At 41.6% G+C, this 63,972-nt stretch overlaps 1 protein-coding gene and 1 long non-coding RNA gene across 3 annotated transcripts; both read right to left on the reverse strand.

The window, feature by feature from the left end:
- Nucleotides 1–15,897: 15,897 nt before the first annotated feature.
- Nucleotides 15,898–16,262, reverse strand: LOC128484448 (uncharacterized). Its single transcript, XR_008351152.1, has 2 exons — nucleotides 16,195–16,262; nucleotides 15,898–16,100 (listed from the first exon to the last, which is right to left on the reverse strand). It is a non-coding gene; the product is annotated as an uncharacterized LOC128484448 (long non-coding RNA).
- Nucleotides 16,263–30,488: 14,226 nt separating this feature from the next.
- LOC128484444 (NXPE family member 4-like) lies at nucleotides 30,489–59,198 on the reverse strand. Of its 2 annotated transcripts, XM_053460822.1 has the most exons (6): nucleotides 59,099–59,198; nucleotides 36,851–36,955; nucleotides 35,211–35,917; nucleotides 32,735–32,796; nucleotides 32,175–32,393; nucleotides 30,489–31,075 (listed from the first exon to the last, which is right to left on the reverse strand). In XM_053460822.1, exons 2-6 carry the CDS (start codon nucleotides 36,935–36,937, stop codon nucleotides 30,531–30,533), a joined length of 1,620 nt encoding a protein of 539 aa, XP_053316797.1. In that variant the 5' UTR covers nucleotides 36,938–36,955; nucleotides 59,099–59,198; the 3' UTR covers nucleotides 30,489–30,530. The 2 variants fall into 2 exon arrangements, with proteins under 2 accessions (XP_053316797.1, XP_053316798.1); XM_053460823.1 differs by lacking the exon at nucleotides 59,099–59,198 and having other exon boundaries at nucleotides 36,851–36,956.
- Between the last annotated feature and the right edge of the window lie 4,774 nt (nucleotides 59,199–63,972).

Below are 63,972 nucleotides of genomic sequence, written 5' to 3' on the forward strand. Positions count from 1 at the left end.
GGCTCAGCACTGTTTTACTTGTTCACCCAGCAATGGAGAGACATGCAGAAAAACAAACTGATTGAGACAGGGCCAGTGGGAGGCAAGGATACAATCCAATGAATCCCTGAGCAGGAACTCAACTTCCCCCCTCCAGTCTACCTCCATCCTTTTGAACAAAAAGCTTATTTCATGACATATGCCATATTTCAACCCAAAAATAGGCATAATAAGACATATATATCACTGCATAACCCATTAGTTCATACTGTGTAGCCAATCGCCAACACAGGATCAGGATGGTTACATTCGCTAGTCACCTCTGAAGAAGCCATAAGGGTGAAACATATTAGATGCACAGGATCCATTATGTTCAATATTAATCGCTGTATGAACTAATCACAATATTCAACGCTTTTTATTACCAATAGTATTATATGATTTTGTTCATATATGTATATCTAAATGTATTACATTTTAAATATTTTTATCTCTATTACCCTGTCCTCTTCTATACTCTATTACCCACACCACAATATTACCATGGATAATATTACTGCCAAGATTCAAAGTGCCTGGTCACTAACAGAGCTTAGCCTATAAGAAGCAACCTTCTAGAGACCCGGGTAAGTTCTCTCTCTGCTCCCCATACAGGTTCCCGACTCAGGCATGCCCCCCCTGACAACTTCTAAACTTTCCTAGACTCTAGCACAGTACCATAAGAGGGCAGAAACTAAAGAAGTAGGATCACAGGAGATGTGAAGCAGAATTGTCTCCAGTACCCTGCTAGAGGAGAGGGAGGGCAGGCAGTCCTAACACTGACCTGTTTTCCCTTAATGATGAGATTCATAAATGTGAATGCCCCGGGGTCGACTTTCCCAGTGAGGTGCTGTCTGACCTAGTTCACATCAGAGCACCTATAACTGGTCTGGTAGTTCTGTTAAATAAACCTAGTTACCTCAACCCCCATCACCCTCAGACAAACAGACTCTGTGACACATTCAACATGACCCTTACAATACATGTGCAGACTGGGAAGAGTATCTTCTTCACGTATTATTCACCTACCAGGAGTCCTTAGGCTACTTCCTGTCTCAAACTTGCCCGTGGCCCCCAGTACATCCTCTTGAAGTATTTGGAGAAGAGTGTGAGCCTAAGAAAATTCTGTTGGTTACATATCTTAAGGAGACGAGAAAAGAAGGTGCAAGAAGACCCCATCGGGAGTTCCAAGCACTATGAGTGACCTGTCATAATAAGCTGCAGACCTCCTGTGAAGGTCCCTACAAAATAATGGCAAAGTTCTGAAACCAAACCATATATTTAGTTTCTGGAGGTGCACAAGGACAGGTTAGAAAAATGTGCCAGATAGAGTAAATGTATATGGGGATATAGTATAGTATAGTAGGTTGAAAAGTCCATCAAGTTCAACCTTTCACACATACCTAGTTCAAAAGTTGATCCAAAAGAAGGCAAAAAACAAACCCTACTTGGGCAATTACCAGTTATGCCACAACAGGGGGAAAAATCCTTCTTGATTCCATAGCGGCAATCAAATTACTCCCTGGATCAACTTTCTAATACGACTGTCCTTTTAGCAGTTGTGGCCCTTTATGTCATGCTCAACCAGAAAAGCATCCAGACCTTTCTTAAAAATATCCACAGAGTTAGATAACACAACATCCTTAGGCAGAGAGTTCCATATTCTTATTGCTCTTACTGTTAAGGACTCTTTCCTATGCTGATGCTGAAATCTCCTTTCCTCAAGTCTCATGTCTTTTGTAGAGACCTCTTGGTGAATAGATCACTAGAGAGCTGTTTATACTGACCTTGTATGTATTTGTACAATGTGATCAGATCCCCTCTTAGATGTCTCTTTTCAAGTAAAAAAAAGTTCAGTTTTTCTAGTCTTTCTTCATAACTAAAATTCTCCATTTCTCTAATTAACTTTGTAGCCTGTCTCTCCAGTTCCTTCTTAAAAACTGGTGCCCAAAATTGCACTGCATATTCAAGGTAAGGCCTCACCAGTTCTTTATAAAGAGGTAGAATTATATTTTCATCTTGTGATTTAATACTCCTCTTTATGCATGCCAATACCTTACTGGCAACTTTTTTGCAACCGCTGACTGGCACTGCACTTTGTTGAAAAGTCTATGGTCTACAATTATACCTAAAATTGCCTTAAATGGAAAGCCCAAATCATCTGTAGCTGTGAGTAATCAGGTTATCCCCAACCTCCTGGGGACCACCAAGGTAATGAGGTAACAAACATAATCCATAGACAAGCCACATTCTTTAGCCCCCTCTATGAAATCACAAATCTAATCTGGCATCAAGTCAATACTGACCCATTAACCCTATGGATCTGCCAAAGGCAGTAAAGAAATGTTGGAGGTGCATGAGGTTCTTGAACCTCGATAGTCCTTGGCCACCTCCAGTAGTTCTTATTCCTAAAAAAGACAGACCTAACCAGTTTGGTTTTTAACTACTGAAGGGTCTTACCCTATATCCCAGGTAGATGAGCTTCTAGACCAGCTGGCAGTGGCGAAACTACCGGGGTCGCAGGGGTCGCGACTGCGACCGGGCCCTGGAGTTCTGCCAGTCAGGGGGCCCAAGGGGTGCCGAACGGTTGCTGAAAACGACCACTCGGCAACTCTTGGGCCCCCCTGACTGACAGAAATCCAGGATGCCTCTGCTCCGCTGCCGCTGCAGCCGCCGCCGCTGCTGCTGCTGCCGCCGTCACCGCCGTCGCCTGCCTCAGTGCTCCCGGAGTGCAGTGTTGGGAGCGTGAGGTGTTTGTCTCGGGTGCCGGCGCTTCACACTGAGCGCCGGCATATGACGTCATATGCCGGCGCTCAGCAGTGAAGTGCCGGCACCCGAGACAAATGCCTCACGCTCTCAACACAGGAGTTGGCGGTAAGTGACCTACAAAGGGGTGGTAGGGAGGGAGTGGGTAGATCGTGAGAAAGGGGGGGTAGGGAGGGAGAGGGTAGATCGTGAGAAAGGGGGGTAGGGAGGGAGAGGGTAGATCGTGAGAAGGGGGTAGATTGTGAGAAGGGGGTTAGGGAGGGAGAGGGGAGATTGTGAGAAGGGGGGGTAGGGAGGGAGAGGGGAGATTGTGAGAAGGGGGGGTAGGGAGGGAGAGGGGAGATTGTGAGAAGGGGGGGTGGGGGGGAGAGGGGAGACTGTGAGAAGGGGGGTAGGGAGGGAGAGGGGGAGAGGGTAGATTGTGAGAAGGGGGGTTAGGGAGGGAGAGGGGAGATTGTGAGAAAGGGGTAGGGAGGGATAGGGTAGATCCTGATAAGGGGGGTTAGGGAGGGAAAGGGGAGATCGTGAGAAGGGGGGTAGGGAGGGAGAGGTTAGATAGTGAGAATGGGATTGATGGGTTGGGGGTGGGAGGGTGGGGGGGGCCTTAACAGATTCTCGCACCGGGGCCCTGAGGTTTCTAGTTACGCCCCTGCCAGCTGGCCAAAGCAACATATATATATATATAACTGTGGACCTCAGCTTTTTGTGAGATTCAAGCGAAGGATATCCTCAAGTCACGTCAAGTTATACCATTCAGGATGAAGAATGCCCAAGCCACTTTTCAGCAGCTGGTAGATTGGCTACTCAAGGGAGCAAAAAAATGTGCTTGTGCCTACCTCTATGATATAGTAGTATACCGCTCCACATGGGAGGGACATCTTCTCTATGTTGAAGGGATAATCCAGCAAGCCAGTATGACTATCTAACCTAAGTGTGAGATCGGTATGGAAAAGGTGCTATACGTGGGACACAGAGTAAGATGGGTTGCTGCCATCCTGGAGTAGCTGTTGCCTAAAAGAAGCAAGTGGTTGTTTTCTTGGGGACCACTGACTACTATAGCACATTTGTCCTCAATTATAGCAGCATTCTTAAATATCTGACAGACCTAACTAAAAAGCCCTACCCTACAACACTGCCCAGTATCCAGAGTGTGATAAACCTTTTAGCTGACTCAAAGACACAATAGGGATCTCCTTGCAACTGGCCAGAAACCTCCTGGTTGACCTAGTTCCTATTACACAATATATTATATTAATATATTATGCAGTGATCAAAACCACATGAGGGTGGCATTTACTGAACAAAAAAAAAAATCGGAAGTTTCTGAATAGTCATGTAGCAATAACTACCCTAATTTGTTCAAGTAATGTTTCCACCAAACCACATGTACAGTATCGTGAAAATATACTGACCTTGAAAACTTCTATGTGGGATAGCAGGGATAGCAGCAGTCACAACTACAATGTGGCTCTTCTCTCCAGGGAGCCAGGGGCGACCCCTGCAACCACTTGTTCCTGTCTCCTTGTGCCGCTTCAAAGCTGTTCAGATGGGGCCCTTGCAACCTGAACCACGCCAGTATAGGTCTGAAGGGCTTTTTGTAAACTATTTTAAACCAGCACAAAGAGAGACAGGGGCGCAGCGGGATCACATTTGGAGGCATTGATAAGCTGCTTGGGGGCAAAGGTGGTGTTGTGGGACATGTTGCTTGGTGAAGTTGAGGGGGGCTGGGGCAATTTTCACACTGGGGCCCTGAAGTTTCTAGTTCCCCCCTGTACATGCAAAACACTTTTACTCACTTTTACTCAGACACTCTGGCACAAGCACAACTGACCAACAATTGCATGGGAGATTAAGTGCAAATTGGTAGAATCCAGAATAAGATAAATTCCAATTTAGTGGTCACGTCTTATCCACATTTAGGGGCAGACTAAGACTATCCAGGGCTGCGGGAAACAAAAAGTAATGCCCCCCCAGCGATGCCCCTTCCTTAGCCATGCCTGTATCTAGAGTATTTGGCACCAGGGTGGACACTAAATGTGGCAACTCCCACACACTTTAAAATTAAAAATGTATTTTATAAGCTAAATAAGTTTAAATAAATAACATTTACTAAACAGATCATACTCCTTTCTATACTAACAACCCCCACAAACAACAAAAAACTGTGGTGATTAAGTTGTAGCCAACAGATATTTATATTATTATATAAAACAAAATAATAAAATATATAATAATAAAATATAATATATATAATAGACTGTTAAATATACCTTGCTGCTAGAGTTAAAAGGTAAAGCATACCCCACTTTCAAAAATACCAGTAATATATAACCCTGTACAAAGGTGACACTTAAATAAGTGAAAATACCAATCCAGTGTGAAGAAATGATAAAAATCCAAAATATAGCTTCACACAATGGCGCTTTTCTTGTGAGTGCAATCCAATCTATATTTTAGGTTTATCTAATCTATATTCGATAAACCCATTTCCATTCCATATTCTTTGTTGGAACACTTTTGTCACTCCTATGCCACATTGGAAGTTTTGTTGAGCACTATTAGTGCTTTTCTTCACTGGATTGGTAGTTTTATATACTATATATATATATATATATATAAACAGGTTTATATATTATTATGCAAAGGTAAATTGATTTACATTACCTGTATTTGAGCCTCTACTTCTCCAAATTGACTTAATCAAAGCTATATTCATGTTCACTATATACTGAGCCAAACATTGACCGTGGTACAGCATAACTCCTTCATTATATACTGAGCCAGACATTGACGGTGTTACAGCATAACCCCATCACTATATACTGAGTCAAACATTGACATGCACACTTTTCATTAATTTGTTTTTGTTACCATACATAACACATATTCCTTTGATTTTGCAATAGGTGGTGGTTATTTTTAAGTGTGTGGGAGCATTGTGTTGGCTTGAGAATTATGAAGTACAATTCATTTGGAGTTGCAAGGGTTAATTGTGCAGTATTGACACTTTTATTTTTATATGGGAGAGTAGGGTAAATTGTGCTTCAGAGGATAAGAAAACTATAATATGCTTGTTGCGATATGAAGTCAAACTGTGATCCATTTTCAATATTATAAAACAACTACAAACTTAAAGTTAAAACGGAAGTTAAAAAGCCAAGGCATTATTAGATTTTATACAGTTTAATGTCCATACATCATTTAAAATGCATATTATTATTGTTTCTTACAATTATCCTTTTCCATCTTACATGCATGGGAAAGATATGCACCTGTTATTATGTTAACTAAATTCAATGTGATTTCAGACTACTCTCTCAAACTGAGTTTATTACTACCACACTAAAAATATTCCAGATGTTTATAGGAAAAAATCTTCCTTTAACTATTAATGCTAACAAAGTCGCTAATTTGCAAATATCGTCAAATAATCTATCAGCACACTTGACATGCGGATTAATGCCTAGAAGCATATTTTTAAATGAGTACATCATTTATTTTTAAATCTAAAATAAAAAGTGTAGTTTTATGTCATTGAATTTAGATAAAAAGATAACTAGTAAAATGAAAGCATGATTAGACACAAGGTGTCTTGTGAAAACACGTTCATAGAAACGGTTGTTTCTAGGTAAACTAAACTGCTTCAAAAATGTTCATCAATGAAGTGTCCCCTAACAGAAGGATGAGACAGCAGACTTGGTGACAGAAGGGAAAATAAGAGAGGCATATGGCCCCCAGTTCTGTCCCCTGCTGACAGCCTGCTTACTTCCAAGACCCCTTTTCACAGTAACCCTTACATGCAGCAGATTGCAATGGCTCTGTGTTCCCATCTGCATCCAAGACTCGTGTCCCAACAATGTGGCTGCCATGTAGTTTTCATCCGACTACTAGAAGCAGGGGGGTTTGGGGAGATGGAAGCATGGGAGGGAGATGATTAACCACCAATAATCACAAAGCTATCCATAATGTATTGTCTTCATAAGATTACATGGTGTATTTCCACTGGGAACCAACGCATCCATCAATCCCTTTATTGGGTCCCTTTTTTGTGACGGTCGTTGTTTTAAAGACCAGAACGTAGTCGTAAAATTCTAAACGACATTATTGGTGTGCTGTAAAAATTTGCATATCAGAGATGTGTAAACTCCTAGTTTAATAGCACTAGGTATTTGTAACAAGTCCCTAACAATCATGCTAGTGCACCTCCAACAGGAGGTCACTTATTACCATTATGCTAAATTCCCAGCTGAATTAATCAGTGGTGATTATGATACTAAATGATGGGAAACACTCTTCCTTGTACCCTAAATAAATGAAACAACCAAGGTCTCTTGGGTGAGACAGGAGATGTTATATTTGTAGTGCACAAGCAAATGTCAGTTGGGCAAAGATGCTAACTAGCCCATGGGATGAATGTGTTTCTACATATGACATGCCTTTCTTATTAGAAAAACAAGTGGAAACATGATATGTACTTTGATTATAAAATATAATGTCTAATAAGTGCAGCAGAAAGTAAAATAAATAGAGGAAGTACGGTTGACATGGATCCATTTAAAGTTTAAAAACCTTAATGTGTTGTGTTCACGTTTGACTGTAACAAATCCACCTGCAGATGCAAAGCCAAAAATATTCTAAATTTTGCACATTTAAATACTACTAAATGAAGCTGAACAATGTCAAAGTCTATGCATGTATAGACAAACGGATTAGAAAACAAATGTTATTAGATTTGTATGAAAAGTAAAATAATGGTTCTCCTATGTTTGATCTAGAATACTCTCCAAGTACAAATAAGGAAAAACATAATGGACTGCATTTGTGCAGCCTATACATCCATTTTACGGAAACATATTTACAATGCTTGTTTAACATTTAAACAGCCTTACTACAAAAGGTATTTCCTGTAGAGGAATTTAGGCAGCAAAAGTGTGGTGTTGCATGTGTTGATTTACACGTCAATGCTCTGAGAACTGTTAGCAAAAGGCATTAATAGCACTGTCATGGGAATCTACAGGAGTCCTCAGAACAAAAGCAATGTAACTCATTTTATTAAGCTTGGAGCAGGGAAAAAAGTATTTCGCTAGTAGATATACAAATACAATAGCCAGACCTAGTGCAAGAGCAGTTTTCTAAGGTATAATGGACCAGTCTGTTAATGCCCATTTCATTATTTGCATATCATAACCCATATATATTCATCGGATTACAAGCGAGTAAAACATAAATTGAAGTTATATGATGGCCAACCACTAAAGCAGGAGGTCTACTAGATCCCACCCATGACCTATCCTAGTTCCCATTAGCATAAACGTTACAATGAATTGGATAGATGCAGTTAATATTAATCAAGTTTTATAGTTACAGCTTTATAGTGCAGTCTTAGGACTTTCAACTTGATAAAAGTCATCAGACTGAAATTAAAGAGTCTGTTGGGGTGGCAGATAATATTGCAATTTGTATGCTGATCAATACTTGCTCTTACTTTTTGCTCTTGCTCTTACTTACTTGCTCTTACTTACTTTTTGCCAATACGTGCTCTTACTTGCAGATGGTGGTGATTTTTTTGTCTGAGGTTATCATGTAGTTAGCTTTTTTTATTTTTTTATTTTTTTTTTTAAGCCTTGCACACAATGTGCTATTCTGTCCACACGTGAAGATGTGTAGTTTGGTATATTATTATATTTTATATGGATTACAATTACATTTATTTTTATTGCTATTAGCACCAAGCAAGAAAATCCTCCCGGTAGCCATTAACCGTTGCTGGAAGTGTTAAAGTTATTTACTAAATTAAGCTGAGCAATCTATGCATTTATAGACAAATGAGAAAAAAAATATTATTATCCATTTGTTAAACAGCATACAGTCTTTGTAACCATAATTTTTAAAAATAACGTTCAGACAAATATACAGACAATGATATGAAATAAAATAATATGCTATATCACGTGTATGTGAGTAAAATAAAAATAGTGAAAAAAGTGAAAAATAATAATTAAAATATACTTCCCAAATGACCGCAGCAACCCAAAAAAGCACTCTTCCTTAGGGTGCAAATACGAAGATATACGGATGATTGGGGCGCAGGTACATATAGGGAAGAAAAAACAAATATATATAGTGTAAATCGTATAGACACTGAAAAGTGTATGGAAATATGAATGCACTCACAAACGAACAGAATGCTTCAGGCCTCTCAAGTGTTGTAAACAATGAAATCTTTAATTGATGTTCATATAAGATCTAGAAAATAAAACTGAACATAGTGCAGTATCTCAATAAAAGCAACAATCTAAAGAAGTATTTTTGCTTTTATTGAGATACTGCACTATGTTCAGTTTTATTTTCTAGATCTTATATGAAGATCAATTAAAGATTTCATTGTTTACAACACTTGAGAGGCCTGAAGCATTCTGTTCGTTTGTGAGTGCATTCATATTTCCATACACTTTTCAGTGTCTATACGATTTACACTATATATATTTGTTTTTTCTTCCCTATATGTACCTGCGCCCCAATCATCCGTATATCTAAATATACAGACAAAAATTATGAAAAACTAAAAACTTAGGCTTCTCATCACGTTTTGGAAAAAAATGCTGAAATTCCCACCTACAAATATATCTCTGTAGAAGAATGTTTTTTATAAGGCAAGTCTGGGGTTCAAGCAATATATACCATGAAAGTGCTCCAGATTTGGCATCAAATTATATAAACCCTTCAAAAGTAACACTGGGTACACCTGTTTTTTTTGGATATATGAGGGAAAGAATAGCGGATACAGCAAATCTGGCATGTGTTTATAAGGGACATTAATACATTTACATGGAATCTGATTTACCCCTTACTTAAATAAATATGTCACTTGTATGCAGATAGATTTCCATTCCTTTTTAAAATACAGCACTGCATGGACTCACTGCCAGAACACGAGAAGTTTCTAAAGCAACTGGTAAAGGCCTGTTCTGCCAAACAAATTGGGGGACAAAATAATGTCTGCCTGCTCACCACCATGCATAATGATTTAATATTGTCACCCCATGTCCATGTCAAACCCAGAGTCCTACAGAACCCCTCATTCTCATCAACTACTCTTTCTTCAATACTTCAAACATTAAATAAAAAACAAAATGTTATTCTATTAGCTGGATTTAGTATTGGAAATTTTGTTTCCACACAGGTAGACACAAGTTTGGAAGTTTGGAATAAATATTACTCCAAAAAAGGCAACCTTGGTGGGACCAAGTCTATGTCATGAGGAGATAGGAACCCTGAATATGGAGCTGGAGGAAAGCCTATCTAAGAAATGAGTGGGATTTGAGAAATAATGCAGATTATTTCACACTGAAAAATAATGTTTGTTCGTATTAGATGTTATGTGTTTTTTTCTTCTTCATCTTTTTGTTTTTGCAGGTTACCCTATGGTGCAAATAATGCATGAGTTATTTGGTGGTCTCTTCACACAAAGAAAATCTGTCAATTTTAGGGTGGGGATTTTTTTTAGATGATGTCACATTCTTTAGTTTATTGTAGTTGTAGCTTATTACCATTACTTTCATGTTATTAGTATTCTTCAGTTCCAAGTGCCCATAATTCTGTAATAAACTGTATAGAGTTTCAAAAGCTTGGCATAAGGAGCTACTTAGGTCCCCATTCGTTGGGCCCACAAAACAGGATTTCTTAGAGACCTATGCAAGTGTAATCTTTCCCTAGTAAGATTAAGTCAATAATTTACGTTACAAAAGGGTGACTATAAATCTTATTCTTTTTCACTTGGAGCCCCAAAATACCTGAAGCCACACATGAGTCTAAATACTTTGAGTGGCAGTTGTGTCTAATATTTTTTGGCTTCCAATACTTATGACAGCAAACAGTTGAATTATGACATTATCAGTCCCCTCTAGTTAAAAAAAAGATCCCTATGGTTTACAAAAAATCTCAAGGGCATCACAGGTTGTATACTCCTAACACCAGCCCTGGCACCCAGATTGCACACATAGGCTTTGCTTCAGCAATAAGAGTGCACCCATAGACTTGCCCAACACTTAGATTGGACACATTGGACCTGACACAGCACCAAGATTGCACACATAGGTCTTGCCCCAGCACCCAGATTGCACACAGACACTGGCCTTGCCCTGATTGTACCCACAAGATTTATGCAACACCCAGGTTGCACAGTAGTCTCCTCTCAGAGTCTTAGGTCTCCTCTGTCCATGCTCCTATGAATCTGGAACACCCTTTATTAATTCTAAATCCTTAGGCCCAAAACACTAACATTAATGGATAGTATACACACATAAATACTTTACCCTTACAAATGCCTGCCCATAAACACACATGCCTGCCCATCTACACATACATACACACACTTTCATGCTTGTCCCTACACAAAAATATCCCGACTTACGATTGCCCTTGCATGCACATACTAGTTCGCTCTAACATACAAACACTTTTCAAACACAACCTTTATCCCCTTTCTTATAATTTATCCCCTATCACATTATCTCTACCATTTTTCCTTATTTCTCCCCTTTCTCCTCACCCCTTTTATCCCCCCCTCTCTTTTTATCTTTCTCTTTCTCTTTGATCCCCCTTTCTTATTATATCTCCCATTATTTATCCTGCTGCTTTCTATTTATTTCTCTATTTTCTCCCCATCTCTCTTTTTTTATCTCACTTATTTCTCTTTATCTGTCCTTTTTCACTGTTATTTTTCATTAACTCTGCCTTCTCACTGTATCTTCCTTTTCTCACTATCTTCCCCTTCTCTCTATCTCTCCTCTTACCTTCCTGAAGTCCTCCTTGCAGGCCTCCAATCTTGGCTCCATCATGGGGTGCCCTGACTTTCACTGCTGAAAATGCTAAAATGGGAAAAAACATGGACTTAGTGGCCAGAAAAAACACTCTTTTCCATAGATCCTATAATCACATGTTTAGTTGTGAGTCCTGTTGCTTCACTAGGATTGTCTTTATATTAAGAGGTGTGTTCAGAGTTGTAGACAGACCAGTTGGGTCATATCCTGGCGTTCAGCATCAATTGCCGGCAGCATCACGAGGGAGCAATGAAACACAAGGTCTGAAAAGCTTTGCATGTCACTGCTCTCTTTCAATGCTGAACAGCAGTGAGGTCAGGCGTGCTGCCAGTTAGAGGAAGATCTATAATCTCCCCAACTGGCCCTGCTCCTCCAGTGGTGGGGAGTCCAGTCCGCCACAGAGGAGGTACCCCAACTGATCTGCGCCTTAGGCAGGCACATACCTTGCCTTTAAGTAGCGCTAGCCCTGTATACAACTCTGAAAACATCTCTTAAAATAAAATACTAAAATAACCCTAGGCATGCAACATTAATTGACACACATATTGCATCATAGACTCCAAAATAAATATGTGATTATAGAATCTATGGAAAAGTTAATTCTTTTCTTTCCACTAAGTCCATGTTATTTCCAATTCCAGTACCTACCTCATATCAAAGATATAATAAAGTAGTTATAAGTACATATCACAGGCACTAATGATATGTGCACTGTAGTGATATGAGGCTACAATACTCGCTGTCTAAGCTTTTGACTTCACAAACTTGAGTAGCATGTTTTGTGTTTGGTACAGTATATTTTTATTTTCTGTTTTGAACCCTGGGATACAATATTTAACAGTTTACAGTACCCAGAAGAGCAAGATAATCATAAGACTTTTTATGAAAAAAATGTTTTTCTTTCTTTTAATTTTTTTAATAATTCCAACCTCCTCCATATCTTGTGCAGGTGTTTTGTTACTGCTGATATATCTTTTCATATGAAAGCATACAGCAAGGTGTAAGAAAGTTCTGAAAACTGTCTTATTACCATATGAGATATGATTTGTTTCCATTATATTTCACAGAACAGTTTAAAGGCACCTAGCATAAAGCATGATCATAATGGTGATCATCTTTCTGGCAATTTAATGCTCACACCATAATGTACCATTAGTTATACAAATAACTAATAATTTGCTAATGACAACATTATGTTAAGTCAGTTTAGTGGTAATTAAAGTGAGTAATATTTACATATGCCTAATGAATCACAAGTCAATGGCAGATTAAGAGATTGTAATGAATATTCATCTCAACACTTGCAAACAGCTTCTCACTTTATAAACTGAATTATAGTTGATTTGCCCTTTTAAAATGGATACGCTGGTCTCATCTTCATCAGGGGGAATGAACAATTGCGCTGAATTTTTTTAAGCAATGTCGTGGTCAGGACACAAAACATTTTTATGTACTTCTATGTCCGCTTCTGTACTGCTTCATATATTTCTTTTTATTACTGATCAACAGTGATGAGCTACTGCCTCCACCATAACATGCAACATAAAATACAGAAAAAGAGATTTGTTTTTGGATAAAACATAATAGAGCTTAAAGCAGTTTGGAAGAGTGAGCTATATGTCATTTTCTGTGTCAATACAACAAAGTCATTTAAATATAAATCTTTAGGATAGTAAGATATTTACAACACAAGTTAAGTAAAATAAAGCATAAACAGTGAGACTAAATTTATTGGAAATCAGAAAATTACATTATTCCTACTGCACAGTAAAAATGATTCGGATGAGTTATTGTGTACAAATGATGTTGCTGTAAATTACGAATACATGAAATATTTACTCAATTCCAGAACTGAAAATCTGCAATGTGGTTGTGGGCACAATTTGACCTTGATTTAAGGTCTGGCTATGAGCAGTTGCATTTGAAACTTACAATTCCATATTTCCATTGGATTGTTCCCATACTGTGGATCTGCACACACTTAGTTCTCCTTTAAACTACATATAGTATATCAGAATGTGCATTATCCTTTTTCCAAAATATTACATTTTGCAGTTTAGAACACTAGATTTTGTGATCCTGTATATATTTATAAAGCAATATATATCAATATCAGAAACCAACCATATGTGTAAACTATGGCCCTGGTCATACCGGCTTCCTGTTCATACCGGCTTCCTGTTCACAGGTGATTTATGATCAGTCCTCCCTATTAAATTATTTATCCATTTTATCTTGTCCCATATTGTTAACAGCTCATTTCTTAATACTTTGTAAAATGTGAAATGGAAAAGGTCGACTTTATCAGGACACCTCATGGAAAATAGAAGGAAATAAAACCAAAATATTTTTCTCAATCATAGCTTTTATTAAAAATAGTTTAAATGAATTAACATTTACTGGTAAAACTTTTTTCCAATAGGGTCGTCTTATATTCAGGCTTTTTCTTTTTTTTCCTAAATTAATATTCAGATTTTGAGGTCGTCTTATAATCAGGGTCGTCTTATAATCGAGCAAATACGGTATATTTACTTTTTCCATTTGTTTATATTTTTTTGTATTTGCCTTTTATCTTTTTTTCTTTTCTTATTTACCTATTGGAACTGTTTATTTTGTGTACTTTCTTATTTGCCGTACTTACTTGCCTCTCTGTGCGATGCAGATCTCCTCTACTCACGTGTTGTTACCCGCTTACCTCCGCATGGCGTGGTTTCTTTTCTTGAGGAAGAAGAAAAAAGGCTGTGGCAGTTTCTACTTCAGAGACCTACTGCGCAGTGCTCTCCTTTACTTCCCATGGCGTGGTGCTAGCTCTGACCACGTCGTGGCCTTCTGTTCGGATCCGCTAAACACTGCATGTTTTTTCGGTTCTTTTACGTTATTGTCATTAATTTTGTTTGCTTTTATTTTCTTTATTTGTCTTCTGCTCTACTCCGGTGGAGCGTTTTTATCGCTCAGGCCACAGGTTCGCTCCTGGTGGCCTGTCTGAACACTATTTCTTCATTATGCCCCCTTTATTTTCCAGATGTGTTTTATTTTTTTCTTTATTTCTTTTAAGCGTTTGTCCAGGATTCTTGTACAGTTATATTTTGGGATGACCCCCCCTTCTATGTAGGCCTCTCCATTTGGGCTTTATTATCAGAGGTAACCCCTCTGTCCAGGCCCGGACTGGGACAAAAAATAGGCCCGGGCATTTAAGCCTGAGCAGCCCTTATTTATTTATTTATTTATTGTTAAAGCCCACCCTTCATGTACCATCTTTGCATTTAATCATTCACACAAATCATTAACACATTCATTAATGCAGTCTCACAAATCATTCAAGCAATTCATCCTCACATGAATTCATTGTCATACGCATTCACACAATTCATCCACACATTCATTCATTCTCATACGCATTCACACTATCCCCTCTCTTCATCTTATCTGCCCCTTCTCACTATGTTCCCCCTTTTCACTATGTAACCCCCTTCCCCACTTCTCAATATGTACCGCCTCTATCTATCCCCTCTCCCCTTTTCTCACTATCTAACCCCCCTCTGCCCCTTCTCACTGCACCCCCTCCCTCACCCTACTTACCTTGTTGCCGGAGCAAGCAGCAACTGCGACCGCGCCTGTGGCAGGGCATGATTGACTTAGGGGCTGATGGAGCTGCAGCTCCAGGCCCCCACCTTAAAATAGGCCCAGTCAGGACCGGACTGACTGGTCCTATATGGCCGCATTAACGCAGAGCCCCTTAAGCCCGCCGCAACTACCCCCTCCTAACTATCTACCCTCTCCCTCTTTGAAGCTCACTTACCTTTCAGGAGTCCTGCGGTGGGGGTGCAAGGCCTCTGCCTCCCAGCTCTGCCACTGTATGGAACAGTATAGAGTGATGGGAGTTATGATGTACTTTTAGAGCATAATTAGATCATGAAAAAGACATTGGAAATGGTACAGCATAACACCCATCACTCTCACACACTTACCAATCCACACATATACCAATCCACACACACATACCAATCCACACGTATACCAATCCACACATATATACCAATCCACACGCATACCAATCCACACGCATACCAATCCACACATATATACCAATCCACACGCATACCAATCCACACGCATACCAATCCACACATATATACCAATCCACACATATATACCAATCCACACATATATACTAATCCACACACATATATACCAATCCACACACATAGATACCAATCCACACACACCAATCCACACATATAGCAATCCACTCTCACTTAATGGTTTCCTACCTTTCCTTTCTTCTTTCAGCTTCTTTTCCTCTTCTTCAGTTCTTCTGTCTTCTCTGTCTTCTTCCGGGTCAGAGGGCACGGACAGCGGTGGGCGCGGCTTCAGTGCTGTGCGCCGGGATCTTACAACAATCCCCGGCGCACAGCAGCTGTTGCCGGGCGGATCACAAGGGAGCGGTATCGGAGGTCTTTAACAGACCTCCGGCTCCCTTGAGTGATTTTAAGCCTGCTCCTCCAGCGGCGGACATTACTGTCCGTCTCTGGAGGGGTGCCGGGTGCCGCAAGTTGGCACCCTCTGATGAGCGGCACCCGGTGCGGACCGCCCCCCGCCGCCGCCCCCTGGAGTGTGGCGCCCTGTGCGGTCGCACACCCCAAAGGTCGGCCCTGCTCTAAGGGGCCGGGAAGCCCCACCAGGGCCGGCCTTAGGGGTCTGCGGCCGCACAGGGTTGAGATTAAAACATCGGGGGTTTTTTTTCAACTTTATTTAACATCCTCCATGTTAAATAAAGTTAAAAAAAACTTTATTTAACAAGGAGGATGTGAAATAAAGTTTTAAAAAACCCCGATGTTTTAATCTCAACTAGGGCTGCAACTAACGATTATTTTAATAATCGATTAGTTGGCCGATTATTTTTTCGATTAATCGATTAATCGGATAAAAAAAATGAATGTAAATTTTTCATTTATTTAAAATAATTTACTAAACAAATGATGTTAAATACAAACAGCAGAATAAAAAAACTTTGATAATAAATTTCTTGTCTTTATTTCCTACGCTGCTTTATTTTGCTACGCTGCCTCCCAGACATGCCATGCTGCCCCCCCACATATGCCACGCTGCCTACCACAGCACTCCACGCTGCCTCCCACATATACCACACCACGCTGCCTCCCACATCTGCCACTCCACGCTGCCTCCCACATATCCCACTCCACGCTGCCTCCCACATATACCACGCCACCTCCCACATATACCACTCCACGCTGCCTCCCACATATTCCACTCCACGCTGCCTCCCACATCTGCCACGCCACGCTGCCTCCCACATCTGCCACTCCACTCTACCCCCCACATGCCACTGTGCCTGATACGCCTTATACCCCCTGAAACACCACTCCATCCTCCCCAGACATGCCACCCTGCCCTCCCCACATATGCCACGCCATGCTGCCTCCCACATCTGCCACTCCACAATGCCTCCCACATATGCCACGCTGCCTCCCACATCTGCCACTCCACGCTGCCTCCCACATCTGCCACTCCACTCTACCCCCCACATGCCACTGTGCCTGATACGCCTTATACCCCCTGAAACACCACTCCATCCTCCCCAGACATGCCACCCTGCCCTCCCCACATATGCCACGCCATGCTGCCTCCCACATCTGCCACTCCACAATGCCTCCCACATATGCCACGCTGCCTCCCACATCTGCCACTCCACGCTGCCTCCCACATCTGCCACTCCACGCTGCCTCCCACATCTGCCACTGTGCCTGATACGCCTTATATCCCCACTCCATCCTCCCCAGACATGCCACCCTGCCTCCCAGACATGCCACTTCTCTACCCCCAGATATGCCACTCTACCCCCAGATATGCCTTATACACCCTGATACACCACTCCGTCCTCCCCAGACATGCCACACTGCCCTCCCCACATATGCCTTATATACTGTATATGCCTTATACCCCCAGATATGTCACTTCACTGCCCCCAGGATTTAGATTCCCCTAAATTAACCCTAAACTCCCCATTAACCATAACTGCCCCTAAATTAACCCTTAACACCCCCTTAACCACAGCATCCCCTAAATTAACCCTAAAGACCCCATCAACCACAGCATCCCCTAAATTAACCCTAAACACACCATTAATCACAACTGCCTCAAATTAACCCCAAACACCCCATTAACCACAGCTGCTCCTAAATTAACCCTAAACACCCTATTAACATAACTGCCCCTTAATTAACCCTAAACACCCAATTAACCATAACTGCCCCTAAATTAACCCTAAACACCCCACTAACCATAACTGCCCCTAAATTAACCCCCACCTCCCCTAACTTTCAGTAGCCCAAATATATATATATATATATATATATATATATTACATACATATATACACATATATATATATATATATATATATATATATATATACACACATACACATTATATATATATATATATATATATACATATACTTACAGTTAGATGAGTGTCACAGCCATGTGGTTCTGGCCTGCAGAAGGAAGGGGCGGGGCCAGTTGTCACAGTGATTACAGGGAGGGGGAGTAAGTAGGAGCTGCTGCTGTGAGACGGTGAGTCAGACTAAACGGATTATATAATGAGGGGGATTTTTCAGAGCGTTTGCTCTGAAAAAACCCTCATTTTATAATCGATAATCGATTCAACTAATCGATAATGAAATTCGTTGCCAACGAATTTTATTATCGATTATTATCGATTTTATCGATTAGTTGTTGCAGCCCTAATCTCAACCCTGTGCGGCCGCAGACCCGTAAGGCCGGCCTTGATGGGGACTTTCCAGCCCCTTAGAGTGGCGGACCCGGTCGCAGTTGCGGCGGGCTTAAGGGGCAGGTGCCCCTTATGCCCTGCGTTAATGCGGCCGTAGGTAGGGTAGGGGCCTGGAGCTGCAGCTCCATCAGCCCCTAAGTCAATGCGGCCCTGCCGTGGCCCGGCCCACCGGTGTGCCCGATGGCCAGTCCGGGCCTGCCTCTGTCCATCCATGGAAAGTCTGCCATTCAGTGTACTCTTAGAAGCCTCTGTATTGGAGATGACCTCCTTGCATTTCCCCCTAATTAGCACCTTGGCTGACCTATATAGCTACTGGCTACCCCTGTTGCTGCCAATAGTTAGATCTGAGGGTGACCCCCCTTACAGGCTTGGTGATTTTATACTAGTGGGTGACCTCTTGTGTATTCCAGAAACACATTGGAGATAAGATGGCAGATGATTCTGAGACACTAATCCCTGCAGCATTCCAAGCCTGGCTACACACCGGCCGCGCTAGCGAAGATTCAAAGGCAGGTTGCTCTTTATCCTCGGCAGATCCTGAGAATCCTCTCAAGCAGTCCTGGGGAGACATGTGATAAGAAGGTGCACTCCTTATGCACAACTTTTGGATTTAGGTTGGGTCATAAAGTATGCTTTATGGACCAGCAGACATCCTTGCACTAGCTATATGCAGGTAAAAGAGATATTTAATGCTTACAAACAACAGCCATGGCCTCCCTCACTGTGTTATTTAGGAATTGTCTGTGTAGACAGTTTAGGTGATAATGTATTTGAAAAATATGCTTTGTCTATTGAAGATAGAATATTCCTGGTAGCTGAAAAAAGATGATGTAGCTGATGAAGCAAATTATTGTGTAGCACCCTCTACCATTTTGCTCTCCACTCCCTAGACTGCCAAACAATATGGAGAAAGCACCGAGCTCTTACAGTGTTCTCTTGTGAAAAAATCTGAAGTGAAAGAATATTTTGTTAAATATTTTGTTATGCAAGGTCTGTGATTTTGACGAAGCAGAACCTTCAAGGCATTTCACTGAATCTTTGCCCCCCAAAACAGCATTATACTAAATGTGTCAGTGACATTTGGCACTCTGACTTTAAAGAAGTCGCTGAACAAGAGGGGCAAGAACAGAAAATTATGCCGCCATTATATCTATACAGAGATAATTTTAAGCAAAGTAGATAAATAACAAGGAAATTCATGATATTTGAACTGCAGAGAGCTAACACATGTTACTAAAACAAATTGCCAAACCCAATGATTTATTCACATTTTGACACTTAGGGTGGTACAACATAACTCCCAACAATATATACTGAGCCTGACGGTGGTATGGTATTTAACTCCCAACAATATAAATACGGAGACTGACAGTGGTATACCACAACTTCCATCGCCACAATAGAATAACTCTTATCATTATATAATGACCCAGATACTGAGGGTGGTACAGTGTATCTATGATTATAGCAAGACAGACACAGACAGTGGTATAGTATATCTCTCATCACTATATGGTGTGCCAGACGTTGCCAGTGATATACCATAACTCCCATCACTATATACTGAGCCAGACACTGACGTAGTACAGCATAACTCCCAATATCACATCGGTATATTAGTATCACTTTTTAATTTTACGTGCTGGGCCATTGGTGAAAGCATTCCTAGCTTTTACACCAAGTAGTTGTAGGTAAACGTGTGCAACAACCATCCATTGTGAGGACCTACATCATGAATGCAGAACAAACTATAAAAGGATGACTCTTTTATCAGAATGCACAATTAAGAATATGAACATTGATTCATCACAGATCAACACATTCAATTTTTATGGTCTAAACAATGAAAGATGCACATTAGTATTAATTAGTATTCACATAGCTTGCATATATCACAGGCCCCACACCCCAAAGGCCAGCCCTGGTGCCCAGATTGCTTCCACAGGACTATCTACCTACTATCCACTATCTGTCCTCTTCCTCGCTATCTACCCTCTCCTTTTGTAATTCACTTACCTTGCTGAAGTGCTGCGATGGAAATGTGAGGCCTCTGACTTCGATAGGGATTCCATCTGCTCCTGGGGACTTACCAGCAGAAAAGCTTTTAACCCCTTCAGGACCGGGTTTTGTTACTATGTTTGCATGCCTCGCAACATTTCAAAATTTGAAAGAGGGACACTTTTTTTTTAAATCTCACGGAACTCACCGATACAAGCAATTGCACTTTACAATGTTGCGCATGCATCGCCACTTAAAACACGCTTCGTTTTAGTCAGCACAGTCATGCATATTAAAAATAACCAACACATTGAATTGAATTCCCATGAGGCTCAGCCAGACATATTACTTCCATGATGCTGGCTGAGCGTCATGGGAAGTGCAGCAACAGTAAAGCTGCAGATGCTAGCTGTGAACTAAAATTCCCATGATTCTCATATTCTTGGAAGAGTAGTCCACAGCAGCAGAGATTTTTTTAAATAAAAAAAGTCTAATGTTAGCCTCCCTCCCAGGACCCTTACACACTGCCTTTACACACACACACGTGTCCACATATACACATAAACTGCTTTTACACACACATATACACTGCCCTTGCACACATCTGCCCATAAACACACATATACACAAACACTGCCTTTCCACACATATATATATACACATACACTGCCTTTCCACACATACATATACACATACACCCTAATGTTGAGTAGACTAGAGGGAGATTGTGATCTCCCAGCTAGTCTGCAGGCTGCAGCTGCAACTGCACCTGAGGTGAGTACGGATCTCGTCTCACCCTTCCTCTGCCCCTGCAAAGCGGGACAGGCGGGACAGGCGGGACAGCGGGACAGAGACCCAAAATTTTCTTCTCAATTGTCACGGACTGGGTCCAAGCTGATGACTGAAAGGACCCAGCGCGCCCGATGTTTGTATGCAGGACAGGGCTTGGTTGCAGGGTGACCACACTCACCCAGGTGTTGAGCACCAAGGGTTGTGCAGCCAAACACCAGCGCCCTGATATGGCAGGGATGTAGTCCAGAACAAAGTGAAGATAAATCCTGCAGGCACCCTGGAGCAGGCATGAAGCATATCACATGAATCACGTGCAGGATGCTGCAGGCTGGGAGAATGGAAGCTAGGCAAAAGGTAATATAGCAGACACATAACAAGCAAGGGAAAGGGAGACCAGGCACGAAACATAACCAGACAAGACATACATGTTACAGGGCACTACAGTGAACCAGACAAGGAATAAACATTACTAGACAAGATATACATGATACAGGGCACAACAAAGGACAGGGAAGAAGGCAAGGAACACAGGGGAAGGAGTGAGGAGCCGGAATCCTCGGACGCTTCTCCTTTAAGCAAGGATAGGACATATTAACTAGGACATGGGGAGAGGAGAGAGGAACCGGAATCCTCAGATGATACAAGGAAGAAGTGCAAAGGTACGTAAGATACAAACAAACATGAATACAGAAACTAGCCTAAGACTGATTGATAACAATTGGTGATTCCGTCACATGATATGGCCATAGTATGCTTAGCCCACCACTACGCCAAAGTACTCCAATGACGGTGGGTCCTAACGCTAATCCCTGCTGACAGTGGTACGAAACAAACCAAACATGTAAGCCAAACATGTAAGCCAAACATGTAAGCCAAACATGTAAGCCAAACATGTAAGCCAAACACATAGCACTGAGACATACCTTTAGACTGAAGACTGAGACAAACAGAACACATAGGTGGGGCAAACCTTATAAAGGAAACAGAGCTGAAGCAAAGAGCTGAAGCAAGGAATGGAAGAGCAGAACAGAGCAAAAGGAAATCCAGGAATGGATCGAAGCAAAACAGGGAAACTGAAACAAGACAGATATGCAGCTCCGCAGCCTGGGCAGAACGTGACATCAATTAGGTCACCCATACAAACCATATATTGTTTTTTTCAGCACAGGTAGGGCTTTCTTTTGAAATAATAATTATACTGTATTGGCTCGAATATAGGCCGCACTTTTTCCCCCCACTTTAAGTCTTTAAAGTGGGGGTGCGGCCTATATTCGAGGTCTAGCGCCCGACGCCCGGGACATGCAGTTCTGGGCGCCGGGCAGGCAGCAGGGTTAGGATGCAGATCCCCTGCAGCGGTGCAGGGGACCTGCATCCTACTCTCTGATCCGCTCAGACAGCCTCCCCTGCCAGCACTTTCCATGGGGGGGGGGTATTCCGGAAGTTGTATACGCGTATTGCGTAGATGTCCCCTGCCGGCCCCGCAAGACACCCGGGAGTCTGCTCTAGTAATTCGGGGGGGGGCAGAGTGGCAGCAAATCTCGGGGGGGAGGAGAGTGGCAGCATATCTCGGGGGGGGGAGGAGGAGAGTGGCAGCATATCTCGGGGGGGGAGGAGGACGGTGGCAGCATATCTCGGGGGGGGGAGTGGCAGCATATCTCGGGGGGGAGACATTGTGGCAGCATGTTTTTTTGGTGCTTTTTTAAAAAAGCACCAAACTTTTATGGTGCGGCCTATATACGGGGGCGGCCTATATCTGAGCCAATACGGTATATATAAACCATCATTAAGTATGAAAAATATCTAAAAATGTGGGGGAAATTAGGAAAAACAGGAAATATTTTCACAGTTTCACCTATAAAAACTATATATAACCAGTGCAAATGGAACAAAAAAAACTCCATGGTATTTAAGTATTTCTCCTGCTTTTGGAAATACCTCGTATTTTCATTTATTTTGGCACTTACAGGGTTAAATATGAATGATGTGTGTCGCTGTTTCTAAACAAGATATGTATGTATACTGGGAGTTGCGCCCCAATAGTGGCCAGAAAAAGAAAAACTGCTCTACAAAAGTATATATTTTCTGAAAGATGACATTCCAAAGTATTTTACTTGGGGCATTTTAACACTTTTGATTTAACCATTTCAGTGCCTGTCTATCCTAAACATTGCAGTAAAACACAGTACCTCAGTATTTTTTCCCCTGTGTACATTATATTATTTAAACAACTTGTGATTTGTATTTAGAAACACCCCTTGAGTACAGCAATACCCCACATGCATAGATAAGTCATGTTTCTCAGATATTGTGGAGCCAAAACTGGAACGTGTATATTTCAATTAATAAAAAATTCAGATCACTTGTAAGTGACAAGTTTAGGCCACTGACATCGATCAGGGGGACTGATCAATAATCAGTGACTTAAAATGTCACCGACAAGTGATGAGGTAATAATTATGTATTTTGTATTAATAATTTGTGGGTTTTTCATAATTACCCTAGATGACCCCTTTCTCTTTCTAGGGCAGGATCATCCAGGTGATGTCATAATGATCAGATCACTCCTATTGGCCAGGAGTGATCTGATCATCATCAGCCTACTTTTGATTTTTTAACTGCAGCACTTACCAGACGTAAAGCATTTGACCTGGAAGCACCCTGGACTCTCAGGTCAGTGCTATTAGTTATTAAATTATTATTATTATTTTAAATCTTTCAATGATGATGCTCCATTGGAGCACAGCATTGACTAATATTTAGTCAAATATTAACCCCTGCAATGCCACGATGGTGTCATAAACCATCGTGGCATTAAAGGGGTTAACACTGCACAATTGCTTTTAACAGAGCAATCAGGCAGCAGGGCCCCCACTCATGTGGAGACCAAAGAACCCTTTCTCCCTGTCCCTGCCTCTGGCAGCTGGGACACAATCGCCGGTACATCAGCGATTGCAGGGAGGAGTCTCTTTGATCACTCCTGTAGGTGTGAGCAAAGGGCTTATGGGCGCTCGTTTTTGGTGTTCCTGGTCTGGTCCCCTAAATGGTGGTTAACGCTGCACTGTCGCTCTTATGGAGCGATTAGGCAGCAGGGGAATGTTGTGGCAGCTCCCCACACTTGTGTCGTGACCCAATCAAACAAACAACTCCCTTCACTGCCTGTGGCAGCTGAAAACGCGATTTGTGTTTTGAGCCTACAGAATCGCTCCGTGGGAGTGATCGAAGGCTTGGGGGGGGGGGTGGCTCGGGGTGGCTGTGCTGGTCTGCCCAGACTCCTGCTCTCTTTTTTCTTCCTCTTGCCAGTAACAATAAAAAAAGTTCTTAATCTTGGACTTGAAGGTTTCCCACAGTCCAAAAAATATTGACGGGTCTTTCTGGCGCCGCCATCGCCCATATGAGACCTTAAAATTATTCCGGATTTGTTTGTCGTTTAGCAACAATACATTGAGTTTCCACAGACCACTCCTAGTTTTAGATTCATTAGGAATTAAAAGGTGAGTTTTTAACAGCTTGTGGTCTGAGAACACATTATCTTCTAAAAACATGTCCTGGAGATTAAAAACAGCAGAGGACAACCTAAAATCAATGCAGGAGCTGACCTGGCCATTAGACCATGTATATCCAAGGTCAGAGGGTTTTAACAGCCTCCACGCATCTTTTAATTTAAAATCACAGATAAAAGTTCTAAGCTGGCGAGAAGTTCTATCTCCCCTCTGGTTCTCATCCCCTCCACTTCTATTTTCACTCGGTAATATACAATTAAAATCGCCTCCTATTTAGAGGGGAAAAACCTGTGGCAAAGAAGAAGATACGCTCTAAAATTTCTTTCATTCTTATCTGGCGAAGCATATACATTCATAAGGCACATTAAAACCTTTAAAAACAACATCAATTAAAATTGCTCGCCCGGGAGCAATTTCAGTAATAGAATTTAAAACCACATTTTTGTTCTTAAAAAGGACTCCAACCCCAGCGGCATTGTTATCATTAACCCAGCGATACAGTCCTTCTTTAACTGTCCATAAAACGGTCCATGATCTATTGCACACTCCTGTAAGAAAATGATGACAACATAGGCAAACAAAGCAGTCCTTCTGACAGAGCTCCTCAGACTCCTCACATTAAGTGAGGCAACAGTGAGATCCAGTGTGAGGTCTAGTGTATTTTATCAGCGACCCTCTCACCTTCAGAGTCTGAAACTTCTGATACGCTGTTGTAATCCATGATGAAAAAAGGATCAGACAGAGAAAGTCCCATCCCAGCAACACCTGCACAGCTCTGTATGCTTCGAGCCACCTTCCAGACAGATGACTCCGGAAGGTCTCCTAGCTTTGACTTCCGCTTTGAGGATTCGACTGTGTCATCACCAGGGCTCCCCGAAAACTCTGCTTTGGATTCCTCCGCATTGTCTTCCAGGACCTCCACTTCAGTCTCCAGAAGGTGTGCCAGACCGGATTCACTGTCAGACCTCCCCCTCTTAGGCATGGGACCAGCTGGATACTCCACATCTGCTTCCATCAGAGCAATCGTATGTACAGGTTTAATGGAGATTAGGGATTGGACAGTCTCTCCACCTCTGCTCTCAGGATCTCCCACAGGAATGTGACTCTCATGACCTACACAGGGATGTAAAAACATATTGGGATCCGCAGGACCCACCACTGGGGAGGGATCCATTGGACCCGAAACAGTCTGTTCCTTCTTCTGATTGCTTGGCTTTACAACCAGCACAGCAGTATCATCCAGTGGTGACATCATAATTACAGGCTCCTTCGGGTCAGCTGTAGAGGAGGACTTACTTGGACCTGGATTTAATTTCCCAGGCCGTCCAGCAGCCATATCTGCCCAGGACCGCCGGGGCTTACTGGGACAGTCCTTAGAGACATGGTCTGGCTTGCAACATCCGTTGCACAACTTGGACTTATCACAGCTAGCGGTGAGGTGGCCCCATTCTCCACAGTTCCTGCATAGGGGCCTAGGGTCAGCTGTGCAGGTTACCTGAGTGTGCCCATAGCCCCCACACCTCCCGCACAGGAATGGTATCCCTGGGTAAAAACAGTAACCCCTGTTGCTACCGATGGAGAAACTCTGGGGGGATGGACTATTCCACTGACCCCTTCCTTGTGCTCTTTTAACTGTTCCAATTCCCCATCTCATGCTGTACCTTCTGTGGGCTAAATACTTTATTACAATAGCAAGATAACCAGGCCATAATAGCTTCATCAGACACGTATGGGTTATACATGTGAACAGTAAGAGGGATTTCCTCACAGCCATACAGAAACGTGAAGCCGAGTCCATCCAATCGTGGGTCATCTTTCTTTCCTCTGAGGCTCTTGTAGATGTTATGACACGCACCGATGTTCAGTAGTGTTACTACATATGTACCTTTAACTTGGTCTTGTAGGCAGTAGATGTCTTTAAGATCCAGTCCAAGTGTTTTAATTAGCACCTCCTCTACAACATACTTTGTTCCTGTTTCTTCCTTCTCTCTCTCTCAGGAACTTCAATCTTAATCTGAGTCTTCCATCCTCTTAGGGGACCAGACGCAAAATTGATGCTTGCAGGCATTTTCCTTTCATCAGAGTAATAAAACTACTCAGGTTTAAGGTAGGCAGCCTGCTGCTTTAAATGACACACCACAATGCAAAGGCAAGGGCAAGGGATCTGTAGCTGCAAGCAGATGAACAGGGACCCAAGCCAAATAATACAAAGGCCCAGACTGAAGGGCAGAGCAGGTATTAAAGGGCAGGGCAAAACTCAGGTAACGTGGCTCAGCTGTCCTAAGAAAAGGGGTGCTGCTGAGAGGGAAGGGTGGCCACTAGTGGCTGCAGGTAGACATGACAATGATATGATTATCATATAGACAGGAGTGGCACCCGGTGTGGTCTTCTGCTGCTGTAGCCCATCTGCTTTAAGGTTCGACGTGTTGTGCGTTCAGAGATGGTATTCTGCATACGTTGGTTGTAACAAGTGGTAACAAGGAGTTACTGTTGCCTTTCTGTCATCTCAAACCAGTCCGCCCATTCTCCTCTGACATCAACAAGGAATTTTTTTCCACACAACTGCTGCTCACTGAATATTTTCTCTTTTTCATTAACCATAATCCATTCTTACATTAACGGTTTCATACCCAGTGAACACCCTTATATATCTTTTTTTATGCCATAATGACATAATTACCAAAATTACCTACTGGGTCAGGGATGCACTTGTACCTTCAATGCTCTCAACTCATCTCATATGGGGGGAGTGTGGAAGAGAATGATCGGCACAGCTAGACATATTCTAGACTCAATGATGATGCAAAACAAAAACACTTGATTGTCATGTGAAGTGCTTACTACATTGATGATTGAAATGAATGCTAAACCATTGGTTTCCATTTCAACAGACACTGAGAGACCTGAAATCCTTACGCAATGCTCTTGATGCAAATCCCTTGTACAATATCAGCTCCTCCTGGTGAGTTCGCCTTAAATATCTTTACTTAGGTGCCAGTAGAAACAAGTTCAGAACCTTGCTGACAACTTTTGAAAATGTTGAAGTCAAGAATATGTGTCATGATTCCAAACATTAAGAAAGTGGAAAGAGGAGAAATCAAATGTTTCAAAAAGGAGATCTTGTGTTGTTCCCTCTCAAACAAAGTGCAATAAATGGCCAATGGGTCTTAATGTGAAAGCCATCCCCAACGGTGATGGAAAAATTAGAGTAGAGGTATAAAGGAATATATCGGTATATCTTAAGTATACATCAGGCCTGTCTCAGATATTGTTCAACTAGAACAAATAGAGTCGCCTGGTAGAATGATACAGTATTTCATAGATTATATAGTGGTTATATACTGTATATTCCTACCAGATGGGGAGTGTGCTGTGTATCAGACTTGTGCATTCAGATTCATATGAATTGCAAATCTATCAAATTTTGCCACAAAAAACGAGGCTAGACCCCCACAAATTGGATGAATATTAAGCAAGAAGCTCTGAATTTTCACCCAAAATTTGTGAGCCCACATTCGCTTACTCTCTCTCACGCACTCACTCACTCACAATTTCATTTTCATTCACCCTCTGACGCTCTGTAAATGTTTCCCTACATCCTCTGCCGATCCCTTCTGCATCTTGTTCTGCACCTTTTCATCTTATATCTTCTCCCTTATACTTTCTTTTCTCTCTTCAAAGGCACTGTCATTTTGCTCTCACTTGAACTCGGGGCACTATGGCGGAGCATCTGGTGACTTCCATTTCTCAATCATTAAAATGTGGTTAAAGTACATTCTAAATGTACTTTTACCATCCATGCTTTACTACACAGATACAGAGCCATCTAGTGGAAATATAATGAGTATAGGGACATGTTTTCACACAAAAGAGTTCTTTTACAAATTATAAATGGGCACTATCTAAGTGAGGGAGAACTGTGAAAGAAAGGGCAATCTGTGGGAGGGAGAAAAGGTGAGCTGTGAAAGGGGGAGAGGAAGAGATAGGGAGCCCGTGAGAGGGGGGTGAAGGAGAGTGAGTGTGTGTGTATGTGAACCTTTTTATGCCCCTAGTTTCAGGCTTGGGCAGGCCATGTAATGTAGCATTGTATGAACCCGTTAGATTAGCACTGCAGGACCTGCATGAAAGGCAAGCTAAAGATAGAATAAGTGAGTTGTGTGTGTCTGTCTGGTTATGTGTATGTGTGTCTCGGTTTGTGTATATCTGTATGGATATGTGGGCCTTTCTAGATTTTTTTTTTTTTAGCATGTTTGTCTGGTATGTGTATGTGTCTGTCTGGGTATGCCTTCCTGGTGTGAGTGTCTGAGTGTGTGTGTGTTATTACTGTGTGTTAGTGTTGAATGTCTAGTTGTGTTAATGTCTGGATGTGTGTTACTGTGAGTGTCTGGATATATGTATTATATTGAGTGCTCCTCCTGAGGCCAGGCTATGGATTTGTCCCTGGTTGATGTCTTATGCTAAATCTTGTGTGTCGGTGTGGCAGAGACAGTCCTGGTGTGTGTGTTGGTGTCAGTGTGGTAGAGTTTTTCGTGGTATGTGTGTGTTTGTGTTTTGGAATGGCAGAGCCTGTCCTGGTGTATGTGTATTTGGGTGTTGGTGTGGAAAAGCCTGTCCTGGTGTGTGTGTTTGAGTGTCGGTGTTTCACAGCCTACCCTAGTGTGTGTGTCAGTTTGCCAGAGCCTGTCCTTGTGAGTCTTTGTAAGTTTGGGTGTTGGTGTGGCAGAGCCTGTCCTGGTGTGTGTGTGTTTGGGTGTCGCTGTGGCAGAGCCTGTCCTGGTATATGTGTATTTGGTCATCTGTTTCCTGGCACTTTACTTACTGTAGGAATAAATGGAACTATTTAATTTTTACTTATCCAGAGATAAAACGCGCTCTTGAATTTGTAGTCACTTCTAGGCCCAGAAAAATGCATATCTTATTAAAAAGGATTAGTGGCACTAAATTGTGGCTTCAGGCTTCCTGTGTATGATGACTTTCTTTTAGTGTACTGATGTACTCACAATCCCATCACATAACATGTGTACATCACAAAATATTTTAAAAGGTAAAAAGCGAAATGGTTAATGATTTAAGTATATTGTAAGACTGGTTGAGAGTGTGGCAGCTGTAGTTGAATGTTGATAACTATAAAATTATGCACCTGGGACATAAACATACAAAGGCAAAATAGCATTGGTACACATTTGTATAGCTAATGGCATTAGTAGCCAAAAAAGGGAGAATCTCAATATATATATATATATATATATATATATATATATATATATATATATACAGTTTTAGGGAGATAAGTGATATGATATAAACATTTAAATGCCTAAATAATGTTAAGTACAGGAGGGAAGTTTATTTGAAAGGAGGAGAAGTGATAACACAAGTCATAATCTAAAAGGGTCAGAGGCTTAGATATAATGTAAGGTAGTTTTACTCTACTGAGAGGGTGGTAGATAAGTAGAACATCCTCCCAACAAAAGTGATAGAGGCTAATAAAGTGAGGGAATTTAAACATGCATGTGAGAGGTATATGGGTATCCTAAATCTAAGACAAGACCAAGTACTGATCAAGGTTTGAAAATCAAATAGACTAGATGGGTCAAATGGTCCTTATTTGCTGTCAAATTCTATGTTTCTATTGCGTAAAGAATAAGTTTAGACTCATCTGCACCGAAGCTTACAGTTAGGCCAGTAACAATAGAGGCAAAACCTCACTAGTAAAGACTATTAAATGGTAGTTCAGTTACTGAGCTATAAGAAATACTTTGAAATCCATTCTATCAATAAACTGAAAAGGACAGTTGCATTTTTTTGTCAATGATTTTTACTAACATGCAAATGAGAATGTCATGCTCATAATACTCTGAAAAGTATATCCTGGAGGATGGACGTTTGCAGTTGCTGAAGATACAGTCATATCCCAGGCATCCACAAATCCAACACGGGTTCCTTGGAAAACTTCTCTAAGTACTAGATACTGAGTATATCCATGAAAGTCTCCGATCCTCTCCACTGGAGCTTGCATTTCTCTGGTATTTTCAGTTTTAATAATGACTTTGGTTTCTGGGCTCCTCAGGAAGATGCGTTCTATGGCTCTGTGAATGTTAATGGCTCTTCTAATGTACAGATGCAGAGGGAACTGTCTGAAGTGTTGTCCCATGGTAATTACAATTATGGTGTCTCTTCCCCCAGCTATTTGATCAATTTGTCGACTTGTGTACCTGTCTTCTTTGAAGTAATAGAATAATGTATGTTCAAGTGGAAACCCATGCCTTTTATATGAGACATAAATATCCTTTTCCATATTAAGAGCCAAAAGTGTCTTTGCCCACTTTGCCCATTGCTTCTCATGGTAGCCAAAGTAATTGACAACTAGTGGAAAAAAGAAATAATAAATATCATGAACATTATATCAGATGAAGCAGTAAAGCCATTGCTCAGGGATAGCAAAGGATGTTGACGCTCCAAATTTAATATGCACAAGCTCCTAAATTTGTTAGGATACGAATATTGGAGAATACCTTAGGCATGGCTGAAGGCCTGCTATGTTTTTATGTAGTTTGTACACTGTATTTCAGAGGTTACCTAATGTTTGCAGTGCATATAGGTCTTTTGAAGGTAGCACAGACTCAAGTCTTCATGTATAATTTTAGTAATGCCCCTATGCAGCAGTATTCAAAGTCCTGGGTAGATCTTAACTGTTAATTTTTATTACCTAGGGACTTAATACTAGCAAATCCAGTTGCAAAAAAGGGATTATAAATTTCAGATTTATTCTCTCATTTTCATAAATTGATAGGACATAATATATGATTGAAGCAATACAAGGAGACCCAATACATACAAAATAAAAATAATAAAGGAACCTGATGCAGATTTCAAAAAGACCAACCTTGCAATGGGAATCAAAAGGTCAGCTTAACTAGGTTTGAATGTCCAATAGGTGTCATTAAGTTGAGGTTTAATAAAAAAAATATAATAATGCTGCAAGAAGGTGTATGAATGAAACTGCCAGCAAGAGGCATTGTCAACAGTGTGTATAAACCATAACATTTGTAAGGGTGGTGAGGATTCATACACAGTCTAGAGTGCAGGAGCATGGTACCAAACTCTGTTATACGGTCACATGCACCAAGAATCCAAAGCCAAAGTACAAAAGGCAGTAGTTGATGGTCGGACTGCTGAGTAACACACTCAGATGGTGCCCAAAGGATGGTGAGATGCTTATGGACCAATATAGCTCTTGTAGTCTAAGCGGTAGAAGGAGGTTAACAAGTCAATTTGCTTTTATGCAGTGTAGTATCTAAGGTTTTACTCAAGTGTTTTTTTGAAGCTTTCTGTTTGGCTGTCAGCCTTTAGATGGTAGTCTGACACAAGTTATCTGTGATGGCATAGTACTTGGCACAAGGATCACTAGGACCTAGAAGTTAAGCAGAAGACAAGCATTTATGTATAAAAAAGCCATACATACTTTTTATGCCCTCTGTAAAATGCATGATGAACTGCCGTAGTGTGGAATCACCAATGAGATACAACTTCTTCCCCTGAAGACACTTGGTAAAGTTCTCTGGCGTTTTATAAAACGTCATGTTGCAATAAACAGGCTTCCAGACGTTATTGTAAAAATATCCACTTGGAAAAGGCGAGCTCATTCCCGTTTGACATTTTGGATTTGCAGTGGTATTGTGTCCTACATATATGAATAAATACACAAATTAATGAATAAGTGGACTCTTGATGTTAAGATTAAATGTTGATTAAAATTGATTAAAAAAATTGATTAAATATGAACTTCACAGTTTCTTATCGCGAAATATGCAGACAAACATGCACATCAACTACTATAATGGAGAAAAATAGTGGAAAACATGATTTTACATTTTGTTACAGGGTTTAGGTGGCGGTGACTTTTCTTTTTTCGAAAAATGTTCACATGGTAAAGTTTGCAAATTTGAAAAACCTATATACTGTATTACAATTATCTGCACGTATTTTAATGAAGCAAAGTAATAGGGCATTAAAAATACTCACTTTCACAATCAGCAGCATCTATAATATTGAAATTTTGGGGGATCTCAACTGCAATATTTGACCTTTAAACAAAATGAAAGTTGTGGGATTAAGTGAAAATACGATTCTAGTTTAACTTGCACTTACTTTGTAAATATTGATACTTAAATATGCATTCTGCAACCTGTTGTAACCTGTTGTAAAAAATACATACTTACCTTGTGGAGTAGTTGCAGCTTCAGAGCTGCAGCACACCGCCTCCCACTGGTCATGTCTTTGCGCCACTTAGTGGCTGCTTATCATTGACATAAAGGTATTCCTAATGAAATCAATGAGAGCTCTTTCGGATTTTCATTACACCCCAGGAGCCATTACTTGAGCCATCACTTGAGCTGGCAGGCGGGGAGTATACCATGTGGGGAGGGGTGGGATGGCATAGTGCACAGAAGAGTTAATAGTGAAAAACTTAAGTGTGATAAGGGTTAATTGATGAGGAGGGGGTTAATGTTCTGTATACACAAATACAACAGGAACTTTATATCAAAGTGATTTCAGTGCAGTCAATGGGGACAAAAGTGTCTCCCTCTTCAAAAAAATATAAAACATTTGAAAAGAAAAATGAAATTCAAAAACATAATAAATAAACAGACTCAAGTGATGCCACCATGACATCATAAGGGGTACATCCAGTTAAAAGAGAGATCTTTGAGATCTTTAAAGACCTCAAAAGAATCTCCAGACAAAAAAAGGTTTTAAAATAATAATAATAAACTTATGGGAAAAAATGAGAGAGAAAATAATAGAAACACAGGTGCCCAAATACCCTTGTTGAACATAAATCAAGGTTTATTTAATCAGTGGGATTTTTTGTGAATTTTTTACTGTTTGTTGACACAATATTCATAATAAATGACAGGGCTTTCCCTTTATACCACTTTTTTTGTAAAGTCTGTTCTTGAACATACAATATATAGTGTGGGTACACTAAACATGGAAAAGGGGAATCATGGTTGAACAAAAGCCTAAAAATGGCAAAAGGGCTTAGGGGGTAAACCCCTCTGTTATGAAGCGGTTAAAGAGTCTAGTCAGATATATAATATATATATACACATACATATATAAATACACCGCTACACCTGTCAGCCATAACATTATGACCACTGATAGGTGAAGTGAATAACACTGATAATCTTCTTATCATGGCACCTGTCAGTGGGTAGGATATATTAGGCAGCAAGTGATCATTTGGATGGCCCGGTGCATGTGCGTCGCTCACGGTTGGCACCAGGATGCACTATGGGAAGAAGGCAAGCTGGAGGCAGTGTGATGCTTTGGGCAATGCTCTGCTGGGAAACCCTGGGGCCTGCCATTCATGTGGATGTTACTTTGACATGTACCACCTACCTAAGTAATGTTGCAGAGCATGAACAACCTTTCATGGTATTCCCTGATAGCATTGTCCTCTTTTAGCAGGATAATGTGCCCTGCCACAAAGCAAAAATGGTTCATCTGTGGGATGCGCTGGATAAACAAGTCCAATCCATGGAGGCCCTACCTTGCAACTTACAGGCGTTAAAGGATCTGCTGCTAACATCTTGGTGCCAGATACCACAGCACACCTTCAAAGTGCACCGAGTGGAGTCCATGCGTCAACGGTTCAGGGCTGTTTTGGTGTCAAAAGGGGGACCTACACAATATTAGGCAGGTGGTCATAATGTTATGTGAGATATGTATATATATATATATATATATATATATATTGGGACAGTGTAAACCCCAGGGAGATGCTTAGTGTGGCATTTGGGTACAGGTGCTATCCAGATCATAAATATGGGTCCCTGGGGTGGAGCAATTGGAGAGCAGGGTGGGCCAATGCTCCATTTCCCCATTTTGTGGAAATTCCATGCCGGGTTTCCCAGGAGGCAAGAAGTCCGCAGGATCCGGTGCGGGATTCCTATGGGGCCGGCATCAGGCACAGGTGCTGGGCATTAAAAACCCCTGGAGCCTGATATTCAGAGAGACTGTTGGGGGAAGAGGAGAGGCCCTGAACAAGAGGACCATCCCTGAGCCAAGTGAGGCAATACCTGCCTGGATATTTTGTGTGCTGTCTGGAGGAGGTTTTCCAGAGCCTGGCATAGCTGGGTCTGGTTGGGAGGTTGAGTTAGTGGGTGATTAGGCTGGACAGTCTGGACCAGCTTAGTTTAGTTAGAGAGGGCTCCAATTGGGAGCTAAGTTTTGTTTTTATGGTTTGGTTTTGGGATTTGGCGATTAAAAATAAAGCACTGTTTTGCTACAACTGGTGTTCCTGACTCTGATTGCCCTAGAGGACTGTGCTTAAGACCCCTAACTGTGATGTTTATGGCCCTCGTGCTACAGGGTTTGTCACAATACATATATATACATATACACACACATTTATACACACAGTCTATGTATATTTAAGTGCCTATGATACCTGGAGTGTCAATTTGAAGAGTCTTGAAACACTAAACTTTACCTCTGAAATAACTTTTTTTCCTCATTTGTAAGATACGAAACACCAAGCTCAAAAGCTCTCATATCATTCAAGAGATCACATGAGAGGTTAGGAGGTTTGATGCAGTAGAAGGCTTCTTCATCATCTGGATCAAGGTACTCACAAACATCTTGGTCTGTGTAAACTTTGAAGCCGCAGTCGGTTACTACCTCTTGAGAATAGTTTACAAATTTTCCCTTGAAACCAAGAACCCCTAAACTGCTGTGCCTAGATCTCCACAGAGCTGAGATTCCTTCACTTGGGTGAAACAACATAGCAGAGACCTTGACCTTGCCCTTCCAAAATAATGGGAAGTGGATATGATAGGTCCCATTGTTGTAATCTTTTATTCTTCCAGACACAGATGCTCCAAGCTCTGGGGAAAAGAGTCTTGTCCTAATGAAGTCTCCCCCATAAGTCTTCCTCTTACCCAGGTAATCATACATGTCAAGTTGAACAACAAGGTCTTCACCAACACAATGTTTTTCCTGGGGATTTACTATAAAAGCGTTACTATTTTTCCCACTTGTACTTTCATTGAAGAAGGTGAATGTGACATTCGGGATGAGTTTCTGAATTTTATTAAAAACCTCATCTATTTTCATTTGAAGTCCACTTCGAGATCTGATTTCTTCCTTCACTTGCCCATCTTGCCAATTGCAGTATTGAAGCATGTCCATTAAGGATCTCTGCAAAGTTCAAATAGTCATATAGGCAGTTACAAATACTGCTGGGAATAAAAAATGAAAATATGCATTGCAGTCCTCTTATGTCAATGGGGCCCTATGCAAATATTTTACTGGAAGATTGACTAAAAATCAAAAGGTAACAGGTTTCTCCGATTTTGGTCATCACTCAGATGGCCAAGATATGATGCCAGTTAAGGATCCCCAGATAATATATTGATGGGCTACAAGGAAAGACAGAGGAAGTTCTTTAGCTATAACCATTGCTGGGTTGTCGCCAGGGCCGGCCCTACCATGGAGCAGAATGAGGCAATTGCCCCAGGCGGCACTTTTGAAGAGGCGGCACTTTGCCGCCCCAATCGCTTTTTTTTTTTAAGCGGAGGAGAGAGGGGCGCCGAGTGGTTTTCGCTTACCTGCTCGGCACCCCTCTCTCCTCTGCGAGCCCTCTAGCTCTCCCTCGGTGCCGGCTTGTAAAGATGAGCGCCAGAAAATGATGTCATTTCTGGCGCTCAGCAGTGAAGCAGAGCGCACCGTGGCAGAGCAGAATATTAACTCCTGTCGAACCGGAAAGAAAGTGACATGTACAATTTGAATGATAAGATAATTCCTAGTATATTAACTATACTCATAGGATAGGGAAAGAGACGGAAGCACTTGCCAAATCCCCTATGGTTCACAGGGGTCCCATTAGTAAGCCAAAATACATTTATTTGCAAGGCAAGAGAAGATTGCTATGTTGAAATTTAGTAGACATTGACACATAACATTAAAGAATATATGTATCAGAATATATAAGAAACATTTTTATAATTTATAATTAGAAAATCCGTTTTCATCTGTTTATAAATATTGCTGTTTTTAATTGAAAACAATGGAATTTTTTGTCTAGCAGTTTAGCAGAATTGGATGAGTTTCATAAAACTGAATATTTCTTACCTGGTTCTTCTGCCACACAAAACCCAAAACGAATGCAACAGCAATCACTAATGCAATATAACGAGATTGAGTCCTAAATATAGCCATGTATATGCAGTGATGATCCTGAAAAATATTGAATGGTTGTATTAGGTCAAAAAGTCTAGTTTCACAAACCAATATAATGTATAAGGCAGTCAATTTCACAGACAACATCAAAAATTGCTTTTTTTTTTACAAAGTAACGTTTTTTAAACTGTTAATTTTCACCATATCAATGAAATTATAAAAAAAAATATATTGATGATACCATATTTGAGGAATATTACTTTTTAATGGTAGATGGCAATAACTGATGGTAGGCTGTTCCACAGGGGCGTAACTAGAAGCCTCAGGGCCCGGGGTGAGAATCTGTTAAGGGCCCCCCAACCCAATCTACCCCCATTCTCAGACTATCTACCCTCTCCCTCCCCCCCCATTCTCAGGCTATCTACCCTCTCCCTACCCCCCCTTCTCACTATCTACCCTCTCCCTACCCCCCTTTTTGCTATCTACCCCCTCTCCCTACCCCCCCATTCTCACTATCTACCCTCTCCCTACCCCCCTTTGTAGGTCACTTACTGTGCAGTCCTGTGGTGGGAGCGCAAGGCCTCTGTCTCGCTGCTCTGCCGCGGTGCGCGCGGCTTCACTGCTGAGCGCCGGCACATGACGTTATATGGAGCGGAGGTTATAACTGATGTTATTTTAGCCATCAGTATATAGATGTAAACAGCTACACATGTATAAGGTCTACACGTACACCTGTATGCATCTTTATGGGTTAATCTGTTGCTGCTGAAATCCACTTTTTCCACCTTGAATCTAATATATAGACAGATATGTACTTGACTGAATACAAGGTGATCACTACATATTTATGTAATATATCACAGTAAACACCTGTAAGTTTCAACATCCCTACTTTTTTGCAACAACTCACTAGCTACTCACCCACGCATTAATCATTTATAATGTCACGTATTGTTCCACTTAGACAAAGCCTAATTATGTTCAGTAGTACGTGAAGCAAACAAACCTTAGCATATGTCATTTAACCCCTTTGTGACAATGGCTCTTTTAACATTTATGCAGTGCTCAAGTTTAGCTGTAATTTTCTTCAACTCATTTACTGAACCCACACAAGTTATTTGAGGACAAGAAGGGCTTTCTTGAGATGTCATTTTTTTTATTGTATCATGTTATTTCGTAAGAAAAAAGTATACAATATAGTGAACAATTGAGAAAATAGGAATGTTTCTAAATTTTACTCGAAAAATCTTTTACTCATCTATAAAAGTTAGTGAAAAAAACTGCTGAGTAAATTCTACAATTTCAGTTTAGAAATACTTATGTTATAAGGCAAAAATTAGAATTTTGCTATTTCAATACCATTTAGCAAACTGGTAATTCTGCCCCATGTGCTATCTGGGACATTTACTCTGTAATTTACTCAATTACATCTATATTATGTATTTTTGAAAAGTAGACACTCCAGGGTATTGAAAATGCTGGTGTTTAACTCTTTCAATGCACACATTTTACCACAAGCCTTTTTCAACATTTGTAGTAGTATTTTTTGTGTTTTTTTTCCACACACATTCTAAGTTAGGTATGAATTTGCTGCTCCTGGTATATGCCACTGCCAAACAACACCACAATACGTGTTCAGCAACATCTCCCGAGTACAGTTATACCCTCCACGCATGGGTGTGTTGGGTTGTTTGGGGCTATAAGGCCACATTTGAGACGTGTGCATTTTTCAAATTGGAATGTTGTCATCCTACCCCCATATTTGGGACATCGTTGAAGTTGGTCAATTTAATTTACCCAGTCAAATCATATATGTTTGAAAACTAGACACCCCAGGGTATTTCACCCTTTCCATGCACTAATTTTACCACCAGCCTTTGCCAAAATTTGTGGTGGTATTTTTGTGTGTATTTTTCCACACACACATTGTACGTCAAGTATGAATTTACTACTGGTGGTATATGTCACTGCCAAACACCCCAATATGTTTCCAGCAACATCTATTGAGTACAGTGATACCACCAATGCATGAGTTTGTCTGGTTATTTGGGAGGAATTTGTATATCTGCTCAGTCTGTATCCATGTCCTATTTTTGGGACATCTGTGAACCCATCCAATTCCAGTTACCCCATCAAATCATACATAAAAAAAAAACTAGACACCCCATGGCCGTTTAAGATTCCAGTATTTTAACTCTTTCCATGCAAAAATTTTCGGGGATTACTGGACACCCCTCTACTGGGGATACAGGACAGGACAACAAAGCACAGAGCTGACAACAGCGGCGTCGGCAGGGGGGAGCCAGAGGGGGCCATGCCCCCCCTACATCATGATGTGCCCCCCGTGTGCCCCCCCAGTTGAAACGCCATTTTTTGGAGGGGGGTTTCCGCAGCCGTGATAGATGAGAGACGCTGGAACATGTTTTCAGCAACCGTTCGGCACCTCTCACTCTCCTCCGCGAGGCTTCTGTCTTGTCGCGGTGCTGGCATTTCATGCTGAGCGCCGGTATATGACATCATATTCCGCCGCTCAGCAGTGAAGCCGCGCACACCGCTGCAGAGCTGGGAGACAAAGGCCTCGCGATCCCACCACTAGACTCCTGAAAGGTAAGTGAACTTCAAAGGGGGGAGGGGGTAGATAGGGCAGAAGGGGGGAGGGGGTAGATAGGGCAGAAGGGGGTGAGAAGGGGTAGATAGGGCAGAAGGGGGTAGATAGGGCAGAAGGGAGTGAGAAAGGATAGATAGGACAGAAGGGGTAGATAGGGCAGAAGGAAGTGAGAAGGGGTAGATAGGACAGAAGGGAGTGAGCAGGGGGTAGATAGGGCAGAAGGGGTGAGCAGGGGGTAGATAGGGCAGAAGGAAGTGAGAAGGGGTAGATAGGGCAGAAGGGAGTGAGCAGGGGGTAGATAGGGCAGAAGGGAGTGAGAAGGGGTAAATAAGGCAGAAGGGGTGAGCAGGGCGTAGATAGGGCAGAAGGGAGTGAGAAGGGGTAGATAGGGCAGAAGGGGGTAGATAGGGCAGAATGGGATGAGAAGGGGGTAGATAGGGCAGAAGGGAGTGAGAAGGGGTAGATATGATAGAAGGGGGTAGATAGGGCAGAAGGGAGTGAGAAGGGGTAGATAGGGCAGATCTGTGATCTATGCCTGTAATTTAGGTTCTTTTATCTATAACTTTAATGCTGAGTTTTTATGTGAATTCCAATTGATCAATACCTGCAAAGCTGGGTTTGTGTGTTAATGTGTTGGTCTATATCTGCTATGTTTCTATATATTATTTATGTTTACCTGCAAATACAGGATTTGTATGTCTTATTCAGTTGATCAATACCTGGAGTGCTGTTTCCATGTGTTTATTTGATCTATACATTCAGTGCTGAATTTACATGTGATTTCCAGTTGTATCTATACCTGCAATGCTGGGTTTGTGTGTTCTGTTGATTTATACCTGCAATGCTGTGTTTCCATACATTATTTATGTATACCTTCAAATACAGGGGTTTTTATGTCTTATTCAGTTGCATGTGCTGTTTCCATGTGTTGTTTATTTGATCTATACCTGAACTACAGGGAGTAAGTAAAAGAGAGGTGTGGTTTAGTGAATGAGGGGACAAAGGGACTCTGGGGATGATTACAGGGAGAGGACCTCTCAATGTCACGGTGCAGTCAGAAGGAGGGAAGACTGTACTGACTCTCACAGTCTTCCCCTGATCTGCAGTCAGTGTGGCAAATTTTTTTTTTGTGTGGTAGCGGAGGGAGTGATTGGATGCTAGGGATTATGGAGCGGGGCCCAAGAAAATGCTTGGGTCGGGTTAAATTTTTTCACTATAAAATATATTGGCAACAGGGTCTAAAATGTATGTATATATTGGCAGCAGGGGCAAATATTTATATATACAGTATTTGCTCGATTATAAGACGACCCTGATTATAAGACGACCCCCCAAATCTGAATATTAATTTAGGTAAAAAAGAAAAAGTCTGAATATAAGACGACCCTATAGGAAAAAAGTTTTACCAGTAAATGTTAATTTATCTAAACTATTTTTTTAATAAATGCTATGATTGAGAAAAATATTTTGGTTTTATTTCCTTCTATTTTCCAACCTGCCCCCCAGTTATGCACATCTGCCCCAGAAATGCCTTATACCCCCTATATGCCACTGTGCCCCATGATATGCCTTTTAACCCTCTAAATGCCACTGTGCCCCATGATATGCCTTTTAACCCTATATGCCACTGTGCCCCATGATATGCCTTTTGACCCCCTATGTGCCACTATGCCTCCAGAAATGCCTTATACCCCTATATGCCACTCTGGCATTTAGAGGGTTAAAAGGCATATTATGGGGAAGAGTGGCATAAAGGGAGGTTTAAGGCATTCAGGAGGCAGAGTGGCATTAAGGGGGTTAAAAGGCATTTCACAGAGCACTCTGCCTCCAGAAATGCCTTATGCCCCCCATTTAACACTCCCCCGACCCCCCCCAAACTTACCGGTACTTCTGACTTCCCTGTCATGTAGCCGGAGCAGCGTGTAGATCCCACGCACTTACGCTGCAGCCGGAAGGCTGCCCCAGCTACACACCGGGGACTCAGAGGTACCGGTAAGTGGGGCAGGGGGGGGGGGACAGGAGGATCCAGGTCCCCTGCAGCTGTGGGCGATCTGGATCTTAGTCGTCTTATAGTCAGACCTATTTGAGGTCTGATTATAAGACGACCCCGATTATAAGACGAGGGATATTTTTCAGAGCATTTGCTCTGAAAAAAACCTTGTCTTATAATCGAACAAATACGGTATATATTGGCAGCAGGGGCTAATATTAATATATATTGGCTGCAGTGGCTAATATTCATATATATCAGCAGCAGGGATGAATATTAACATATATTGGCAGCACTGGCTAATATTTATATATATATATATATATATATATATTGGTAGCAGGGGCTAATATTAACATATATTGGCAGCAGGGTCTAATATTAATATATATCGGCAGCAGGGTATAATATAAGTATATATCGGCAGCAGGGGCTAATATTAGTATATATTGGCAGCAGGGGCTAATATTAAAGAATGAAAAATAAGTGCCAGTTCAGCTGTTTTGAAATCATATTTCAATCACGGTCTTTACTTCAAAGAGATAAGTACATATTTTGTAGTTAAAAATGGATGTCTAACACATATCTATATATATATATATATATATATATATATATCTATATCTATATATATATATATATATATATATATATATATATATATATAAGTGTGTATATGTAGCATTTTATAACTGCCCCCTTACTTTGGTCCCTGCCCCCCCATGTGCCCCCCCTAAATATGAAAGCTGGAGACGCCATTGGCTGGCTACACATGACAGGAGTACACAGAAACCACAGGACCAAACAGGACTAGCCTAGGACTATAAGGTAACAATTGGAGAATCTTATGGCCATAGTATGCTTAGCCCACCACTACGCCAAAGTACTCCAATATTCGATGGGTCCTAGCACTAAACCCTGCCTACTGAATAGCTAAAGCTAAAACTGAACATTGAATCTATACACAGAACAGAGAAGGACATACCTTTACACTGCAGACTGAGACAAACTTAACAAACGGGTGGGGCACACCTTATAAAGGAAACAGGAGCTGAAGCAAAGAGCAGAACTAGAATCCAGGAATCAGAGGAAATCCAGCAAGACAAAAAAAAAAACTGTAGCAAGACAAACAGAAACATGCCGCTCCGCTGCCTGGGTAGAGCATGACAGCCCTATTTAGTACATCTTTGAGCCTGGCCAATGCAATGTGCCCAATAAAAAACATATATACACCCCAGGGTATCTCAAATGCACACATTTTACCACCAGCCTTTGTCAAAGTTTGCAGTAGTATTTTTTTGTGTGTATTTCTTCCACACACACATTGTATATTAGGTATGAATTTACAGCTCCTGGTATATGTGACTGTCACACAACACCCCAATAGGTTGTACAGTTATACGCCCCATAGATGGGTTTGTTGGGCTGCTTGGGGGCTATAAGGCTAAAAGTCCACATTTGGGATGTGTGCATTTTTCAAATTGGAAATTTGACTTGTGGTCATCCTGCCCCCCTGTTTTGATTGGGACATTGTTAAAACCCAGCCAATTCAATTTACCCCATCAAATACCGTATTAGCTTGATTATAAGACAAGGTTTTTTTCAGCGCAAATGCTCTGAAAAATACCCCTCCTCTTATAATCGGGGTCGTCTTGTAATCAAACCTCAAATAGAGGTCTGACTATCAGACTAAGATCCAGATCCCTCGCACCGCTGCAGGGGACCTGGATCCTCCTGTCTTATCCCCCCCATTTAACACTCACCCCCCACACACACACTTATCGGTGCTTCCGACTCTCTGCTGTGTAGCCGGGGCAGCGGGTTGACGTCTACGCGATTCGTATAATGGCATATCATGGGTCACAGTGGCATTTAGAGGGTTAAAAGGCATATCATGGGCCACAGTGCCATATAGGAGTGGCAAGCCTGGGGGCAGATGTGCATAACATAAAAAGAAATAAAAACAAAAAAAATATTTTTCTCAATCATAGCTTTTATTTTAAAAAAAGTTTACATAGTTTACATGAATTAACATTAACTAGTAAAACTTTTTTCCTATAGGGTCATCTTATATTCAGGCTTTTTCTTTTTTTCCTAAATTAATATTCAGATTTTGGGGGCTTGTCTTATAATTATAATTTTTTTTTTAACGTAGACTTCCCGATGGGCATTTAACATGGCAGTATTTTAATTATTTCTTGCTCATAATTATATATATATATATACACATATATATACTCACTGGCCACTTTATTAGCTATACCTTGCTAGTACCGGGTTGGCCCTCTTTTGCCTTCAGAACTGTCTTCATTCTTCGTGGCATACTTTCTACAAGGTGCTGGAAAAATTCCTCAAAGATTTTGGTCTTTAGACATGATGGCATCACACAGTTGCTGCAGATTTGTCGGCTGCACATCTATGATGCAAATATCCCGTTCCACCACATCCCAAAGGTGCTGGCATCACCCGGAAGGTCATCGGAGGACATTATATCCCCTGCAGGGTCTGTCTAGATATCCGATCGTGCCGATGAGGCACAGATCACAGACACTGTCTGTGGGGACTTGCATAGAGATGACAGTGTGATCAGTGCAGTGGGAACACACAGAGAGTGAGAAACCATGCTTCTCACTCCCCTCACATGCTGAAAAACCCTCCTGCCCCTGTTCACAAACCAGTTAAGCCATAAGTATAAAAAATACTACCCTATATGTACTATACTATACTATATGTAAGGGATGGATATGGCTCTCTAGAAAGAAAAAAACTAAGGATGTGGGGTATCTCGGTAATCAGGAGATGCAGCTAAACAATTCTGGCCGGGTTTCTCTGCCGTAACACATACCCTGTGCTTAAAATCTAAGCAACACAAAAGCGTTGGTGAAAAAAAGTGCAGGAAATAATTTCTGCAGCCATGTTTGACAGTGATTGGTGGCCAAATAGCTGCATGAAGAATGCCCAAATACCCCTGATAAGATAGTCTGGGTTGTCTGTTTTACAGAAATATATACTTTGTGGCTATTTTTGGTTTATTTGTTTAAAATTAGAGTTGCAATGCCATCATACCTCATGTAAAAATGTACACCTTATAGTATGTTCCCTTTAAGTACTGGGAAAGTATGGAAATTCTATATAAATTAGGTATTTCTGAAATCAGTACACCTAAATTGATAAACTTGGAGGGGGTTTTCCATCACTTTACCTAATTCTGTGACGATTCAAAGGGAAAATATATATAAAGAAATTCTAATTTTTGCTAGTTTTTACTAAATTTCTCATCCTACATTTTCAGCTAATTAACTAACTATGGTATCAAAAGAAAGCTCTATTTCTCCTTGAAAAAAAGAATATATAGTTTACATGGGTACACTACTCGCGAAATTGGGACTAATCGCTGAACTACTGCAAAAATAGCATTATTGTTCCGGGCATTGAGGTACCAAAAACCCCTGGGACTGAAGGGGTTAAATTGGTACACTGTTGTCATAAAGGGATGGACACGGTCAGCAACAATTCTTAGGTAGGCTGTCGCATTTAAACAATGCTCAATTCGTACTAAGGGCCCCAAAGTGTGCCAAGGAAACGCCCCCCACACTATTACACCACCACCAGCCTGAACCGTTGATACAAGGCAGGATGGATCCATGCTTTCATGTAGTTTACGTCAAATTCTGACCCTGCCATCTGAATGTCGCACCTAGAATCTAGACTCAACAGACCAGGAAAAGTTCTTCCAGTTTTCCATTGTCCAATTTTGGGGAGCCTGTGCAAATTGTAGCCTCGGTTTCCTGTTTTTAGCAGGAGTGGCACCTGGTGTGGTCTTGTGCTGTTGTAAGCCATCTGCTTCAAGGTTCGACCTGTTGTGCGTTCAGAGATGGTATTCTGCTTACCTTGGTGGTCCTCTTGAACCATTCTACCCATTCTCCTCTGACCTCTATCAACAAGGCATTTTCGTCCACACAACTGCGGCTCACAGAATATTTTCTCTTTTTCTGACCATTCTCTGTAAACCCTAGAGATGGTTGTGCGTGAAAATTGCAGTAGACCAGCAGTTTCTGAAATGCTCAGACCAGCCCGTCTGGCACCAACAATCATGTCACGTTCAAAGTGACTTAAAGCCCCTTTCTTCCCCATATTGATGCTCAGTTTGAACTTCAGCAAGTTGTCTCGACTATGTCTACATGCCTAAATGCAGCGAGTTGCTGCCATGTGATTTGCTAATTAGTTATTTGTGTTAACAAGCAATCGAACAGGTGTACCTAATAAAGTGGCCAGTGAGTGTATATTTTTGGGCTTTTTTTTTTTTTTTTTTTTTTTTAATTGGAACTGGAAGGTTCCCCTGATGGTGACATCAGTGGATAATTATTTTTAAATGCTACCATTTTATTTTATTAATCACATTGTGCTTAGAAAGCCCAGCTCCATTGACTTGTATGGTTGAATGCAGTACATGTGTTCAACCTGCAAGGGGAGCCAGTGTTCTCAAAGACCCTCTTGGAAACACTTTCATTTTTTTAAAGGACGTGGGTGGGTGTTTGGTGTCGCTATCGAGGCATTTCAGCTACACCATTGAAGTTTAAGAGGCGATCATTGACACAAAAGGCGATCGTTACAAAAGGAGAAAAGGGCCCTGCTTTTGAGACTTTACAATCTAGAGTAGGGTAGTCGTGGCTAATCTTTACCACCCCACCTTTTGTAAACTAGTTCTCATGTCGCGCAGGTTCATGCTGCTCTGTTAGCTGCTACTACAAACACGGCCATATAAATTTTCCTATTAATGGGTAACTGATATTTGCCTCCCACCAGCAAACCCCTCTCCTAAGCCAACAAAGGTAGGGGACGTACTTAAGGGGAGGAAGTAGCGAGGTATTGGGGTTGGAGCAGGGAAAGGTGAGGGATACCTCCTCCACCTACTGACTACATCCATGTTTCCAATACTATTTACCTGTGGTCTATTCTTCATTCAGACTGGTTGCTGTGCCTTACTCAGATCCATTTGCCTGTTATTCGTCAGTCTCTATGCTCTTGAACTAATCAACTACGTTCTGACTTCTGCTTTGTTCTTAATTTGCTCCTGTGAATAACCTTGGCTTGAATTCAGGCCCTGGAACTCTCCTTTGTTAGGACTTAGTTAATCATGTTTACGATCTGCTTCTATACATGACCTGCTATTTCCTGACCTTTTCCCTATGCTCTGTTTTACTTAAGTGTCCTCTTGTGCTTACCCATGCACACTAACCTTCACTTAGGGACTTGAGGTCTGGTTTTCCTGGTACAAATCTGGCACATGGCACAGGTGAGTTTCAAACACATTAGGCTACTACAAGTTGGGCAGCCGCTGTCACCGATCTTTTATCCCAAGACTGAAACACAGCTAATATTATATATCTTACTAGCTGCAATGGATAGTTTGCACTTGTGAATAATCATTCCACACAGCTTATGGATCCCTCTGGTAAACTTGTTGACGTCACTGTGGCCTATATAATTATTTTTAATTTTATTACTATTGTTATTTTAAATATCTTGTTTTTTATTGAAAGGATGACTGTGATTCTGTTTCTTGTTTTACAATCTGATTTCCAGTAACACCCTAATTACCTTAGCAATGCAAAATCCTTATGATACACATTTATATCATAAGGTCATTTGAGCCCCTTATGTTATGGTGCAATAGCCCAGTATAGTTAAGGGGTCAACCTGAAAATAAAATGTGTTTATTTAGTGAATAGAAATGTAACCTGTTTATGACAAAGGTATTTCCCACCATGCAGGAGATAGTAAAGGCTATTATCCCATAGGCAATCCAGAAAAATAGTACTGGTCGCACATAAAATGTGTTTAGGAAGATTTACTACAGGGGTAAGCACCAACATTGCTCATGGTGGACAATTTAATGATGTTCTATGGACCTCCACACAAGTGTCCTTGTATGGACACTTTGCCTACCCCTGGTTTACTAGTTTACCTAATGTTGAGCATGTGTTAAATCGTAAGCTTTGATTGTTAGAGTAGCATGAACTAGTTATAATGTCCAGATCGTCTCATGGGAGTATTCATTTATGCTCTAAAGAAACACCCAAATTGTATCCAGGTTAAATTGCAGAATGATGGAGGGCCTCGGGCACCTGGTCTCTGGATTTACTAACTTCACCCCTTAAAAAGGCATAAGTTAGACCAAATTAACCCCCAAATCCTGCCTGTATCCCCCCAAGTAGTCTGCCACAACTCACGATTTTGAAACCGGACTTGTGAGATATCCGAATTAGACTATCTATATCATATATAGATATACTCTATAAAAAAAGGAGAGCTCCCCCTTCCTCCCCAGTGTGGTTAAAAAGATAGACTCAGACAAACAATAGTCAAGCAAAAGCAAATTTAATGGGTGGGAGTAAAAGTGTGCCACCTTGGAAATGGACAAGGAAAAGGAATTCCCAGGTAAGAATTCTCACTTTCCTTTCCATTCCAGGTGGCACAGGTGAAGAATTAGCAAGATAGGGAGGGAAGGATTCCAGTCTGCAGGACATGACGACCAAATTGAGACTCGTCAGAGAGATGAAGATTCAGCCTGTAGTGCCTTACGAATGTATGGGTCGACCTCCAGGTCGCTGCCTTGCAAATGAGAGACGGATTCACCCTGTCTCTCATCCTGTTCCGCCCAGGAAGTCGAGACGGATCTGGTCGAATGTGCCTTCAGGCAGGAGGGAGGTTCTCTTCCCGTGGAGATGTAGCATATGGTGATCGCGTCTTTAAGCCAGCGGCTAATGGAAGCCTTGGACACTGACCTGCCCTTGCGGGCCCCCGCAAAGGACAGAAAGAGAGAGTTTGATTTCCTCCAAGCAGACGTACGAGAGAGATAAACCCGTATACACCTCCACAGGTCTAACGAGTGGAGTTCCACCTCTTTGGGATTCTTGGGATCCGGACATAAGGTAGGTAGGACGATATGCTGATCCGAGTGGAAAGTTGAAACCACTTTAGGGAAAAACTCAGTGGGCAAATGGAGGATAATGCAGTCTGGAAGAACCCTGAGAAAAGGCTCCACTCTGGAGAGAGCCTGGAGCTCACTCACCCTCCTAGCGGAAGTGAGGGCCACTAGGAGGACAACTTTCTAAGTGAGCAGCTTCAGCGAGGTATCCTCTAGAGGCTCAAAGGGAGAAGTGGTGAGTTGGTACAAAACGATATTAAGATCCCAAGGGGGAACCGACGGACGGAGCCTGCACATCCCTTGCATCCCTTGGATCCCTACCCGTCCCTGGTGACCCAGGGATGGGTAGCCAGATTGAAGTCTAAAAAGTTGCTCAGGGCCGAAATCTGGACCCTGATAGTAGCTGGTTGTAACCCGTTATCGAAGCCGTCATGAAAAAAATGCAGCACCTCATGGATGGATGGAGAGGACACTTCATGCACGTTGCACCAGGTGATGAACGTTTCCCAAACCTTCTGGTATTTAGCAGTAGTAGTCTTCTTACGGCTGGAGAGAATAGTCTCCACCACTGATGTAAATAAGCCCTTCGCGGTCAGGATCTCCCTTTCAGAAGCCATGCTGAGAGGTTGAACCGGGAGGCTGAACTCTGCCCATCTGCAGATCTGAGCGGTCAGGGCCTGTAGGCGTCTGCTTCTGGTGCCACCTTGTTTGGAGAGGTAGGCCACAATGGTGACGTTGTCTGAAAGGATCCTGATAGACTTGCGGTGCAGGATTGGAGACCAGAACCTTAGAGCCCTCCAGACCGCCAACAGTTCTAGATGATTGATGTGCAGCTTTGATTCTTGAGGAGACCAAGTTCCCTGGGTGATATTGTTTCCCATAACTGCTCCACAGCCTCTCAAACTGGCGTCGGTAGAAATTACTACCCAGTCTCTCGTCTGCCAAGGGAGTCCCTGCGAAAGATTCCTGGCTGTCAGCCACCATCGGAGTGATGCTAGAACTAAAGCGGAGAGCCGGACCTTCTTGCATAAAGACGTCATGGAGCGGTCCCAGTGGTCCAGCAGAAACTGTTGAAGAGGTCTTGCGTGAGTGAGTGCCCAGGGGACCGCTGAAAGGGAAGAGGTCATAAGGCCGAGCAATGACATGATGGATCTGATGAACACTTCTTGTTCTTTAGAACCGCGTGCGTGAATTCCCTCAATCTTCTGATCTTGTCCCCAGGGAGAAACGTCTTCTGTTCATGTGAGTCGAGAATCATTTCCAGAAAGGTAAGACGTCTGTTTGGGAGTAACTGAAACTTTTGTAAGTTGACTAGCCATCCTAGGCTGTGGAGGCTCCTGAGAGATACCGCTAGATGGGACTGGAGTAAGGTTGCCGAGGCCACTATGAGGAGCCAATCGTCCAGGTATGGGACCACTTTTATGCCCTTCTGCCTCAGGAAGGCCAAGACCACAGACATGAGCTTCGTGAAAAATCGTGGCGCTGAAGCTATTCCAAAAGGAAGAGCCTGAAATTGGTAATGTCGAATTCCCTGACGAAATGGTACGGCCAGACAGAGGAATCTTTGATGGTCTCTTCTGATGGGGACATGCAAATAGGCATCCCGAAGGTCTATGGTGACCATGAAATCCCCTGAAGCAATAATCTCTGTGGCGGACTTCGGGGATTCCATACGAAACCTGTTGTATCTTATGCAGGCGTTGACCGACTGTAGGTTGATGATCAGCCTGAATTTCCCTGATGGCTTTGGCACAACGAAAACGTGAGAGTAGGTTCCCTCCCCTATTTCTTGATGAGGAACCGGAACCAGAGCCCTCTCGTGAATGAAGTCGTGGAGAAAAACCACAATCTTTTCCAAGGGTCTGCAGGGGGCATGGACAGCAGGAATTTCTGGGTAGGTAGGTGAAGTGATGCGTAGGACCCAGGGGTCTGAAGTTATCTCTTCCCAGGCATGAATGAAAAAGGTTAACCTGCCCCCCACCTGAAGCCGGCTGGCGTCAGAACCGCCCTGCTTTACCGTCTTTGCCTCTTCCCCTACCTCTCTGGAATCTACCAATTGCGTAGGGTTTACCCCGAAAGGACTGGTAGTCCTGACTGGAAGATGAGGGCCTGTAGGACTCTCTTTCTCTCGGAGCTCTGTAATAAGTTGACTGGAAACGTGGCGGTCCTCTCCTCTGAGGTAACCAGTACTTGTCCCTCGTAGTGGATTCCAGAATCGTGTCGTGATCGCTTCCGAAGAGATGGTTCCCCTGGAATGGAATGCTGCAAAGCTTATATTTTGAGGCATTATCTGCCGCCCACGATTTAAGCTAGGGAGCTCGTCTAGAAACCGCCAAACTTCCCAGGCATCTGAGGCCTTATTGTCAAAAGGAAAAAGCTTTTTGATTCTAGAGGATGTGAGAAATCTCCTGTCGGGGTATTTCCACGATAATGGCAAAAAGGGAATCGTGTACTGGAAAGGTCTGAGGTTTCCTAGAATGACCCTGAAAAGGATCTGGTTTCGAATCTGGTACATCATCCTGTAGGTTCAAAGTAGCTCTGACAGCAGAGATGAGTTTTCCTGTTTCTTCGACTGGGAAGAAAAACGTTTCCTCTTTAATCTCCCCCTCCTCGTCCGAAGACTGGGGGTCATGCGACTGGTAGTCATATTCAGAAAATGGAACAGGATAATCTTCCGGAGTATCTGGGAGGAAATTAGGTGGACCCTGATGGTAAGGTTGTTGCTGGGGCACAGTCCCCTGAGCGGAGTTTGCCATGGCTCGAAAACAGTCAAAAGTAGACTGAAGTTCTCCCTTCAACCAGGAGGTAAATTCGGACATGGAAACCTCTTTAGGCCGAGAGCAGGAGCTGCACATTTTGGCCGATGGGTCATGCAGAGTCTTCTTGCAAGATAAGCAAGATAAGCAGGCTTCCCTGCAGATTTCCTATGTGGGGAGGTCTCAGGAGGGATGTCCGGATTTTTATCTGACATGACTGAGAGAAAAACACAAAGATATAAACACGGAAAGCAATGAAATAATAAGAGAAAATCTCCCTCCGAACAGAGAGGGGCAACACCTACTTGAAAAGGCAAAATACAGTCCTCAGGCACTGGCAGGCACAGCAGAGGTAATAGTAGATTAAACAATATAAGCAAAAAACAGAGAGCAAGGAGAGATCTCACCCATTTTGGCGCTCTTATAGAGGCATTTAGGTACGGGACCGGAAGAAACCATTTCCGGAAAGTCCCTGCAAAATTGACCTCCGAGCGCCGGAAGTGATACAAAGTGGAAACCCCGGAAGTTGCCAGACCGGGTGGCGCGAACCAGCAGAGCCGGTTAGAGGTCTTATCCTGCCGTGCCTTGTCTCTGAGGATCCCCCGGGACGGAAGGAGACGGTGCCCGAGGCTTTAAAAATCCAGTGAGCCCCCAGGGCTGTGGACAGAGCCGGGAACGAGGAGATCCGCCTCGTATAAACCGCTGCAATGACCGCAGAATTACTGCAGCCAAAGCTGCCGCAAACCCCTGGATCCACATGGGACCACTACGGGGATGCAGGAGGAGGACGCCTCCCCGGGGCTCTGAGAAAAAAACGGAGGTAAGCATCAGCCGAACCGCTACCTGAGTAGGGCAGGAAACAACACTGGGGAGGAAGGGGGAGGTCTCCTTTTTTTTATAGAGGGTCCTGATCAGATTAACCCATGCAATGCTTACACAAAGAAACAAACCACATCTGCTGGATTACCCTTCCATGCATCCACTACATTATATGAGTTGCATAGTTACATGGGCTGAAAAAAGCCATGCGTCCATCAAATTCAGCCTTTCCTATATCTGTTAATTTGTTGCTGTTGATCGAAAAGAAGGCAAAAAATCCCAGTTTGGCTCTTTCTAATTTTGCACTAACCAGGGAAAAAATTCCTTCTTGACCCCAAAATGGCAATCAGATTTCTCCTTGGATCAATGAGCTTTTTCCCCATAATTAAAGATTATATCCCTGAATATTATGTTTTTCCAAGTATCCAACCAGTCGCTGTTTAAACATCTGTACAGACTCCGATAAAACTACCTCTGCAGGCAGAGAATTCCACATCCTTGTCCTAACTGTAAAAAACCCTTTCCTCTGCTTTAAAATACCGTATTTGCTCGATTATAAGACGAGGTTTTTTTCAGAGCAAATGCTCTGAAAAATACCCCTCGTCTTATAATCGAGGTCGTCTTCTAATTGGACCTCAAAAAAATGTCTGCTGGGGCCAGGCTGCTTACCGGTGCTTTGGTCCCGAGCAGCGTCTCTTCTATTAGCAGCAGGAAGCTGGCAGAGTGTCACATAATTCTTCCTCCCCCTCCTTCCTCTGGGGGCGGGGCCAGAGAAGTTGCTCGCACAGCCGGGCCCCTGCAGAAGTCTGCGAGTGGGAGATCTGCAGTTCAGGTAAGGGGGTGGGGGGTTTGAGCGTGTGTGTGTATGTGTGATTAATGGAATGAATGAGTATTTAAATGTTTGTGAATGAGTGTGTGTGTGTGTGATAGCATGGATGTGTAAGGGGGGGGTGGTAGCATGGCATAGGGAGGCTGTACTCAAACTCCTATTATCCCCAGGTTCCAGCATGTACTGGCTGCCTTGGCTTGATAGGAGTTTGATTGCTGTTAGCAGATATATATATATATATATATATATATATATATATATATATACATACATACACATATACATACACACCTCCAGAAATGCCTTTTAACCCCCTATATGCCACTCTGGCATATAGGGGGTTAAAAGGCATATCATGGGGCAGAGTGGCAAATAAAGGGGTATTAAGGCATTTCTGGGGGCAGAGTGGCAACCTTGGGGGCAGATGTGCATAACTGGGGGGGGCAGGTTGGCAAATAAAAGGAAATAAAAAAATAAATATTTTTCTCAATCATAGCTTTTATGAAATATGAAAAAAATGTTTACATGAATTAATATTTACTAGTAAAACTTTTTTCCTATAGGGACGTCTTATATTCAGGCTTTTTGTTTTTTTCCTTAATTAATATTTAGATTTTGGGGGGTCGTCTTATAATCAGGGTCGTCTTATAATCGAGCAAATACGGTAAATCTCCTTTCTTCCAGTCTAAACGCATGACCACGTGTCCTATGCATAGTCCTGTTTATGAACAGATTTCCACACAATGGTTTGTATTGGCCCCGAATATATTTATATAATGCTATCATATCCCCTCTAAGGGTCTAGAAGCAAAATTCTTGTTCTTGGGTAGAACATTGGCTTAGAGATAGAGTACAGAGAGTTGTTACCAAGGGTAAATTTTCAAGCTGTTTAGTTTAGAAAAACGCCATTTTTCTAAACTAAACAGATTTAAATTTGTTAACCTTACTTCATAACTACAGTGCTCCATTCCTTTTATTAATTTTGTAACCCGCCTCTGCACCTTTTCTAGTGCTATGATATCCTTCTTTAGAATAGGTGCCCAAAAATGCACAGCATATTCAAGGTGCGGCCTTACCATTTATTTATACAGAGGCAAAATTATATTTTATCCCGTGAATTGATGCCCCTTTTTATACACGACAATACCTTACTGGCCTTAGCAGCTGCTGACTGACATTGCACATTGTTGCCTAGTTTGTTGTCTATAACTATTCCCAAATCCTTCTCATTTGTCGTTACCCCCAATTCACTACCGTTTAGGGTGTAGGTTGCTTGTGCATTCCCTACCCCAAAGTGCATAACTTTACATTTCATCTGCCATTTGTGTGCCCAGTCCCCCAGTGTATCTAGATCACTCTGCAGCACTGTAATATCCCGCTCTCACTGTATTACTTTACCTAGCTTAGTGTCATCTGCAAACACAGAAACATGAATTTCAATGCCTATTGCCGGGTCATTTATAAATATGTTGAATAAAATTGGTCCAAGAACAGAACCCTGAGGGACACCACTTACAACTTTTGACCAGCTTGAAAATGTACCCTTGGTAACAACTCTCTGTACTCTATCTCTAAGCCAATGTTCTACCCAAGAACAAGAATTTGCTTCTAGACCAATTTCCTTCAGTTTGAATACTAACCTATTGTGTGGAACCGTGTCAAACGCCTTGGCCAAAAAAAAAGTAGATTACCACTGCAACACCCTGATCTACACTTCTACTTACTTCTTCGTAGAATGCAATTAAATTAGTTTGACAGGACCTATGTTTCATAAAACCATGCTGATTTTTGCTAATACTGTTCTCCCCAATGAATTCCTGAATATTATCCCTAAACAACCCTTCAAATAATTTCCCAGCCACAGAAGTGCTGGGCACAGAGTTTGAACCCTTTTTGAATATAGGAACCACATCTGCATTCCTCCAATCATCTTGTACAATTCCTGAAAGAAAAGAATCCCCAAAGATTAGAAACAGAGGTTCACTTATTTCCTGACTCAACTCCTTAAGTACTCGTGGGTGAATACGTCAGGCCCCGGAACTTTGTTAACATTAACTTTCTTTAGTTGCTGCAGCACCTTCCAATCACAGGTTGACTGCAAATTTTTTTCAGTAGCCCAATGTACCGTATTTGCTCGATTATAAGACGACCCCGATTATAAGACGACCCCCCAAAATCAAAATATTAATTTAGGAAAAAAACAAAAAGCCTGAATATAAGACGACCCTATAGGAAAAAAAGTTTTACCAGTAAATATTAATTCATGTAAATATATTTTTTAAATTTCCTTTTATTTGCCAACCTGCCCCCCCCAGTTATGCCACTCTGCCCCCAGAAATGCTTTATACCCCCCCTATTTGCCACTCTGCCCCATGATATGCCTTATACCCCTATATGCCACTCTGGCATATAGGGGGTTAAAAGGCATATCATGGGGCTGAGTGGCATATAGGGGGTTAAAATGCATTTCTGGAGGTATATATGCATATCATGGAGGTCCAGAAATGCATTTTAACCCCCTATATGCCACTCAGCCCCATGATATGCCTTTTAACCCAGCATGTACTGGCTGCCTTGGCTTGATAGGAGTGTGATTGCTGCTAACAGCAATCACACTCCTATCAAGCCAAGGCAGCCAGTACATGCTGGAACCTGGGGATGATAGTAGTGGGATTACAGCCTCCCTATGCCATGCTACAACCCCCACCCCCCTTACACATCCATGCTATCACACACAAACACACATTCACAAACATTTAAATACTCATTCATTCCATTAATCACACATACTTCACACATTAATCACACATACTTACCCAAAAACCCTCCCCCACCCCCTTACCTGAACTGCAGATCTCTCACTCGAAGACTTCTGCAGGGGACCGGCTGTACCAGCAACTTCTCTGGCCCCGCCCCCAGAGGAGGGAGGGGGAGATAGAGTTCTGTGAGGAAGCTACAAGCTTCCTGTCCTCCTGCTTCTAACGGAAGAGACGCTGCTCGCGACCGGTAAGCAGCATGGCCCCAGCCATTTTTTTGGGGTCTGATTAGAAGACGACCCCGATTATAAGACGAGGGGTATTTTTCAGAGCATTTGCTCTGGAAAAAACCTCGTCTTATAATCGAGCAAATACGGTATATCCATTGCCATAGGTTCCTCCCTAATATATACTGAGGAAAAATAGTTATTTAAAGTGTCTGCTTTTTCCTGGTCCTCCTTATCCAACACTCCCATCTCTGTTTTTAATGAACCTACATTTTCATTTTTTGTTTTTTTTTAAAGAATTCTTTGGGGTAAGTTTTGCTCTCTTTGGCCATCACTCTCTCATTTTCTAGTTTAGCCCATCTAATCACCTTTTTGCATGCTTTATTGGCTTCCTTGTATCTTATATACAAGTGCTCCCCCACTTTAATGTTAGACAAAGATCAACATTGTTTGTTATCACCAGATCCAGACAAGAATCCTTTGAGTTGGTGCTTGTACCAGTTGTGACATGAAGGTGTCATTTAACAGGTTCAAAATCCCAATTTATGTCCGGGTAATTAAAATCTCCAATAATTAACGTGTTACCCAGATGTGCAGCTTTCTCAACAGCTGCTCTTCCTCATCATTATTAACATTAGGTGGTTTATAACATATCCCAACCAGTAGTTAATTTCCTTTTTTTTTTGCCCCAAGTTGATATCTACCCATAAAGCTTCCACATTTCCCTTGTCGCATTCAAGATGCTTAATATTTGACTTTAGCTCGTTGTTAACATACAAGCATACTCCTCCTCCCTTCCTGCTTTTTCTGTCTTTCCTATATAACATGTAACCTTTTAAGTTAACTGCCCAGTCATGGGTCTCATCCCACCATGTTTCTGTTATGCCTATTATATCATATTGCTTAGTGTATGCTATTGCCTCTAGTTCTCCCATTTTGTCATTTAGGCTCCTTGCATTAGCAAGCATACATATAATATTATCCTGATTCTCTTGAATTTTATGAGGTTTTATTAATACATACCTCCTCTGTTCTGATCTTGCTTCTCCCCCATTTCCACCCCCTTGTTCTTATCTTTCTGTGCTATCTCCATTTTCAAGATCTCTGTGCCCCCCCCACCACTTGTTTAAAAAACCCTCCAGCCTTCTAGCCATCCTCTCCCCTAGCACAGCAGACCCTCTTCCGTTTAGGTGCAATCCATCACTGCTATAAAGATTGTGCCCAAGCACAAAATCAGCCCAGTGCTCTAGAAAGCCAAAACCCTCCTTCCTACACCATGACTTTAGCCACGCATTTACCTCCCTGATCTCCCACTGCCTTTCTACTGTTGCATGTGGCACAGGTAATATTTCTGAAAATACTACCTTGGAGGTCCTTTTCTTCAGTTTATCTCCTAATTCCTTAAAATTATTCATTAGGACCTTCCATTTTCCACTGACTTTGTCATTGGTACCGATATGGACCATGACAGCCGGGTCTTCCCCAGCCCCTCCCAATAATCTATCCACTCTGTCAGCAACATGCTGGACCCAAGCACCCTGGAGACAGCAAACTGTCCTGTTGAGCCTATCAGAGCGGCAGATTACCCTATCTACTCTCTTAATAATAGAGTCCCTTACCACCACAACCTGTCTAGCCTTTCTTACGCTCTCAGCCCCACTCATACTAGAGGGGCTGTTCCCTCGGCTGTAAGAAGGAACAGCTTCCTCCAGTATAGCTACTCCTGAGCTGATGCACCCAACATCTTCACTCAAGTGGGCAAATCTGTTAGGCTGCACAAGGTCAGGACTAGCTAAACCTTTCCTCTTTCCTCCCCCTCTACCACCACGTGTAACTGTTACCCAACTACATGCCTGTTCCCCAGCTGACTTATCTCCTCCTTCTTCACTACCTGCCCCCACTACAGTGAGCAGCAGACTCCTTTCAAGATTGTCTATCTCTCTCAAAGTTGCAATTTGCTTCTCCAGAAGCACCAGAATCATATTTGCCCTTGGCACTATGGACCTTAGGGCTGTTTCTTTGTTAACTACATTGTCTCGGCAGGAATGTGGCTTGTTTTATTGCAATATGTTTACCTTATAATGTGTAAAAAGTATAAAAAGTGATTTGTCTATATGTTTTTAAATGGTAGGTAATTTATTCGTTTTTACGTTTTGATACATGTCAAATGCATACCTTACAACCTGATTTTCATTCATTGTCTCAATGTACTGGATAGCTGCCTCACTGTTCTGTTTCATAGACAGGGGGATTATAGACTAGCTGGCAAGTTTCCAAGATATCCTCTGGGTCACTGCTACTGTTCAGTGTTCACATATTTGAAGATCATGGGATAGTTGGTCGAGATCCTTTTATCTCCCCTGACCAAATTTTTGCTGTAGCTCAGGGACACACGGTGACTCTATAGGTAAGGTGGGTGGCCACATTCCTAGTTCCTTCTCTGTGCCACACAAGCCCTGGCCTTCCTCACCTCCTGCAATATGCCCCTCATCACAGATGTCCTGATTTGACCACCTGCAATTTGGGGGATTATTCACGTGATTCAATTCATAGCAAACTGCTGAAGATATTTAATATCATTTCGTGTTGTACAACACATATAGGTGCATTTATCACTTAAGAAAACCAATACAGCTGCATGATGATACCATGTGTTTCCTAACTTTTACAGATTTAATTGAGAAACACCTTAGACGAAAACACAGTCTTTCACTGCTCAATTTGCATACACGGCTAGGCTTACAATTTAGTGTTCCCCCACATATTTAATACTATTTGCACCTACAGAATAAAACCAGCACTTAGAAAAATGTAAACCAATTAAGGACTTTTCCAACTAGGTTATATAATGCGGACAGAATGTGACCTAAATTTATATTACATTAATGTATCAAGATTCTGTCCTGACCTGATTAATATAATTACAAAAAAAATGTCACTGGATAGTGAATACCAGTTGGCATGAAAACCAAATCAGCGCCATCCAAAATCATACTGTCACAAAAAAAAAGCTGCTTAAGCCAACAAAAATATACCATAAGAAGAAAGATCTACCAATAGAATGGTCCAAAAGGCAGATATCTCCTATGATAAGATAAATAACCCCCAAAGTGCTCATTAGATCTTGTGACAGAGCAGTGAAGAATGTTTCTGCGCTAGTCACATGTATATATATATATATAGATAGATAGATAGATAGATAGATAGATAGATAGATAGATCTATATATATATATATATATATATAAACCGTATATATATAATCAAAATATATATATAACTAACCTTTTTAATAGCAGTCTCTGCAGCACATTACAGCTGTCGGTGATCTTTACAGTGATCTAAAAAATCCCAGAGCTTCTCCAGCGCAAGATATAAAGAAGCCACTCCAAAGTACAAGCGTTTACAATGAATAGCTACTTTCTACACCAAGGGAACGTGTCAGAAATAAATAGTCACAGAAACAAGGCGGCACTGAAACCAGGAAAACACACAGGCAAAAACAAAGGTATAAAGTTTTATCACTAGCAATATTCCACTGGTTGCTATGATGATAGGGCCACATTTAAAATTTTATATCAAAATCCCTTTTAATTCTCAACCCTTTTATACCAGAGGACCAAATACCATGTCACATATATATAAATATATAATGTCCCTGAAACCCCTTCTAAAGAAGAATGCATAATAAAGTTCTCTGTACTTAAATAAGTTAAAATTATGTTATATATATAAGCATTCTTCCAAAGTAAAAAAAAACTTACTTGACCCAGAAGTTGCAGTCCTGCTGCAGCAACTGTCCTCTTCCTGTGTGGTCTGATATTTGTTGCCACTGATTGAATGCTTGAAGCGGTTGCTGAGCATTTGGGTATGGCTCGATCTGAAGAGACCCTTGCTTACAGAGTTTGCTGGGTCAGCGTTGGAGCTGCCTGGAGTAAATTATGTCATGTGCAGGGAAAGACCTTGTCCAAAAGAAGGGAAAATGGATATAGCAGATATTATAGTCCAGGCACCGCTTCAAACTCTGTGCAAAATAGTATCCTCCTGATGATGATGAAATAAAGGAACTGACTAAGACATTTGGATAACGTTTTAAATATTATTAAAAGGACACTACCAGCCATCATATTCACTTTAATGCACATGGCCATGTAATGTCATCTGCAAAGTAGAGTTTTTGTAAGAATTTGATCTGTATGTTTGCACTGTTACCCTGACCCGAGCTCCTTTGCTTGTAGGAGATGCATTTAACCAAATACATCTCCTATACAGAATAGTATAGTAGTAATATATGAATACCCACCACTAACCAGCACCACCATTGGCTTGTGCGAAGTTTCCAGGGCCTTTAACAAGACCCGATCAAAGCACACACAGAAGAGAAAATTGTCCCGTCAGTAAAAAAGGGAGATAACACGTTTTTCAGAAACAAGAAAAGTAGCTTGTTAGTAATTACCATATTTGCTCGATTATAAAACGAGGTTTTAAAAAAATCGGGGTCGTCTTATAATCAGACCTCAAATAGGTCTGACTATGAGACTAAGATCCAAAATATTTTTCTCAATCATAGCTTTTATTTTTTAAAAAATAGTTTACATAGTTTACGTGAATACAGAAAAGTTTAGTGTACCTAATTCTCGTGTTCACAAGTGTTATTAAAGTGAATAAAAAATAATAAAATTGTATAATACTTCCCTAATGACCGCAGCAGCCCAAAAAACACTCTTCCTCAGGGTGTAAATATACAAATAAGCAAATGGTTGGGGCGCAGGTACATGTAAGGGAAAGAATCAAATATAGTGTAAAGAGTATAAATCCAGATAAAATAAGTGATGTTGTGGTTGCACTCACAAACGGATAAGATGCTTCAGGCCCATCAAAGTATGTTGGAAAAAAAGTAAGTTCTCTTGAGGAAGCCGATTTGGCGAAACGCGTCAGAAGGATCACACGGAACACTTTATTGATCGAGTATCTGGTGGACTTTAAACCTAACGCTTTTATATGCACTTTGTGCACGGACAAACTGTGAGTGCAATTTAACTAGCTACTATTGCTTTTACTGAAGATACTGCACCATTTTCAGTTTTATTTTTATAGATTCTGTATGAAGATTTATTACAGAAATTTTTCCAACATACTTTGATGGGCCTGAAGCATCTTATCAGTTTGTGAGTGCAACCACAACATCACTTATTTTATTTGGATTTATACTCTTTACACTATATTTGATTTTTTCCCGTACCTACGCCCCAACCATTTGCTTAATAGTTTACGTGAATTAACATTTACTGGTAAAACTTTTTTCCTATAGGGTCGTCTTATAATCAGGCTTTTTCTTTTTTTCCAAAATTAATATTCAGATTTTGGATGGTCGTCTTATAATCAGAGTCGTCTTATAATCAAGCAAATATGGTATTTAGGTAAACTGGATTATTGGTCAGATCTGTGGCAATTGGCTTTTAATGTGGATAAAAATAATGCAAAACAAAATGCACATAGGACATATAAACCCAAGGGCAGAGTATAGAATATTTAACACTGTAAGTGTGAGGTAAGGGATTGAGTGGTAATTATTTCAGAGGATTTAAGGGTAGGTAGACAATGTAATAGAGCAGCAAGAAAGGATATGGAAAGTTCAGAGAAGGGCTAATAGAATGATTAATATATTACAGAATAAAAATTACCAGGAAAGGTTGAATGATCTTATCATATATAGCTTGGAATAAAGACAGGGGGATATGATAGAAACATTTAAATACCGTATTGGCCCGAATATAGGCCGCACTTTCCCCCGCCACTTTTTCTATATTCAGTGTTTAGCGCAGGGATGCCCAGTTCGTGTTGCGGGCGAGTGTTTTTTTTCTTTTTCTTTATCCCTGCTGCGGTGCTCCACCATAGAAGCCCCGACAGAAGTGCCGGCAGCGGAGGTTGTGTACGTGCAAACGTTCACTGGCTGCGGCGATGCAGGTAGAGAACCTCCACTGCCGGCACCTACGCCGCTGCTTCTCCGTCATGGAAGCCCCGGTGGAAGTGGCGGCAACGGAGATTGTCTAATCGCATTGCGCAGATGTCCACCGGCCGACCCCGATTGACACCAACGAGTCTGGGGGTGCATTAGTAAATCGAGGGGGGTGGCACTTCTAGGAAGCAGAATGGCATTTTTAAGGGGGCAAGGTGGCGCTTCTAGGGGGCATAAAGCATATCAGGGGTTATAAAGCATATCAGGGGTTATAAAGCATATTAGGGGGCAGAGTGGCATATCTGGGGGCAGAGTGGCATATCAGGGGTTATAAAGCATATCTGAGGCACAGAGTGTCATCAGGGGGCAGAGGGGCATATCTATAGGTGAAAAAAGGGGGGACTTAAACTGGATATTGGTTTTCTGTTTGTATATAACACATGCTGACAAACTGTATAATAGATACCAAAAATGTTAAAATACTCATTAGACTTCATTAGATAAAATACTGCTTTACCATTCCTATTTCAATAGTACTTAAAGGCAGTCAACATGATAAAAGAAAAGAGAGTTTATTTAAGAGAAGAAATACTACCACAACAAGGATGTAGTCTTAAGATAGAGGGGCAAAGGTTTAAAAGTAGCATCAGGAAATATCACTTTACTGAAAGGGTAGTAGATGCATGGAATATCCTTACAGCAGAAGTAGTAGATGTTAATAGAGTGTAGGCGTTTCAGTAAGCATGGGATAGGCATAAGGCTAAGCTAGATATAAAATAAGGCCAGGGACTAAGGAAAGTATTGAGAGGTTGGGCAAACTAGATGGGCCAAATGGTTCTTATCTGTCATTACTTTCTATGTTTCCATTATTACTCTGGCTAGCATAAAATCTGGTTTATTGAGGGGGTTGTATTATTTGTTCTTTCAGAATTTTGTAAAACTCAAAAGGGAGGCCATCAGATCCTGGCACTTTGCCTAATTTCAATTGTCTTATTGCATGTTCATCTGATAAAGTAAGGATAAAGTAGAGATCAGATATAAGAGGGAATCTCAGCTATTTTGGTGGACTTTTGAATAAAGTTGTTTCTATAACTTTAGATGAATTTCATTAATGTCTACGTGTAGTGAATTGGAGGCGGACCGCAATCCTACAATTGGTTTGTATTTCATCTGTGTTTTGGTCATTATTTTAATTTGAGGCAACCTTGTTTCTTTGTTTGGCATAGTTTGTGTTAGTATAATTTAAGTGGCTGTTTCTTGCAGTAAAGTATTGTGTCTCAAGCCAGGAGAAATGCTTGTTTGCGGAAATCTTTTCTGAGCTTTGGTAAGGGATCTACTAAGAGAATATAAGCTGTTTTTCAATTGCACTCTTGAATTCAATGCACTTTTAGCCACATACAATCTAATATGTCCTAGAAGAACTGCTTTTGCATTCCTGGCTATGTGTGGTGCTGGCTATTGTTTTATATGTATTCTAACCAAGATCCCTATAAGCTGGCTTTAAAGTCAACTGAAGAGTATAGATATTGAGGCATGAGTGAGTTATGGATAGTATGGGTTAGTCATGAAGTTGAGGTCAAGAGATAGTCCAACCTAATGATTCATGGGGAGCAAAGTCAAATATATCTACTTTATCTGTGGGATGAAGGATCCTCCAACCATCAACTAGATTAAAAGATGATTGTAGCCACTGCGTAACCACTATTGTGTAGTGAGGTGTCTGCCCAAGCATTAAAATCACCTCCTGAAATTATTTCCCCGGGCTCCATGGTTAAAAGTTTCCTGCTTATTTCATAATAGAATCTATCAGTATTAGTACCTTGAGTATAAGTTACACAGTGTGTGTGTATAGATCAAGGGAAATCACATGGTAAATCACAATAACCTTGTGCTGAGCACAGAATATATAAGTGAATACTTTGTATTACTTTAAAATTTGTATTTCCATTGCACACCATCATGAAAACATGAATCTGTGGTAGATTCGGTACTGTCGTTCGGAGTCCTATCTGATGTATTACAACCTAGAAACAAAGCAGAAGCCACGTCATAAGGATTGACAGCCTTACCGGTGAAGGAGTGCTGAGTAGAATAACTCACATAGGATGTATTTGCAAGTATACTTTATATGTATCTACAATAAAAATATATTACATGTATGTAACTGTGGACCAAGAAAATCATTGAAAGTTCTACAGAA

This window comes from Spea bombifrons, chromosome 3 (assembly GCF_027358695.1).
Source record: "Spea bombifrons isolate aSpeBom1 chromosome 3, aSpeBom1.2.pri, whole genome shotgun sequence".
Classification (NCBI taxonomy): domain Eukaryota; kingdom Metazoa; phylum Chordata; class Amphibia; order Anura; family Pelobatidae; genus Spea; species Spea bombifrons.

Bases quoted from the DNA above. Each gene is read 5' to 3' on its own strand.
- LOC128484444 (XM_053460822.1), bottom strand. From the start codon at position 36,937: ATGGCTATATTTAGGACTCAATCTCGTTATATTGCATTAGTGATTGCT. The intron at 35,918-36,850 runs GTAAGAAATATT...TGAACTTTGCAG, and splicing joins TTGTGTGGCAGAAGAACCAG to AGATCCTTAATGGACATGCT. The intron at 32,797-35,210 runs GTAAAGTTTAGT...TTTTGTTTAAAG, and splicing joins GAAAAAAAGTTATTTCAGAG to GTCAAATATTGCAGTTGAGA.